This window comes from Nothobranchius furzeri, chromosome 14 (assembly GCF_043380555.1).
Source record: "Nothobranchius furzeri strain GRZ-AD chromosome 14, NfurGRZ-RIMD1, whole genome shotgun sequence".
In the NCBI taxonomy this organism is placed as follows: Eukaryota; Metazoa; Chordata; class Actinopteri; order Cyprinodontiformes; family Nothobranchiidae; genus Nothobranchius; species Nothobranchius furzeri.
Genome location: NC_091754.1, coordinates 43,331,944 through 43,404,032, shown reverse-complemented (window position 1 = coordinate 43,404,032; position 72,089 = coordinate 43,331,944). Strand labels below are relative to the sequence as shown.

General features: G+C 44.9%; 1 protein-coding gene, 1 long non-coding RNA gene and 2 other non-coding genes across 4 annotated transcripts; 3 read left to right on the top strand and 1 right to left on the bottom strand.

Annotated features, from left to right (window-relative positions):
• The first annotated feature begins 33,119 nt into the window (after positions 1–33,119).
• trnag-gcc (transfer RNA glycine (anticodon GCC)) lies at positions 33,120–33,190 on the top strand. Its single transcript has one exon. It is a non-coding gene; the product is annotated as a tRNA-Gly (tRNA).
• An 806-nt stretch (positions 33,191–33,996) lies between these two features.
• Positions 33,997–34,068, bottom strand: trnad-guc (transfer RNA aspartic acid (anticodon GUC)). Its single transcript has one exon. It is a non-coding gene; the product is annotated as a tRNA-Asp (tRNA).
• A 22,482-nt stretch (positions 34,069–56,550) lies between these two features.
• On the top strand, positions 56,551–58,018 carry LOC107380624 (uncharacterized). The gene is made up of 3 exons (XR_011516313.1): positions 56,551–57,122; positions 57,399–57,467; positions 57,557–58,018. It is a non-coding gene; the product is annotated as an uncharacterized lncRNA (long non-coding RNA).
• A 26-nt stretch (positions 58,019–58,044) lies between these two features.
• Positions 58,045–61,836, top strand: LOC107373520 (uncharacterized). The gene is made up of 7 exons (XM_070544394.1): positions 58,045–58,126; positions 58,184–59,081; positions 59,471–59,965; positions 60,027–60,258; positions 60,536–60,887; positions 60,981–61,543; positions 61,606–61,836. The coding sequence occupies exons 1-7, from the start codon at positions 58,045–58,047 to the stop codon at positions 61,834–61,836; spliced, it is 2,853 nt and encodes a 950-aa protein (XP_070400495.1).
• Positions 61,837–72,089: the final 10,253 nt, after the last annotated feature.

The following is a 72,089-nucleotide window of genomic DNA, read 5'->3' as shown; positions in this document are numbered from 1 at the left end:
TGATAGAGTTAACTGGAAGTTCTTATTTGCAACTTTACATAAATTTGGTTTTGGGAACTTCTTCATAAACTGGCTACAAACATTATACAGTTCGCCAATTGCACGTGTTAGGACGAACGACCAAATATCAGCTAGCTTCTGTCTTCAGAGGGGGACCAGGCAGGGATGCCCACTCTCCCCCTCACTGTTTGCTATCTTTATCGAACCACTAGCAGCAGCAATTAGGCAAACAACAGGTATTAAAGGGATAAAGTGTAATAAAATAGAACATAAGATCAGTCTTTATGCAGATGATGTTTTACTCTTCCTCCAGAATTCTCAATCGTCTCTGTCTCAATCAATAGAACTGATAAACTCTTTTTCAAAAGTTTCAGATTACTCTATAAACTGGTTAAAATCAACAGTTCTACCAATTAATTTCTCTTTTGTCAATTTACTTAATACTCAACTGGAGTCAGGTAATATCACATACCTGGGAATTAATGTCTCTCCCAAGTTAGCAGATCTAACCAAATTAAACTACATCCCACTTTTAAAGAAAGTGGAGGATGATCTTGCTAGATGGAAATCCTTACCAATATCACTGATGGGAAGAGTTGCTACAATTAAAATGATGGTCTTACCCAGAATAAATTACTTATTTTCAATGATCCCAAACAAACCACCAGCTGACTGGTTTAGATCTCTGGACTCCTCAATTACCAAATTCCTCTGGCAGGATAAACCTCCACGAATTAGCTTAAAAACGCTTCAGAAGAGCAAAGACAGAGGAGGACTGGATCTACCCAACTTTTATTATTATTTTTTAGCCAACAGGCTGCAATATATACCAAGATGGTTGCAAGATAACCCACTAGATGAGTCCTGGTTAGACATAGAACAGACAATTTGCAATACGATAGAGCTTTCAGACTTACCATTTATTAGCTCAAGCGTAAGAAAACATGAAGGCTTCAAAAGTATTAGTATCAGCACTTCTCTGACAGCATGGTGGGAGTATCTTAAAATGACAGAGTCTTCACTAGTACCATGCAGACGCACACCTATCTGGAATAATCCTGATATTTTGCAAAATAATAAAATGATGAACCTTCTGGACTGGAAAAATAAAGGAATCCTATACCTGGAAAACATATATGAAGGATTGGACTTCATCCCATTTAATAGAATAGTCTAACAATTTGGAATAGATAAGAATAGCTTTTTAGAATACCACCAAATCAAATCTGTAGTCAAACAAAAATTTAAGCTCAATAAAATAGAATTACAAACCCCGCCAAGGGTTTTAGACTTCTGCAATCTCAAACCCCCTAAACTACTGTCTAAAGTATATAAGACACTGTCCAAAATAGACGATAGAATAGCAATCCCTATTGAAAAATGGGAGGTGGATCTATCAGTCAGCTTTGACCAGAACTTCTGGTCCCAAACTTGTTTAAAAACTTTTAAAATGATCAGACACCCCAATTTACAATTAATTCAGTACAAAGTTCTACACAGAGTACACTATACAGGTCATCGGATGTTCAAGATGGGGTTTGTGTCGTCTGACATCTGTACACACTGCACAAACAACATTCCTGACAATTACGTTCATGCACTGTGGTCCTGTCCACCTGTCCAGGAATTTTGGGGTAGAGTATGTGAAGACCTGTCAAAGTCTCTGAAATGTCATATCCCAATCACCCCCTCTCTTTGTTTACTGGGAAACCTGGATGATGTCCCGATTGAAAAATCTTTGGTTCACGTGGTTCTGACTGCCATATGCATCGCTAAGAAAACTATCCTCTTGAATTGGAAAAATAGAGAAAATCTCTGCATTAACCAGTATAGAAATCTTTTGTTAGATCATATTGCACTTGATTTAGCCTCTGCTTCCACTTCAAATAAATCTCTCTGGGCTCCTTTGATCGGTTCCATCACATAGCGGTGATGGGGGGCCGTTGATGATGTCCTGCGGGATGATGTGGGTGGGGGGGTGGAGGGTCTGAGTTTGGAGTATCTGGATGTTCCCTGGGGATGGGTTCACTGGGGATGTCTGGCACTGGGGGGCTGTTCCCCCCCTCTGGAGGTGCTTGGGTTGCCTCGGGGGGTGTACTGCTGGCGGTTGTGAGTGGGGCCCCTTGGAGGTCTTGGCGGCGGCCATGGGTTACTGCCTGGCGGCTGCATTGCCCCTGGCTGGGTCTGGGTGGGGGCCTGGGGGCTCGGGGTGTTGGGGTGGCCGGCCCCATGTGGGGATCTGGGCTGGGCCTTGGGGGTCGGGTCCCTACATGTACGCTGCCGGGAAGAAGGCAGGAATACGCAGAAGTACCTGGCCCGGGTTCGGGGGCGTAGGGCAGGCCCTGGCTCCTCTGTTGTCCCATCACAGGGGAGGGGGAGGTCCAGGAGGGGGAGGACCCAACCTTACCTGGATGTCTTATGTCTTATATATTCTGGAAGTTGTGCAAATGCAGGGATGGGCATAGATATTCTGCTGGGGTGGGGCTGGGTCGGCTCCCTCGGGCTCTGTGGGGCTCTGTGATGCTGCTGCTTTGGGCCCTGGCAGGATGGGCTGGGGTCTCCATGCCCTGGGCGGCGGTATGACAGCGGAGGTGCCTATTGGGGTCAGTGGGGGAGCTGGCTCCCTGGAGGGCTAAGCCCTACCAGCCATTCCTCCCCATCCCCGTTTATTTCTCTCCTCCTGCTCCCTCACATCATCACACAAACATGCACATAGGACCTTGGGGGGTGGACAAGTCGAGGAGTGCGGGTATGGACCCCATTTCCGCATTCCTGTGGCTTCCTGCCCCCCAATTTTATTTGCACCTTATGCACTTCCACCGACGACATTCCACGCAAACATACACTTAGGGCCTTGGGAGTGAGCACATTCAACGGCACTTGGCAGGGGGAGTTCTCAGCCTCCTCCCGAGTGCCGGTGCCCACTTCGAATTTTAAGAACTCAACTTTTATATACTACAATAAATCCTCTTATACAGGCACGGGCCTTTATTTACTCAAGCACATTCTGGTTCAGGCCTTTATTGGAAGGAGGCCAGAATTAGAGGCAGGCTCCAATTTCTATTTGAGCAAAATAAACTACCAGTAGAATTAATAAAAACAAGATTTTGTGTCCACTTGAACCTATAAAACACTAGGTTTGTTTATTGAAAATTACCATTGTACATCCATATGCATGTAGAACATCGTCGTCGTCTTCCTCCGCTTATCCGGGTCGCGGGGGCAGCATCCCAACTAGGGAGCTCCAGACCGTCCTCTCCCCGGACACCTCCACCAGCTCCTCCGGCAGGACCCCAAGGCATTCCCGGACCATATTGGAGATGTAACCTCTCCAACGTGTCCTGGGACGACCCGGGGGCCTCCTGCCAGCAGAACATGCCCGAAACACCTCCCCAGGGAGGCATCCTGACCAAATGCCCAAACCACTTCAACTGACTCCTTTCAATCTGGAGGAGCAGCGGTTCTACTCCGAGTCCCTCCCGAATGTCCGAGCTCCTCACCCTATCTCTAAGGCTGAGCCAGGCCACCCTACGGAGGAAACTCATTTCAGCCGCTTGTATCCGCGATCTTGTTCTTTCGGTCATTACCCAAAGCTCATGACCATAGGTTAGAATTGGGACGTAGATCTGAGCCAGAAAGCCAGGCTTTCTGGCTCAGCTCCCTCTTCACCACGACAGATCGGCTCAGCGTCCGCATCACTGCAGACGCCGAACCAATCCGCCTGTCGATCTCCCAATCCCTCCTACCCTCACTCGTGAACAAGACCACAAGATACTTAAACTCCTCCACTTGAGGTAGGACCTCTCTCCCGACCCGGAGTTGGCAAGCCACCCTTTTCCGGTCGAGAACCATGGTCTCAGATTTGGAGGTGCTGATCCTCATCCCAGCCGCTTCACACTTGGCCGCGAACCTACCCAGCAAGAGCTGAAGGTCAGAGGTGGATGAAGATAGGAGGACCACATCATCCGCAAAAAGCAGAGACGAGATTCTCCTGCCACTCCACACCAAGGCTGTGCCTAGAAGTTTCTTCCATAAAGGTAATGAACAGAACCGGTGACAAAGGGCACCTTAACTGAATGGCCCTTAACAGAAAGCCACCCACCCCATACTCCTGGAGGACACGGTCATATGCCTTCTCTAAATCCACAAAACACATGTGGATTGGTTGGGCAAACTCCCATGCCCCCTCCATCACCCTTGCAAGGGTATAGAGCTGGTCTACAGTTCCACGGCCAGGATGAAAACCACATTGCTCCTCCTCAATCTGAGATTCAACTATCGATCGGACCCTCCTCTCCAGTACCTTGGAGTAGACCTTTCCAGGGAGGCTGAGGAGTGTGATCCCCCTATAGTTGGAACACACCCTCCGGTCACCCTTCTTAAAGATGAGGACCACCACTCCAGTCTGCCACTCCACAGGAACTGCCACCGATGACCACGCAACCGATGACCACGCAATGTTGCAGAGACGTGTCAACCACAATAGCCCAACAACATCCATAGCCTTGAGATACCCTGAACGAATCTCATCCGCCCCCGGTGCTCCGCCACTGTGTAGTTGTTTGACTACCTCAGCAACTTCTGCCCCCGAGATTGGACAGTCCATCCCCAGGTCTCCCGGCTCTAGTCCCTCCTCGGAATGCGCGTAGGTGGGATTGAGGAGCTCCTCAAAGTATTCCTTCCACCATCCGACTATAGCCCCAGTTGACGTCAGCAGCTCCCCATCCCCACTGTAAACAGTGTGAGAGAGTTGCTGCCTTCCTCTCCAGAGGCGCCGGACAGTTTGCCAGAACCTCTTTGGAGCCGATCGATAGTCTTTCTCCATGGCCTCACCAAACTCCTCCCACGCCTGAGATTTTGCCTCGGCAACTGTCACTGCTGCACCCCGCTTGGCTATCAGGTACCTGTCTGCTGCCTCCGGAGACCCACAGACCAGCCACGCCCTGTAGGCCTCCTTCTTCAGCCTGACGGCTCCCCAAACCTCTGGTGTCCACCAGCGGGTACGGGGGTTGCCACCATGGCTGGTACCGACCACCTTGCGACCACATCTAGCAACAGCCGCCTCAACAATCGCAGAGTGGAACAAGGCCCACTCGGAGTCAATGTCCCCCACTGCTCTCGGGATGCGGTCAAAGCTCTGCCGGAGGTGGGAGTTGAAGACCGTCTTGACAGGGTCTTCTTCCAGGCGTTCCTAGCAGACCCTCACTATGCTTATGGGTCTGCCAGGTCTATGCGGCATCTTCCCCTGCCATCTAATCCAACTCACCACCAGGTGGTGATCAGTTGACAGCTCCGCTCCTCTCTTCACTCGGGTGTCCAAAACATTCAGCCGCAGGTCAGATGATACGACTACAAAGTCTATCATCGACCTGCGACCTAGACTGCCCTGGTACCAAGTGCACCGATGGGCATCCTTATGTTCGAAATGGTGTTCGTTATGGCCAAACTGTGGCTTTCACCGAAGTCCAATAACAAAACACCACTCGAGTTCAGATCAGGCGGGCTGTTCCTCCCAATCTCACCCCTCCAGATCATGCTGTCATTGCCCACGTAAGCATTGAAGTCCCCCAGCAGGAAAATGGAGTCCCCTGAAGGAGCACTATCTAGCACTCGTCCCAGGGACTCCAAAAAGGGTGGGTACTCTGAACTGATATTTGGCCCATAAGCACAAACGACAGTCAGGACCCGTTCCCCGACCCGAAGGCGCAGGGAAGCTACCCTCTCGTCCCCCACGGTAAACCCCAACACACAGGCAGAGAGTCTTGGGGCTAACAAAAAGCCAACCCCAGCTCTCCGCCTCTCACCTAGAGCAACTCCAGCTAAGGAGTGTCCAACCCCTCTCAAGGTGTTGGGTTCCAGAGCCAATGCTATGTGTCGAGGTGAATCCGACTATATCTAGCCGGTACCGCTCAACCTCTGCTACAAGCTCCTGCTCCTTCCCCACCAGCGAGGTGACGTTCCATGTCCCAAAAACCAGTTTCCTTGTCTGGGGATCGGACTGCCAGGGCTCCGCCTCGGTCTGCCACTCGATCCACACTGCAGGACCCTTCATGTTCCTACTGCGGGTGGTGGGTCCACAGTTGGATGAGCCCATGTATCCGGTTCAGGCTGGGCCCGGCCGGGCCCCATGGGTGAAAGCCCGGCCACCAGGCGCTCGCTCACGGGCCCCAATCCCAGGCCTGGCTCCAGGGTGGGACCCCAGTAACCCTCCGGGCCGGGCACTCCGACTCCTTGATAGTTCATCCATGAAAGATCCTCTGAACCGTTCTTTGTCTTACCCTTCACCTAAGACCAATTTGTCATGGGAGACCCAACCAGGGGCACAAAGTGCCCCAGACATCATAGCTCCTAGGATCATTAGGGCACTCAAACTCCTCCACCACGATAAGGTGACGGTTCAAGGAGGAGGCATATAGAACATTTACAACAAAAACCGTTGTTTCAGGCTAAATACCAGTGTGGTAGCAATTATGCTGGTAGTGCATTGTAAACACTTTGTGATAATTTGGATATCGATTCACATCAAAAGGCAACAGACATCTTATCGCTCCAAAGTTTACCTATTCGTTTCTCGTTTGGTTTGAAAAAAAAATAAAATCCTCCAACTATTTAATCCTCATCCTCAGTGTTAACAGAGTTGCTTTACCTTCAGCGGCTAGCGGTAAAATCCAGGTGGATGGTGGCAAGTAGGTATAAAAACTCCAACACATCATTTGGTATGTTCTTGCGGACTGAGAAAGCCCGGTCCCCGCGAGTACGACACCTAGAACGAGGGACAGTGAGCAGGCCTTGGTCAGAGGAGCGCGTGATGGGGAATGTCTGTTCAGGAGTGTGGCTAGATAGGGGGGACCACCACCCTGGAAGAAATGATAAACAAAGACGAGGATTTTGAATTGTGAGCAATAGCAAACCGGAAGCCAGTGCAGGGAGGTCAGAACCAGACTGATGTGGTCCCGTTTCCTGGTCCCAGTCAGGAACCTGGCTGTGCTGTTCTGCACAACCTGTAGCCAGCGCAGTGAATGCTCACACAACCCTGCATAGAGAGAGTTGCAGTAATCAAGCCTAGAAATAACAAAGGCATGCAGTATCCGCTCCAGGTGGGCTCTCGACAGCATATGCTTGATTTTCACAAGGCGTCTCAGGTGAAAGAAACTGTACCGGATCACAGAATTGATGTGTGGATCAAATTTAAGTCCAGCATCAAGTTTCACCCCCAAACTGGTAACAACTGGTTTTGAGTAGGGAGAAAGAGGGCCAAGATCAACATAACAATCCACATTCCTGCTGTTGGGGTGAAAAACAATGAGCTCAGTCTTTCCCTCATTCAGATGTAGAACGTTGGCCATTAGCCAAGACTTCACCTCGTTAAGACAGGACACAAAGGACTGGATGGAGTGACCTTTCTCCTGACACAATGGAGAGTAAATCTGGCAATCGTCAGCATAGAGATGGAATGATAGGCCATGTTTACGAAAGATTGACCCCAGAGGTAGCAGATAAATGGCAAACAAAAGAGGACCAATGATCGATCCCTGCGGGACCCCCCAGCAGAGCCCCTCCCAAGATGAAAAAACATCACCCAGTTTAAAGCAAGCTGGGGAGTTGCATCCAGCTTGCTGGTTAAATAATTACCTTGGCTTCTAGTTGCTCCATCTGTTTTTTTAAATGCTCCAGCAAATCCAAAATCTGGGCTTCTATGGCTGTTGGGAAGAATAATAGAAAATATACATCAATCAATTTTATCAGATTGGAAAACATTATGTAGCAGATACAAACTTTATATTTTATATCATAACATTTTTTTTAATTAATTAATTCAAACCAACAAAAAAAATTACTCACCAGAGCAGGGAAGGGTGCCCGAGTCAAACCTTCTCCCTCGCCAGGCAGGTGTGTGCACCTGGCTTGCAGACAAGGTTTGTTGTTGGCATGGTGGTGGTTCAACAGCAGGAGATGGTGGTGGCGGGATAGCAGGAGCTGGTGGCTGTATAGATGTTTTGGATTGGCTTCTGGATTTCTTTCTTGATGTTCGTCTTCACTATCATCAGAATCCCCCAAGAAATGAATATAATTTGGACAGGGAAATAACACTCAGTTGTCATGGTACTATCATTTCCATAATCTTTTGGGCCATTCCCATCTGTACCGGGTCGGCCCGGGCCGGGTAGCCCCAATCGGCCCCAGCCTGGCCCGGTTGATTCCACACATCCTTGTCTTAAGCCCATGTGGGCTGATTCTACCCACCAATCAGAGGCTTGCTCTAATGGAAGGTGTGAATTTGCTGTCATTAGTGGGTGTGTTAGCCTTGGTCGGCCTGAAGCAGATCCCCTCGAGAAGAGGGCTGAGAATGAGCCTTGGTTGGCCCGGAAAAATACCAGGCCACCCAGATATGTAAACAACGTATGCTACCCGTCCCAGGGCGACCAGGTACAGATGGAAAAGGCCCATTAAAGTAGTTATTTAAGTCAATTTTTTATACTAGGTATTGTCTTCTCGGACATAGAAACTTGGAAAAATGTTCCATACATGACATTTGCATGCACGTTTCAATTACAATTCACAGGAAAATATAGAAAGATGCTTACATCGCCTTTCACTTACTCTTGGGTCGCACATCCTCTTCCTCCTCTTCCGTCTGTAGGTCAGAAGTGTGGCCCGACAGCGACTTATTTAGTTGTTGTCTTGCCTCGAAGTACTGATCTAAAATTTGGCAAAACAAATTTTTCAGATAATTGAAAGATTGAATTCATACTTATATATATATATATATATATACACACACATGTAATAAGTAGCTTACCACTTGATTTAAGAATTCGGACATCATATGTTTCCCAGTCAGGCCCCGGCTCCTCTGCGTTTTTTACTGCCCGGTTCACCCTTGCATCACTTTTAGAATTCGGCCAACAGGTCACGCCGTCACTGTACCAGTTCTCGGGCAGCACTGCTACAGTTTTGTTGACCGTGAACTCAACTAGGTGGAACATCCTAATTAAAAAGGAGAAACACAAAACATTATGTTTACAAATATGAAACTTTTACTGAAGATGCAATTGATCAAATACTTTCTGTAACTAGTAGGTAATGCTGGGTGGCATCTATGGATGTTTAAATAATGTTATTTTAAAAGAGATAATTTCTGTATTCCAATATTTTAATAGAAAATTTGTGGATGTTTTCTAACAGCTTCTATGTCCTGCAATGTTGTTTCAACATGTTTGTTTATTTATATCTTCTACTTCTCACACGCACACGTACTTACAGTCAGATGTTATCCAGTTCAAACGTAGGAGCAATTCTAAATATGTCGCTGTCAGTTTCTGACCCTCACGGCTAACATCATTCTAACAAAACCACGATATTACAAGGGGAAATGTGCATCAATGACTTTTAAATAACCTTCAAAAAAGGTTCTGCTATATATGGCTATTGATAGCCAAACAATAAACAGTTGCAATGATGGATCAACTATATTCAAATAAAACTGTTGTATTCAGGAGCAAGTACACATCTATTTTTGTGTGTAGTTGCACCACTAAAATGTGTGAAACACAGTTCAGTGTGTCTGATGTGTGACAAATTGTATAAATATTTAGATAGTCAGAGTTGAATGGGTAAAGCCGGGCGTACACTGTGCGACTTTTTCACTCGCAGCGTTCAGCTTCAGCTCAAACTGTACGACTTCCTCGCAGAGCAGATCTCACGAGTCATGTGCTCACACTGCACGACCCAGTTCTCGCATGCGACCTGACTGCTCACACTGTACGTCTGGTAGCAACACGTCGGCCCTAAAAATGTGCTAAAAATAGCAGTTTTTACTCAACACGTCAGACTTTTTTGTCTTGCCTGTTGTTCTTCGGGAGTGCTGCAGGAGGACACACAGGGATTTATGGGGGTTGGATGAGGAAAACGAAATAAAGAAAGTGAATCTGTTTTTTGTGATCAGTTTAATTTGACATGAACACGACAAACACGCTTTCTTGACAATCTTTGTGAGTAAAAAAACGTGTAGAAACAAAAACGAACAGCGTGTGTTATTAGGGAAATAGCGAGCGACCGGCCGGCGTTGATGCAGGATTGCGCGCGCATGCGCCGTGAGCGGTTCTGATACTTTTTGGATCGTAGCTGCTCGCAGCTGCTCGCAGCGCCGCTTCAACAGTGCGATACCCTCACGAGGGACGAGCGAAATATTAAACACACCAGAAGTCCCTGCGACCTCACGACTGCTGATCGGCGGCTGGTCACGTGGTGTTAATCGCCTCTCGTAACCCCCTGTACACTACACGACCGCTCGGCGCAAAACTCGCCCCGATGTCGTGGCTTCTCGCACGACTGGAAAATCGGCTCAAAAAAGTGAAAAAGTCGCACAGTGTACGCCCGGCTTTAGTGAAGAACAAAGACTTGTTTGAAAATTCTTTGTAAATCACACATACTCCATCATTGCACTCTATAATATTATGTATGCAGCAAATGTCATTTCCAATGACAAAAACATGATCTCTGGATGAAATTTTAACTGTCCACTTGTCACAGGTCATCTCACCATACTGTTGTGAGCTGGGAGGTGAGCACTCCACACACACCATGACATCACCTGTCTTGTGAGTTTCTCTGATTTCAGGAGAGAGAGCAGCAGCTGTGATCAATCAGCTGATCAGCGGTTGGCCTTCATAAGGAGGACGGAGGACACTGCTAAGTGCCGGATGATTACGCCTTACTGGTAGAGTTCCAGCCACAGTGTTACCTCGATCTTTGAACTTAGACTTTGTACTTTAGGAACGTGTTTTTCGCTAGCGACCTTTGGCTCAGATTTTTGTTCTCGTTGTCTCAGGCTCAGTCATCTCTTCATACATCACATCCTCGCTGTGAGTTTTTGGATTTACAACCCGACCATACGACTTCTGGACTTCACTCCCGGTTCCCATCCTCCTCACGGCACTAACTGCTCCCAGCACTACTGGCTCGCTCTCTCCTCCCCTCCGGTTGTAAAACCTCGCCGCTCTTCTTCATCCCGGAACACTCATTCTCTCTCCCAGCTCACCCCTCCCTGGAGATCCTCCACCACGCTACGTCTGTAAGTCCTCCTACCAATCTCATCCTCTACCATACTACAGTATCAATCAAGGACTCACCTCTGTTTCCCTCCCCTCAGACGCTGCTCCCGTTAACCTATTCACTGGATTTCCAGTTCACCCTGAGTTCTAGTTACCCAATAAATCTTTATTTTTTCACATCCTGTTCCAGTGTATTGATTCTGCATGTCTTGGGATAAATCATTACCTCAGATCATGACACATACTGAGCTTTGACTGACAATCCATCTACAATTGGACCAACATAATGCTGCTTTTTAAAAGAGGGACCACTTAAAGGAGCATCAATGGTTTTTAACTCTGACAATCGACGAACAATTTGGGCAAGGAGAAATTCTGGTTTTCTGACTAGTTTTTTTTTTTAATCTGTGCAAGTAACTTTCATATGGAAATGCAGAAAAAGAGTCAAGACAACCATGTCTCTGTACTTCTTCTGGCAGATGAACCAATGCATGTACATTATAAACAATTTGATCTTTTCCATATATGTCAGCAAAGTGATCAATGAATGATTTCAGTATAGTCTGTGCATACTGTGAGTGGCAGCATAGTTTAGGGCTTACCAAAAATGCAACGCCAGTGAAAAGCAGCATGAAATTTCTGTACATGTTGCAATCCAGAAAAGCACCTAGCATTACATGGCCAGTGTACAGCAGAAACTGTCTTAATTCAGTGGCCTTCCAACGATCCAATTCCCTCAGTGATCTGGGCTTACGGGCAAATTCTACGGGGACATAGGAACGCATTTCTAACAGTTTAGCTGACATAATTTCCACTACATTTGCTGGTACTCTGACATTCAAGGGACCCCTCAACCAGATATTTAGCATTCGCCGAACAACACCTAAGCAAACTACATGCATATAATCCAGAGGAAACTGCGACACCATGCCAACACTGCTGCCATGAAATGGATGTGTACCGCTATGATGATCATCATCAGCCTTGGTTTCAAATGACTTGTCTGTTCTTAAAACAAAGTCTGTGTATGGATATGTCATGCGTCTGTTAAGGTATTTTCCTGGTTGTGCACATTTGTCACAACTGTGGTAGGCATTGTGGTTCTTTGTGTTTTTAACAAAGGACCTGGCTGTGTCACAAATGATGGTGTCAAGCTTGAGCTTCAAATTCTTACCCTCTAAATCAAAACCTTGTTCAAGCCCTTTTAACTCTGTAACAAATTCTTCAAGAAACTCTTTTGCTGAGCTGGGTGTGACAGTGTGAGCATCCTGTTACAATATCCCGATTGATCATGCGCCCTGGCTACTTGGCCAAGGGGATGTCCCTTTGGCTGACTGGTTAGAGCGTATGACTCTCACCCGGGAGTCTGGGGGATCGAATCCCGCCTGGGCCCTCGTTTCTCCACCTTGCCACATTTGGCGTTGTTGGCAGGATCCATGAAGTACGGTGAAGTAGGTCCATGGATGTGAAGTTTGTGGCACCCTGCGCGGGAGCACGAGGACGTGCTTGTGGAAAGAGTGGGGAAGATGTGACAGTGTGAGCATCCTGTCACAATGTCCCGATTGATCATGCGCCCTGGCTACTTGGCCAAGGGGATGTCTCTTTGGCTGACTGGTTAGAGCGTATGACTCTCACCCGGGAGTCTGGGGGATCGAATCCCGCCTGGGCCCTCGTTTCTCCACCTTGCCACATGGGTTTTGATGTTCCACAGTACAAACCTATAACTACAGGTTCTTTCATGGGAACACTTAGTAGCCCCAGAATGGGCCACAGTTGCAAACTAGAGCTTTTAAACAAAGGGATTCCGTCTATATTTATTTGCAATTTTAATGTGAAATCCTCTGTAATTTTATGTATGTACTTAGACAATGTTCTTCTGAGTGACGACAGAATACCAAAATAGTGGTACTGTCCGCCTGCCCTTTCCAGTATTGAGTATTTGGTTTTAGTCCTAAGCAGTGTCCTACCATTCTTGGGAAGCTCAGGATGACACATTCTAAGTATGCCCAAAAGTGCTGTCAAAGCAACCAAAGAAATGCCAAAATGTATGGCCCAGTTGGCAATGTTGTCAGATAAGGAAAATGTCTCTAAGTCATCCTCGTCTCAGAGTGTTCTGAATCTGATAACTGGGCCTGATCATCACAGTCACCAACCACAAGCGTCTCAGACACATCAATATTTACTTCCATGATACTTTCAGCAAAATACACTACAGGTTCTGAGACTGCAAAAGCTGACTGAAGTGGGCAACTTGAACCTATTTCTAAAAACTGTCCACTATCATGTCCAATGTCACTTTCTGTTAACTGAAAGCCAGCCAACTCAGCGTTATCATCCCTAATCTGCTGAAGTCGTTTTTCAACATCTATGCGTGTCCTTCGTCGTAGGGTGGATCAGCAGACAGGCAACGTTTTCCCATTCATCTAAAAGAGATGGTTCAGGGAAAAAATAGATTAATTGTTCCTATAGTGTTAATTGAATTTGTCCAGTGCTAACAAGAATTTAACTAGCTAGTGAGCTCACTTTCTTGTGTAATTTCAGCTGTGTGTGTAAAGAGAAAATATGGGATCTAACAAAAAGGAGATAAATTCATTTCTCCACTCAAACCTGGGTAGTTCCTCCGATTGGTGTTGGTGATGATGGTGGCGCGCGCAGGTGCAGTGGCTCTAAGCTCTCCAGTTTGGTGCTTGTTTTTATAGTTTTTATTGTTGCTATGTGAATCCACGAAGTTTTGCAACTTCGTAGTCTCCTACAGACGACAGGACTTAATTGATGTGGGTCTCAGATACAGTTTGTGTGTCTCGGACGACTATCATCGGAAACACAACATCCAAGAGGACATAGCAAGACCGGCGGGGTCTCCTTGGATTGTCTGTCCGCCCTGTGGGCGAAGAAGGAGGCAGAGGGAGAGAAAGCAAAAGAGGGGATGCAGGGCTGGCTCAGAAGCTAGGCTACGTAAACAACCGCATCGGCCAGCACTACCAAGCCTCTTTCTGTCTAACGTCAGATCCATTATCCAGAAAATGGACGAGTTGGAGCTACGGATTGCCACCACGAGTTTTATACGAAACTGCAGCATTATCTTTATTACGGAGTCATGGCTTCATCCGATGATCCCCAATGCTGTAGTCGAGCTAGCAGACCGCACGCTGCACCGGCATGACCGTAACAGTGACTCAGGTAAGAGCAGGGGGGGCGGGCTGTGTGTTTACGTGCACAACGAGTGGTGCTGCAACAGCCGCACCATCTACACACAATGCTCTCCTGATGTGGAGTTTCTGGTGGTCTCATGCAGACCCTTTTACATCCCGAGGGAGTTTACAGTAGTTATTGTGGTGGCTGTGTATATACCGCCGGAGGCTGAAGTGAGCACGGCCCTCAGCCTCCTGCTCAATACCATAAATAAACTACAGCTTACGCATCCTAACGGGGTCTTCATTGTTGCTGGAGATTTTAATAAAGCGTGCCTAAAAGTGGTGCTGCCCAAATTTGTCCAGTTTGTGGATTTTGCCACCAGAGGGAAAAATAAATTGGATCATGTTTATTCAAACATCAGAAGCGCCTATAGAGCGAAATCCCTCCCACATCTGGATGGATCTGACCACCTTTGTCTGTACCTCACTCCCACTTACGTCTCCCTGCTGAGGAAAAGTAAGCCCCAAACTAAGATAATCAAAATCTGGCCTGAAGAGCCATCTCACAGCTACGTGACTGCTTCTCCTAAACTATTTTGGACTTGTTCTACAGCCAAAATCTACAAGAGCACACTGATACCATACTCTCTTACATTAGAAACTGTGTGGAAACTGTCACCATAAACAAATGGATCAGTGTGTTCCCAAACCAAAAACCCTGGATGACTAGTAAGGTGAATTCTCTCCTAAGAAGCTGGGACACTGCCTTTAAGTTGGGTGATCAGGCAGCGTATAAGGCAGCGAGGGCAGAATTAAAGAAAGCCATCAGAGAAGCCAAAGCAGCCTACAAGAGGAAAATTAAGGATCACTTTGCAAACAACAATCCCAGGGCAATGTGGCAGGGAATAAACCACGTTACTAATTACAGAGGCAGGAAACAGGAAACATCAAAGGATGACAGACTACTGGCCAAGGACTTAAACTATTTTTTTGCCCGTTTTGAGATAACCAGGCCTGCGGTGGCCATACCACCCCCACCCGCCCCAAACAACAGCACACTGACACTGCAGGAGGACCAATTGAGATGCGTTTTAAAGTCAGTTAATCCCAGGAAGGCGGCAGGCCCAGATGGAATCCAAGGGAAAGTTCTACGTGCTTGTGCAGACCAACTGGCGAGGGTTTTTACTAACATCTTCAATAGGTCCTTATCACTATGCATCGTTCCTCCCTGCCTCAAAACCTCCACTATCATTCCCATTGCTAAGAAGACAGCAGTGGACACTCCGAACGACTACGGGCCGATCGCACTCAGTCCTATTGTAATGAAGTGCTTTGAAAAACTGGTCTGCCAGCACATTAGGGGTAGTTTGCCACCTACCCTAGATCTACATCAGTTCACCTACAGGGCTAATCCATCTACAGATGATGCTATCAACATAGCACTTCACACTGCGCTGGATCATCTGGAACACCAGGGAAGCTATGTGAGAATGCTTTTCTTAGACTTCAGCTCAGCATTTAACCATATCATTCTGGAGTTCCTGGTCCAGACATTGGCTCATTTGGGATTTTCCAACTGTATCTGCCGTTGGATCAAGGATTTTCTCACAAACAGACCGCAGTCTGTCAGACTTGGCCCTCATCAGTCCAGCAACATCACCCTCAGTACTGGTTCTCCTCAGGGATGTGTACAGTGTCCTCTCCTATTCACACTTTATACATGGGACTGTGATGAGTGATGAGTTGATGAACTGTTCTATGAGACCAGGCTTTTTGATGTCTGTGGTCTCATCAAGAGCGACTGAGTATACACTGAAAGATTTGGCTTTCTCACACAGTTGGTCATAAATGTCACTTGACAGATCAGAAATGCAATCTGCTACTGTGTTGGCAGAAAGGCTGATGTTGCTAAACTGATATTTCTTTTCTGGACAGACTATATTTGCAGCCTGTAATATGCACTTTTTGACAAATTCACCATCAGTGAATGGCTTTCCTGCTTTAGCAATCATCTCACTAACCATGTAGCTAGCTTCAACTGCTGCATTACTCTCCTTGGTTGCTTTCTTGAAGAAATCTTGCCTCAGAAAAGATGTTTTTAAGATTGGCAATCCGTTTGGCTCTCTCATCTCCTTGGTATTTTGCATGCTCCTCAGCATGTTTAGTTGTGTAATGATGTTTCAAATTGTATTCCTTGTTCACCGCTACTTTCTCTGTGCAAATAAGACACATAGGGGTGCCCTGGTGCTCAGCAAAGAAGTATTGCATTTTCCATTTTTCCTGAAACTGTCTGTTGTACTCATCACCAACCTTTTTCTTCGCTGCAGGCTTTGAAAAAGACATGTTTGGTGCTAAAATATATAACTCCACTTGGTGTCAGGGTTTTATTAGCGAGCGCTTGGCTGACACATGTTGAATGTCTCACTGTTACCCGCCGTGCTGTTGTTAAAGGAAAAAAGCGGAAACAATACTGTGCTACTAAGATGAACCCAGGTCCGCATGCACTTCCAGGTACAAAGTCATTCCAAAAACAAGGTTACATCTTCTTAACGAGAAGAAGCTCATCTAATAATTTTCTCAACAACACCCAATTCCAACAGTAAAAGCTGCTAAAGGAAAAGAACACAAAAAGAAACTAAATTTATACAGAGAAAAACATGCAGTAGCGACAATGCTAAATGAACCTATCCACATAAGCAGCTATTAAATTAAAGCACAGACTCTCATCTTTAAAACAATACAAGTACTTTGTGCAAAACTCACGGAGCTTCAAGCAAAGCAGCAAAAAACAGCTCATCTCATAATTGCAGAAGCATAAATTCAGTCTTACCTTTGCTGGTTTATCTTGATAATATGTGTTTTAATTTTTAAAAAATCCGCCGGATTTAACCCGGGCGGTATATTTGACACCCTTGCTCTAAGGCATCTACAAGCTTTGATATTGACCCATCGACCCCCCGCTGAAGGGGAAGGTAGATCTGACAGTCGTCAGCATAAAAATGAAAACGCATGCCGAACTGCCGAAGAAGATTCACCAATGGTAGTAAGTAGATGGCAATAAGAAGCGGACCCAGTACAGACCCCTGTGGCACACTCCACTTGAGTCCCGCCCAGGTCGAGGAGGTTTCACCTACACTGACACAAAAACTCCTGTCGAATATGTAGGAGTGTAGCCATTGTACGGCTGCACCGGTAATTCCTGCCCAATGTTGTAGCCGATCCAAACGTATGTCATGATCGACCGTGTCAAAGGCCGCAGACAAATCTAACATCAAAAGAATAACAGCATCCCCCCCCCCCTCCCCCCTGTCACAAGCTAAAAAACATCATTGAGAACCATTAAAAGTGCAGTCTCGGTATTGTGACCTGCTCTGAACCCTGACTGAAAGATCTCCCAGAGTTCGTGGGTGTCTAAAAATGCAATCAACTGTAAATATTCAACCGTCTCAAGCTGCTTAGATAAGTAAGGTAGATGTGAGATAGGTCTGTAATTGGCTTACAGTTTCCTCCATCCCCTTCTTTTTCAGCAGTGGTCATACAACAACCCTCTTAAAAGTAAGGGGAACCACACAACAGGCCAGACTGGTATTTAAGATAACCAGTATATAAGGGGCCAGAACAGAAAAAGCCTCCTTAAGCATCCTTGGGGGAAGAGCATCATAAGGGGAACCAGAAGGTTTTTGCTTAGAAATGAGTTCCTCTACCTCTGTCATAGATTTAGTCTGGAAGGCTGGCAGGTTTGCCCTAAGTGGCATAGGTGCCACGAAAACAGCAGTGCGGCCTACTGTAGCAGCCCGAATCATCACTATCTTGTCCACAAAGTAGTGAAGAAAACCTTCACATGTCCCGGCCATCGCAGCCGTGGAACTGGAGGCATAAGTTGCAGTTTCCAGTACTGAATCAATTGCCTTAAAGAGAGTGCGTGGGTCATGAGAATTTGATTCCACAATGTTGGCATAGTATCTGATCCTAGCCTGTCGTACCACTTTCTGGTAGTCAAAAAGGGACTTTTTATAAATTTCATAGGACACGTGAAGTTTGTCTTGCTTCCACTTTCGCTCAGCTCTCCTGCAGGCCTGCCTGGAGGCCTGGGTCTCATCAGACATCCACGGCTCTGCCCTATGCCCTCGTTTCCTAATCTTAAAGGGAGCAACATCATCCAAAACAGATGTGCATAGCGTATCAAAACGAGTAATAAACTCTTTAACAGGGAAGTGGGCTAAGAGAAGATCCTGTCCTGCTAGACTAAAGCACTCACTGAATCTCGCCACCTTAGCAGGATTTATGGCACGACTGCTCCTCTCAGGACGAGAAGCTGGGACCTGCCGAGACGGAACACTAAAATTACATAAAATCGGAGAGTGGTCTGAGAAAACAGGCCTCAACGTGTGCACATTAATGGATGGAAGACCAGAGGAAAGAACTAGGTCAAGAGTGTGTCCCTTCACATGTGTAGGACCCTTAACCCACTGAGAAAGATTCAGTGAACTTAACAGGTGCGAAAAGTCCTCGACCATCGGCTTATCAGGGCAACAAATATGGATGTTTAAATCTCCTACAATCAAAATATGATCATATTTCAACGCATTCATAGCCAAGAAATCAGCAAAGTCTTTTAGAAATTCCACATTCAGTCCAGACGGGCGATAAATCAATGCCACAAAAAGCAGAGGAAAAGGTCCAAGTTCAAAAGAGCAAACCTCAAAACTAGAAAAAGGACTTAAAGGGATAATCTGTTTGCAGCTGAAACCTGACTTATAAACAATGTGGAGCCCCCCGCCCCTGCCGGCAGTTCTTGGCGCATTAAAACAACTACAGTCTGCAAGTAATAATTCCGACAGGGCACTCGTGTCTCCCATCGGCATCCAGGTTTCACAAACACCCAAAAAATCGAGCCCTTGTTCCTCAAAGAAGTTTTTTAGAATAAAAGTTTTGTTCATTACCGACCTTGCATTAACCAGGCCGAGGCGAGCCGACGATAACGTATTTAGTCCAGTAGCAGCAGAATCCAAAGACACAGGAGCAGTTGACACATAGTCCACATGACGCAGATTAGTAAGGTTGGCACCCTTCCAGCGGTAGCAAAACCCCCGGAATACACGGTGCGACGGAGCATCCAAGTCAAAGCCCACCAATGGCACCAAGCAGGATGGTGGAGGATCCAACAAACGTGACGGCGCCACAAGAAGACGTCCAGGCCCACACAGCCTGGCGAGCTCCTTCAAGGACCGGGGCGGTTTGGCACGTAGGTGCACATGTTTCCCACCTCGACAGCCATGATGCCAGCGGCGCCTCCTCCGCTGATGATGACCGAATGCACACCGCGGAGGGACAGGTGGCACCGAGAGGCTCCGAAATGAGCGCGGGGGAATAAAATCGCTCCGGCTCGTCACAATCACCGGGCTGATGGAACTGACATCAGGCCGGAGTTCCAGAAGCATTGCTTGATCATAAGTCAGCAGTAGGGATGCACTGTCCACACAAAGCGCAAGAACCAAAAAAGGAATAAACATGTACAGAGGAGAGTGTCCGTGAGACAGACGGCGTGCCACACACACCGGCACCATCTTGTCATCCACCTGTTCAGCCATTGTTGTTAGCGTCGCACTGCACTCTGGGTAGTGACATCACTCGGTTGTACCTCGGTTGCACCGGCCAGCTTTGGAACCCTGTAGTGACTGTTCAGCGACATCAACATGTCATTTGTTCAGCCTTTTCAGTTTGAACCAGAGTGAAACATTAATGAGGACATCACTGACCATGTTTCACAAAACTAGCTTCAAAATGAAGAGCAAGAAGGGCGGGATGAAGCGAGAGCAGGACAAAACCGGTCATGCGTGTGTGGGAAATGCGTCTCCATGGTAACCGAGAGGAAAAGTGTTTGTTTTCCAGAGCTCACATTTTTGTCAGCAGAAAATAACGGAAAGTTATTGTGTGATAAAACTTATTCAATTATGAATGATTTTGGAGAATTGTAGCATCCAGAGCTGTCGTGTGCTTTAAAGATGATTAGGATATTCAGTGAAACCACTTTAATCATTGTTGTAGATCGTATATATGTGGACAACACTGTATTGCTACACTTACTGTTTTACTGACGGGAGAGGTGAATGTTCAGTCCGTGATGAGTGGCGTGTCCGATGGTTCGCTGAACGTGACATAAGCAGAAGCTGCAGGAGCGGGTTGTCGGCCCAGGAGAGCGTCTAGCGTCTCTTGTCTCTCCGAGGGCGTTTAGGCTGCTTGTGTGGGAAAATGGTCGGTAAAGCATTTAGTTTCTGCCTTCTCTTATACCCAGCCGCTCTGGTGAGCTCTTTAAGTCATTGTGGTCGACCATAAGCCTCAAACATATCAGGAGAAAAATGTTGGGAACACAGCTGCGGATCTTTGGGAAGTTGTGTCCATCCACAGGCATCTTTAACACTTTGTGAATGAGAATGTTTTAAAACACTTATGTGAGGTGTAACGTGAGGAAATATGGTGAATAATAAGTATCTTATTATAATGTGTATGAGTGTAAATATGGATTAACTTGTTAAATCAAACACTGATCTGGTGTAGATAAGATCTGAAATGGATCATTGTAAGAGCCATCATTGGTTAAAGCACAGGTTATTCAAACATTGGATTTAAACATCTTGTTCATTCAACACGTATAATTATTCAGACTTAAGCTGTAAAATTATTTATAATTTCAGATGACTCTCCTCAGAGTGAAAATGCAGGAGTCTGCATGAGACCTTGACAATGTTTAGACTTCCCACGGCAGCAACAACTGGGGCACAGGTATGTTTGGACCTGGGTGTCCAAACAGATGGTGTTTTCCTGTCCGCAAATGAAAGGTGTGGTCTATTAGACGATGAAAAATTGACCCCTTTGATATGCAACATCTCTTCCCCTTCCAAGGTCACGAGGTCACGGGTAGAAGACCACGGGGCGTTGGACAATCTCAGACGCCCTGAGGACTCAGCAGGGGAAGACAGTTAGTTTTCATTCACCGAAGCAACAGGAGTAAGGAAACCCCCCACACAGCAGAATAGTCAATAGATATCCCAATCAGGAAATAGTAATCTACTTAGCATAATCTGCTGGTAGGGACCACGATGAGAAGGAAGCCAGAGCAATGAGCAGAAACAGACCAGATCCCAGCGATCTATAGCGATCCAGAAAAACCACAGGACATCCAGAACTCCAGAAGAACCGGAACCCAGAGCAGCAGGAAGCAGAACCAGGTGATGAAGCAGTGATGTTATCTCAGGAACAATAACAATAGCAATAATAGTAAAAACATTCCTCGTGTTTCAGTTTGTAGTTTATTTTTTCTTTCAGAGGATCTGTTCCAACTTGTGTCGTGTTCAACTGTAACCTGATACAATAGCATCCATCAGGTGCATTTATCATTTTTAATGTGACGTAAAAGGATGCAATCTCGCTCAGTTTGAAATCCATCCTTTATTTTAGGTTGTTTCGTCCTCATAATTGAAAATAATTCTTGTGAAATTCTAATCATTTGCTATTAATTTGCAAAAGTCATTAGAGAAAACATAGGTTTTTAGCCTGGCCAAGATTCCCCCGTAGGAGCTGGCCCAAGTTAGGGAGAAGGAGGTCTGGGCCTCTGCGACCCGACTACAGGTAAGCGGGAGAAAATGGATGGAAGGAGAATATTTCAGTGGAAACCTAATTTCTCACAGGACCTCTTTGAACTCGTGTCCGAGCTCGCCTATGATAAGAACATTTACATGTCTGATTTTGGACACCAAGTTCTTACTGACATCTAGTCAGATCACACACCAGATATGTCATAAAGTGCATAAATATTTTGTGCTTTTATAAACTCCAACAACAATGTGCTTTTGTTTTTTTCAGGCTAAATCGACCCAAGACACTGGCTGTCAGACTGACCATTTAGAATGCACTTGTCCAGGTTAATGTGAAGCCCTACTGGCATAGCAAAGGTGACTTCTTTTTAATCTCCTTCTAGTTTAAACACTATTTATGTAAACAGCTTATTGTTGCACATGTGATTTTCTGCTCTTTTAAACATCTATAAACATGTATGCTTGTTTTTTACATAGCCACCCAGCTCAGCCCCAGCCACAGCGTGTCTGTGCCAGAGGGGCCATGATGGAAATTCACATTCCAGAAAGTCCCAGAGAAGCCTCCACACCTCTGAAAAGACCTAGATGTGAGGTGTCTGCTCTTGATCCCAGCTTCCACCTAAACCAGAGTGTAAGCTCTGTGAACTGTTCTAGGTAAAGTAATAAAAATGTTTGTATAAAACATTTCATTATTCCTATGATATTTATAAATGAGGTCCGTCCTCAAAAGGACAAGAAATGCATTGTTCATGAGGAAAAGTTGCTGGATCTGTTCAGAAGGTGTCCCATCTACACCGGTCGTTGTGTTCTAGGCACGACGACTATCGGCACACTGCTCCATGTGACACAGCAGTGTTCACGCTGTAAGCACCATAATGAGTGGTCCAGCCAGCCCATGGAGCACAACATCCCAGAAGGAAGCCTGCAGCTCTGTGTGGCTGTCCTTTTCACTGGCTCATCGTTTTCCATGATTTCTAAGGTAAAGCCAAAAAAACTGTTTGTGTTTCTTTTGATAATGTCTGTGCGTGTGCCATTTCATGACATAACTTAACATATTTTAGTGCCTGGGGTCCTTCAATGTGCAGGGACTGTTGAAGCAGAGCTTCTACCAGCATCAGAGCTGGTGATTCCCACAGTGAGCTGGCAGTGGCGACTAGAGCAAGATGACATCATCAAGCAGGCTACTGACTCTGGCCCTGTGACACTCGTGATGACATGTGAGCTGATTCACCTGGTAAATACTTTCAAAGTGAGATATTTGTTTCTTAGGTAGATTTACAAATAACTTTCCTGTAGGACTCTGAGTATGGGAGCTCCAGCATGCTGGATCTGAACAGGAACAAAGGCATTGATATCCAACGCATACAGGCATACTTGATGAACAAAATCAAAATCATTTTCAGGGTAATTATGTATATATCAGGTGAGAATTGTGTGTGTTATTTTCAGAGCAGTGCGAATGGATTTGTGTGTGGCCTGAGCACACTTTTGGAGGGGGGGGGGGGGGGAGGTGATCAATGTGCATCACGTTGTGACTGACCACAACACAGGGGAGCAGAAACGTTTGAGTGAGGAATAAAAGGAAATTGGTCACTACTCTGACCCCGGGCACATAGGAGAAGGAAGTATTTGGGGATATATATGAATAATATTGGGTTTTGTCAGGTGTAAACATGTCAGGATGTTTTACTCCCCAGGAACTGGAAACAAAATGGATGAGCTGGAGAACAGAAAGGCAGCACCAGATGTGGGACCGCCACTGGTTAGCCTCAACTTCATCATCAGGACTGGAGGCGGTCGCAAAGTGGACCGCTGACCCAAATGTCCACAGCCATGACACCGCCCTGTTCCCAGCTGTCTGCATGTACCTCTGGTTGGAGAAGAGGCAAGACAGTGGCTCAAACCAAGGAAGTGCATGTAAACATTGCAGCTGAGCCTTTACGGTTTTGTTTCTGTACTTTTAGGACAAATCCCCCTCCCCTCCCTGAATCTTTCTCCTCTGACATAGAAAATAGAGGAAAGTGTTTGGTGGAGGAGTGGCTCACTACACATGTACCAGCAAATGTCACATACCATTGCTTAGCCAGCAGTAATTTCTTTCAAAATAAAATGTAGTGCGGACATTTGGCCACATGAGGGCACCACACAGCTGATGGTTTTATACAGAGCACCAATAACTGAAATAAAAAGCCCTAAAATGCCTAAATAATGACTACATGTCTACAGCCCTGTTAGTCTTTCATACATTTATGATCACAAATAGGTATGTTAGGGTGACTTGCATTCTAAAGTTTATGGAAATGTTATGTATGTAATTAACTTTTTCTATGTAGGCACTGCAGCATGTGAGAAACTCACTGCCATTCTGTTAGCTCCGTGTTTCCTGAAGGACGTAGAGAAGATAAGCCCTCAGCACCACACATCCACCTTGGAGGCTTTCCATAGCCTCAAAATAAGATTCACTCCAACAAGTCTGGCATTCTCCTACAAAAGAATGCTGTCCAGGTAATAAATACAATAAATGGTCAAATTAATGCTTCTAATTGTTTATATCTATACATGGGATGCAGATATTCCATCAAAGTTGATACGTTTTTTTTCTGTTTCTTTTTTTATTGAATTATTTTAGATTACAAATTGCTGCAATAATGCGTTCTAATGAAAATGCAACATGGTCGTATGCAGCAACATCCACTGGTGAGCTGAGCTACTCCAAATTGTACCCAAAGTGGTGGTGGATCCTCAACGACATCAGTAGTTCTCAGACAAATATCCTGTTCCAGAACCTCTCTGTGCCCAGTTCCAAAGACCAGACAAACAGGAAGCTATAAACAGGCACAGGTCAAGGTTTTAAAGTGCACGTAAGGTGAGCTACACAACAAGAGATTGTAATTATTAGTTATTATTCTACTCTGTGTTGTTTTTCCTCATCTCCTCCTCCGCCAGGCTGCTCACCACTGCAGGACAGAGGAGTTCCCAGACAACTCCTCTAATGTAGCTACAACAGCAGGTGCATCCTCACACTCACCTGTAACCCATCAGCTCATCTGACAGGAGAATAAAAACATCTGTTGCCAGTCACTCATCCTCTTTCTTTAAACGTATTTTCTATACGGATCTCTGGAATTCCTGCTTTCCTCTCAATCACACCATAATTTCTCCTCCTCCTCCTCCTGGGTAGTCCTCACCAAGCCCACACAATGCGGCTCTAAAATTGGTCTCAACCCGGAAGTACCAAAAATTGCAGTTCCACCCTCATCCACTGGGGGCTGGTGTCAGAAGCGAGCAAATCCTGATTGACTCCCATGTTAAAAATACCAATTTCACAGCAGAATTAAACATGTTTACAGCCTGGTACCAAAACATGTTTTTTGTTTAAATTATCTAGTTTACACTCATGACAACTTGGGGGGGGGGGGGGGGGGGGGGGGGTTCTCACTCTTCTGTTTAAGTGTGTTAAACAGAACACACTGTTTAAGTTTAAGTGCCTAAAATTCTGTATAATTAATGGGCATCCGACCCACGTGACCACAGAGCTAGCTCCGTGGAAAGGCCTCAGTAGAGCCTCGGTCTGGCTTGGAAACTGCTCCAGGATTTTGAGTCTCTGTGTTTGTGTATTATGTTTAGGATATTTTTTGTGCAATTGTTGGACAAAATGACTTGCTGTGGCATTAATTGCACTAATAGAGCATCCAAGGAGTCTCCACTTCATTTTTTTCGGTAAGTAAAATTATATTTATGTATTTTAGGTCACTGCCAAGCTGAGCTTAGATTTTAACATGTACTGTTTAACCATGAAATTTAAATGTAATAGGGTAAAGCCCAGTGCATTAAACATAATGCTGCACTTTAGAAAATGGGTTGAAATATATCATGTTGGTGGAGCTGGGTTCTGACTATTGGCTTGTGGAGCTCTCAGGAGACCAATGTTTTCCACCCGGTTCTCCCCTCCCCGCAGCTCGGCGCATCTCTGTCTGATTGCGGCTTCTGTGTGCTGCGCGGGCTGACGGCTTGTGGAGCTCTGGGATGGAAACCTTTCCACTCGGTTCTCCCCAGCGGCAGCTCTGCACATCTCAGATCGCAGCGGCGCTTGTCTGCTGTGCGGCTGCCGGCTTGTGGAGGTCTCCGAGACCTCTGTGGAGGTCTCCGAGACCTCTGTGTTCCACCCGGTTTTACCCAACGGTCAGCCCGGCGTATCTCTGACTCAGAAGCTCTGATGTTGTGCACAGTTAACTAAGGTTGTAGCTAGGTTGCTACCTCCGTTAGCTTAAGCTTGGTTTATGCTTGACGCATTTACTTTCCGCTTGGTGATGCGGCTCGCGGATGGAACGCGCTTCACCACTTGCAGCGTTTATGGTTCGTGCGGCTTGTCTCTGCGGTGAGCCAATATTCTCCCAAACTGAACGGGGCAGCATGGAGCTCTACACGGCATGCATCCAACACTACACCATAGTAGAAGTAAAAACTGTTGTTTACAACATGGCATTCCAGCATTTTTAACAGCGTCCTCGTCTTTTCCAACAGTGTGAGCTATTTCTCTCCAAGAATTATTAACAACATGTTGATCACTGTGATCTTTGAGAGCTGAATCATACAAATGTCTGTATGTACGAACCTCTACCATACTAGTTCTTGCCGGTCCGCCATGGTTTTCCGCATCCGACCGTCCGCGTGATTAGAAATTTTCCTAGGTGCGCGTTGCGGAAATTTTGGGCCGTACGGAGGCGCGGTGGAGGGGCGTGGTTGTTAAAATGACGCAATTTTGCCACGCGGAGCCATGCGGACCTCGCGGGCGCGTCAAGCATAAACCAACCTTTAGCTCCCACCTCCACATTAGCTTTGGGTTAGCTTCAGGTTAGCTTGTAGCTAGTTCGACCGGGTATCGTCAGTTGATCCCAGCCTTACAGCCCCACCCTCAGCTCCACCTCTCTTCCCTTTTATGGAATTGGCTGGGCTTGATGGAACCTATGACACGGTGAAAATGGCGGTGGTGGCCACCTCCCATTTTAGTACAAAAACTTATTATTGGATTCTATGGAAACCCATTGTCCATATATGTATGTCGATGGTCCTCACCCATCATTCCATGACTAACAATCAGTGTTGCCATCATGGATCCTTCTGCTCATCCACTCGCGGCTCACACTGTCTAACTCCCAGATGTCTATTGATCTCTACACCATTCTGCTGTGTGGCTTCCGTCCGACCTGAAACTCTTCACCGTATGCAACATAACAAAGCTCACCAGTCTCGCTTTTTTCAGTCATACAAACATTCAATTTTACCTCAGGGCCTCTGATCTTCTAGGAGAAAAAAATTGTGGCTCCATCTCCCTGTTTGCCATTATTTGAAGGCTACCTCCAGTCTAAGGAATCTGATGCCCCCTTCAGACAGGCCATGAAAAATGGAAATGTTCCGGACTCTGTCCGTAAGACCTTTGTGTCTGAATACAAACATCTGGATAACGTGTTCCGGAATTTATCCGGACGAAGCCCCTAGTAACAGGTCCGGACTTGTTACGGACAAGGTGGCTGCTTCAGACTGGTGAGGTAGAGTTCTGGACAAGGGGGAGGGGGGGAGGGGGGGACCGGGGGACGCTGTGCGCACCTAGATAGCCCGCTGCTGTAGCATGCGGTGAACCACGGCAGCTCGCCTCCTACGGTACCGTCTAGATGCGCGACGGAGCACTTCACACCGCTTCAGTGATTCCTTTAACCATTGAGCTTCATCATCCAGGTCTCTTATGCGTCTTCGTGTGCGCAGAATTATGCTTAAGCGCCTCGTGATTTTTATCTTGAGAGGCGCTATAGAAATTATATTTTCTTCTTCTTCTTCTTAACATGAGTCCGATTCTCCCCCCGCCGCCGTCAGACATCTGGAACTTTTCCCTGCTGTGTGAACGCAGCCGAAAGGACAAGTTCTGGTACAAAAGTGGTGTGTCTGAAAACACAGTTCCGGTTAAAAACCGGATTGAATTGCCCACACATATTCCAGAATGGCTATCTGAAAAGGGCTTAAGAAACATCACTGCTGGCTCAATCTCTCCTCACATGGCTCCAGAGAGGCTCTGCTCGTGGTTTTGACAAAAATCCTCACAGTTCTGATCTGATTGGACTGTTTCCTGCAAGGCGGCAACCACTACCACTGTCAGATTGTAACATAACATTCTCTTAGTATTCAATATAATAAATGCTGTTATTGTTTGCCAAGTTAGCTTTGCAGCACAATTGTGTCATTTTAAATAACATTTCATTTAGATTTTGATGTCTGTGTGTTTATACATATATCACATTTCTCAAATTATCATTCATTTTTAGCAAAGTGAACATGCTCTAATGTGATTAACTAATAATTAGAAACCTATTGGAACTTCAAGTGTGTGGCTATGTCAAAGTGAAGTGTAAAGGACCTTTTAGTGATTTGTGCAGCTTTTTGTGGACTGGAATCAAAACGTGAAATGTATGATGTTGGGTAATTTTTACTTCTCCATACCCTTGAACCTGAAATAAACACACACACAAAAGAGGATTTCATTGTACCCCGAGTCCCCAAAATAATGGAGAGTCGACGCAGGGGAAACCCCCTCCGAGGCTGGCCCCACGTCACTCCCATGAGTCCTCAGTTTCCCAGGGGTTTTATTGACCAACAGGACAGAGAAGGCGGGCCTTCTCAAGTTACATACAGGTACAGACCCATCTCCTAGGGTTACCACGGTAACCACATTCCAGAGATCTGGCCTTAGGCTACAAATTTCACAGGAGCCCATCATCCCACACAAAGAAAGATTCACAGACCAAGCAACATGAACATTTCATAAAAATACATAACATATGATATAACATGTATTTAATCAAACTGAGGGCACGTCGGTGTCCTGGCTAAACTATTACCAGAAGGGTATATTTGTTTCAATTCCCCCAGGACTGTTGGCCGAGGAAGTGGCCTGGCCAGAGTTATTAAGGACTGCTTTAGCTGTCGCTAAGTGGGCTCGAAGATGCTCTTCCGTAGTTTAGAATACTCCCTGTTTGACTTTGGGTTTTCTTCTAAATTTCTGGGGATGCTTATTTACCGTCCACCAAATTTTTGTCTGGATTTTTTGACTAACTTTGCTGATTTGCTGTCAGTTTTTATCCCCAGATATGATCATGCTGTCATTTTGGGTGATTTAATATACATGTGTTGGGTATTTGAATTTATACTATTGTTCTTATATTACCTTAAAGGAAGTTAGGATTAGATTCTTAATTTGGTAAATTGTAACAAACCTTTAAACAGACAACAAACTCTGCAAAGTGTGACACTTTGCAAAGGCCATAACATACGTTACAAAGCTCACTTTGTAACGGGTGAGAGTGAGGCACAGAGACACACTGGAGTCAGAAGCCATTTTCCTCTCACAAAGGAGCCGAAGCTCGTGGAGTCAATTTATTGAATACATAAACTACACCCACAATTTATGAACCACCCTTCTTTGCCTTAGGAAGTCTACAAAGAACACAAGAGAAGTTTCTAGATTTGAGCTAATTTCCTACCTGACCAGTTTTGCTTTAACTAATGGAAAACCCCTTGGTCTTAGAATGCACAGGACAAAGGAATTCTTCAGATACTAGATCTACAAGTTTCTTGGTCTGGCAGAAACTCCCTGGTTTGGACTTTTCCTAAAAGTGAGGTAACTTCACAATCAAAGATGAACAATAAAAAAATACCTAACAATCCCTCCTGATGTTCATTTTTGTTGTTTTAACAAATCAGAATAAGATTTCACTAGCCCAATAATCAATAAGCACGAATTATGAATCAATACGATGATTTTAGCTTAACAATAACCCAAACACCAAAATCTACTTTATCCTGTGTGCCTAGCTTTATTAAGATAACCATAATAGGTGCAAGAAACTTTAACACGAGTTGATTTCAATTATCAGATACCAGCCAACTCAGTCGATTCGTTGGATTTCAGGAAGTTTCTAGAGGGGGAAAGTTGATGTTAAAACAATGTCATCCATAGAATGGTGTTGCCCTTTCGTCGAGATGAGACAGACGCAGACTCTCTTTCTTCAGCTCAAATGTCCTCGTAAGGATGCCCATCTTCAAGCAACGTGAAGTGGGGGGCAGGGAGCCAACCTGCACTTTGGGCCACACCAGTTGTGTGGCAGGAGAGAGAGAGAGAGATACTCTGAGAGATGGTGAGGGGATGTCTTTTGGACAGGGAGCCATGAAACCAGACGGGAGATTTGGGGTACTGGATACGTCATTGGAGGCAGGTCACAGTGTCGTGTGGACGACCCAGGAGGGGTCTCAAACACCAGATGTTGACTCCGTTGTCCCTCCCAACTGCTGCTATTCCTCTTGTTCCATCAGATGCTGAGGGGCAGTTTCAGAGCAAAGTGCGATCCCCCACCATCAGCAGCGACATGGTGGATTGGCCCTGCAAGCTTAAGGCAGATCTTTTACTTATCTGCCGTCCTCAGCGAGCCCATTCTATCCGATGATGATCAGTTGTAGTGGCCTCTCAGCAGTATGCAGCAGTGGGAGGGATGAGATGAGTGACCTTGACGCCTCATTTGCGGTGTTAACACGTGCAACAGGACCCCAAACTCCTTGGTTCCATGGCCTGCGGTGAGAAAGCGCAAAAGGGTCATTGTGGCTTTTTGACATCTTCAGCAACAACCATTCAGTATACAGTTCAGTTTGGATTCCAAATGGGGCCAAAATTCACCTGAAATTTACCATCATCATCCTTAAGCTGGAATCAATTCATATAATTATCAGCAAACTATACCAAAGTACATTCATCAATTCATTTTCCATGTTGTATTAAACAACCCACACCATTAGTTTATGTAACCCAATAACTGGTTGATAAGACTCATTTAACAAGAAGTTTTTAGGTTTATGAAAAAGCCAAACACCTTTCTGTAAAAACAGTAAGTCAAACCATTATGGCCAGATATCTCTCCTTGGCAAAGAGTCTGCTTATGACAAGAATCCAAGAAACAAAAACAAAATCTCACATCAGGATGTTCTTACTTGTTTACGGATCAGGCAACTTAAAGGCAAAATAAAACATTTAAACAACAGTCATAGTAAAAGAAAAGATGTAAATACATCACTCCAGGAGTTAGAAAATCAAACTGAACAAACTCAAACAACAGTAACTAATTATAACATAAAATCATTAGATTTGAAAAGACTGTCTCAGCAAAAGAAAATTAACAGAGTTTTAACAATTAACCCTAAGAAATCTATGTATACCAGGCTGAGACCACTGCGTTTTGCTTCAGGGTGAGTCAAAGGCCAAAATAATAAAGAATAAACCTTACTACTCAATAACACTTGAAGTACCATATATCTGCCTGGCTTATCAAACAAGCAAAAGGTTAAACAGAAATGGCAGCTCACCCTTACTATAGCAGTATTAAAACACAATTTACACCAGGCAAAATGTCCTGTTAGGACAGTGGGAGGGTTAAAGAAAGTGACATTTATTCCATTTAAATTGTCAAGCCCTTTTTGTAAATAGCTAAAATTGTGGAGATGGATCAATCTTCCTTTAAATGTATTGCTACTATTCAAATTCCTAGATTGTTTATAAAAAATGTTTTTAAGATTTGAATTATAATAAAGATGATTGAAAAGAACCCAGACTGTATTTACATCTGAAGTACTAATTCATTTATATAGATATATACACACACATACACACACACACACGCATATACACACACACACGCATACACACATACGCACACACACGCATATAAACACACACACGCACATACACACATGTATATATCGTTCCTGCTCACAATAATTTTTATATAGGTGTAGATTCAATTATTTTAAAAATAAAGTTTATGTTATTCATTGGCATATGAACATAAAAATGAAAAAAGCTGCTGAAAAATTTACACATTTTTGACTTAACAGTTTTCGAACCCACTGCAAGGTGGCAAGTCCGGTTTTGGAAGTTGTTGATGTGCTGAAGCTTTAAGCTGCAATTTGATTGGCTGTCAGTGCATTACGCCTTTATGCGGCTGGCCCCCGCGTGACAGGCGGGGATACTGTCCACTATACTAACGAGGAACTCACATTCTGTATCAGCCAACTACTGACCCGCTATATCAATGTCATTGGCTGGCTTTGCATGATTGGCAACATGCATGGTCCAAAAAGTGTTATTTGTACAACTTGTGACTTTTACTGATAGGTAAATCTAATTGTCAAACAGAGTTACCTAACCCTAAATGTTTGCAGGAATTCCTTTCTGCCTGAGGGCTTCCTTTCTGCTTGAGGTACTTATTTACATTTAAATGTTTGCAGCAACTCCTTTATGATTTAGGCACTTTTGTTCTATTATATGGAGGCCAAACCGGCCAGACCGGGAGTCTCTTATGCAGGAACACCGTCTTGCCCTGGCCAAGAGACTCGCTGATCTATTATCTGAAGAATCCCTTTTGTCTTCTGTGGATTCCTGAGGCCAAGGGGGTTTTTGAGGAATTTATGGGTGTGTGTGTGCTCTTGCAAATAAATTCACTCCAGAGTTTCGACTCGGGGTGAGAGGAAACTGGTTTTCGACTGGTGTGGATTGATTTTTCTCACCCTTTGCAAGTATCTCACACTTTGCAAAGTATGTGTTCCTTGTCTGTTTAAGGTTGTTTACAATGTACCAAATTATCAATCTAATCCCTCTGTGTGTGCTCTGAGTTTTCTTTGAGGTAATACAGGACAAATAAAAATTACCCAACGTTTTTGGTGCTGAAACCCGGGAGAGCAGATCCCTTCAGTGGGAGTTCGCCTTCGGAGAGCTGCATGGCGCCTCTTCCTCATCAAAGTCCGGGGGGCTGAGAATTGCCCCATCGGCCAGCTGTTTATCTCCGCAGACGAACTTCCATTAACAGGCTCTCGCGCACGGACTCAGGGCGAGTCTGCCACTCAGGGAGAGAGTGAGTACCTAAATTAAATTGCACCCTTTAATTTTTTAATAACCAGTTGACAGTGTGGTTTTACGCTGGTGGTGATTTTGCCATCCACGCACGAAAGACGTTTCGGGCCCCGGTTAAGGGCTGGACTGATAGCCGCCGGACCTTGTCCTGGACTCCCATGCATGGTCCAAAAAGTGTTATTTGTACAACTTGTGACGTTTACAATGGGTAAAACTTCTTTGAAGGTCCTCATGGTTGTCAGCACAGAAATGCTGAGCAAATTAACAGGCAGAAAATGTAGCAATGGTGAAACCCAAAGGCTAGAAGTCCAGTACCGAAAAAAAAAAAAAAAGCCTGCTCATGTTACCGTCCTGTGCACCAAGAGTACTGGCGTTGCTAATGCGCTTGTGTGCATTGGTGGTCCAGTGGTAGGATTCTCGCCTGCCACGCGGGAGGCCCGGGCTCAATTCCCGGCCAATGCAACCTCTGTTGGATAGAATTCCAAGGCCTGTCCAATGCATCCATCAAAGTTAGTAGTCATCTATAATCCAAGTCTCTCGTGTGACAGGCAGTGATTCGCTCACCAATACGAACAATGACCTCTTACTCTTCATGCGCCTATTCCTCAACGGGCCTTTTGAAACATCTATGCCAACAGATGGCATTGCATGATGTGCAACAATTGTCATCAGACAGCATTTATTGGTTACCCTTGGAGCTGTGGCAATGAGTAAAGATGGTTTGAACATCCTAAAGGTTTCCACCACAGAAATGCTGAGAAAAACGACACATTAGGAAGAAACCCTGTGTTCCAATGGCTGTCCTAAATGACAGCTAAAAAACATATCAAATGATCAATCACTGCAGTTCAACGAATAAGTGTAAATGAAGACACGGTGGTGCAGTTGATGTGGAAAGCAAGCTAAAAAATGTTGATTTATGCATTCAGGTTCAACTTACAAAACGACTTACAGTTCAATTGAGTTCCAACAAGATGCCGTATCAAAATACAAAAAGCTTCCATTACAAACATGTAGAGACCTCAGTGACAATGAGAAAAACAAGTAGAAGTAACTATTCTGAAAAGAAAATGAAGGCTGCACATTTTACTGTGCCATGCATGATACGTGCAGGCCATAAAGGTTAGCGTGTCCTGGTTGGTAGGCCAGTGGTAGCATTCAACAGCTGCCACGCAAGAGACCTGGGGTTAAATAGCAGCAGTTGAAGTTATGGTCAAGTGCAAAATTGGCCATTTTGTTCAATGCATCAAGCTAAAGTTAACTGCGGTCTCCCCGTCAGGGAATCGAACCCCGGTCTCCCGCGTGACAGGCGGGGATACTGTCCACTATACTAACGAGGAAGTTGAAGTGATGGTCAAGTGCAAATTGTTTTTGTGAAAAATTGACATTTTGTTCAATGCATCAAGCTAAAGTTAACTGCGGTCGCCCGTGCCCCATGCCGGGACCGAGAATTGTTTAGCTAAACGCCCCTTAACCAAATCTCATTCATTCCCAATGGAAATCCTAAACCACTGCGGATGTAATATAATTTTGGCCACTACGCATTGTGGCGCTGTTCCGGTCTTCTCTCTCCTAGGAAGCTGCCTGAAATGGTAGTTAGGCCCGAGCAGCGAAGCGCTGCGAAGGCCTATTGTATCTGCTCCGTTTATTAGGCCCGAGCAGTGAAGCTGCGAAGGCCTATTGTATCTGCTCCGTTTCTTCTTCTTATTAGGCCCGAGCAGTGAAGCTGCGAAGGCCTATTGTATCTGCTCCGTTTATTATTAGGCCCGAGCAGTGAAGCTGCGAAGGCCTATTGTATCTGCTCCGTTTATTATTATTATTTATTATTATTATTATTATTTTTTTTTTTCTTCCGCGTCTTTGGGTGGCCTTTAGGGGGTCTTAGCATATCCAAAAACTCACCAAATTCTGGCCCAATATAGAAAGTGCGTGAAATTTACGTATTTCAGTGGCAATGTGAAAGTTCATAAAAAAGTGGCTGAACAGCGCCCTCTAGAAAGTGAAAAATACCCCTCTCCATTAAGCTTAATTTATCGTACAGTTATGAAATTTGGTTTACTTGTAGTACTCAACAGTCCGCACAGAAAAGTCTCTTGCAACCATGGTCAATATCAAACAGGAAGTCGGCCATTTTGGGTTGAAATGGCGATTTTTAGACATTTTGGCCATTTCTAGGGTCTATATTTGGTTGAACAGTTTGGTCATTTTTAGCACGATCGTCTCAAAAATAGTGTGCTATCGAACAGAAGCGATGGACGATTAAAATGAGACAATAAAATTGACTTTTCGTAAATAATGAAGGGGCGGGGCCAGGCCTCAAAGTTCGAGCACTCGCCAAAAAAATTCAAATTGCTATAATTTCATAAATGAAAGAATTACAGTTAAAGTAACTTTCTATAGACAATCGGCATCGCCCCCCGAAGACAAATGAATGTTCGATTGATGATGTCACATAAGCCCCGCCCCCTCAGGACTTAAAAGGTCAAGTTTTACTGGGAAATTTTCAAAAAATCGCCCTTTCAAATAATCATCCCAAATTTGTAGCAGGTAACTGAAGACAAGTTGGGGTTTCTTGGCGTCACTTTATGGGAGTTTTCTGCAGAAGGCGGGGCTGTGGCGGCGCGGCGAAGTCAGGCGTACCGACGTGGCCTTACGTTTGCCTCCCATTTCGTCATTTCTAGAGATATCGCCACGACACTTCTTGGGAGTGATCCTAGTCCGGCCCCCAAAAGAATCTGATGTGAACATCTGGTGGGCGTGGCCTATTTTCTGAAATAGCGCCCCCTAGGACCATTAAAACTGTCAGCCCCAAGCCATGCTTTGACTGAGGAGTACGAGATTTGGTACACTAATGTGGTGTCTCAGGACCTACAAAAAAGTCTCTTGGAGCCAAGTGCAAAGTCGCACAGGAAGTCGGCCATTTTGGTCCAAGTACTCGATTTAGTGGTTTTCGCACACGTAGTTTGGAGAGTGATGCTCCATCACCCTTTTCACCAATCACCTTCAAACATCTGCTATACACTCTAAAGACATAGAAGAAAAAATTCAACCATCGGATTTTAAATAAGTATAAAGGTGTGGGCGTGGCTAAGCCTCAAACTTTGACTTGTCGCCACGCCACTCTTTTTTTCACAGCTCCCTATTGGACTCCTTTTACTCAATCACCAGCAATCACTGGCAAATAGCAGCAGACAAGTTGAGGTCACTTGGTCTATAGTACTGGCAGGTTTCGAATAAAGGCGGGGCTTTGGGAGTATGGCGAAGTTTGCCATCATGCCATGGAAATACGTTTGTCTCTCATTTCTTCAATCATTGTGACATCGCCACACAATTTCTGATGAGTGATCCTACTCTGACCCCTAATAGAAATGGACAGCTGAAGTTTGTGGGCGTGGCCTATTTTCTGAAATAACGCCCCCTAGGACCATTAAAACTGTCAGCCCCAAGCCATGCTTTCACTGAGGAACACGAAATTTGGCACACTAATGTGGTGTCTCAAGACCTACAAAAAAGTCTCTTGGAGCAAAGTGCAAAGTCGCACAGGAAGTCGGCCATTTTGGTCCAAGTACTCGATTTAGTGGTTTTCGCACACGTTGTTTGGAGAGTGTTGCACCATCGCCCTTTTCACCAATCGCCTTCAAACTTCTGCTACATACTCTTAAGACAAAGGGGAAAAAATTCAACCATCGGATTTCAAATAAGTATAAAGGTGTGGGCGTGGCTAAGCCTCAAACTTTGACCTTTCGCCATTACATTCCTTGACTTAACAACTCCCATGTGCATGATCAGATCTATATCAAACTGTGTCTGTGTGATCATTGACCACATCTCAAGACAATGACAATGTGGACAGCTGACATCACCTAAGCCCCGCCCCCTGACTACAGGAAGTCGATTTTTTCATGGTGAAATGCCCATATTTGTCCCCCCTAATTTAGTGAACATGACACTAAGGTCATGCACTGTCTTCATGATGTTGTAATGACAATTCAGATCTGCTAGCTTTTCAGGAAGGGAGGGGATTTGATACAATGGCGAATTCTGGCGTGACGCTGTGACCTTACGTTTGACTGTAACTTCCACAAACAGCCTCCGATTTGCCCGAGACTGAACATCACATCACCAGTGTGGTAAAGATAGAGTATCTCCTAGTGGTGAGACGTGTAATGGTGGGCTCAGAGGGGATGCTGAGTCAGGGTGAGGTGTGGACGAGGAGGCCGTTCACGGTTTCTGGTGTCGGGGTGGTTGACTTTCTGTTCTGCCAGACGTGCCCTGGTGCCCCCGGCTGCCGGACAGGATGGAGAAGCGCGGAGCTGGGTTTGGAGAGGGTCGGGGATGGAGCGGAGGGGGTGCGGAAGGAGGGCGAGCAGCTTCGCTGCGAGGGCCGAACGACGCTGCTTGCAGCTTTAATTTTTTTTTTTTTTCTTTTTTTTTTTCTTTTTTTTTCTTCCGCGTCTTTGGATGGCCTTTAGGGGGTCTTAGCATATCCAAAAAGTCACCAAATTCTGGCCCAATATAGAAAGTGCGTGAAATTTACGTATTTCACTGGCAACGTGAAAGTTGGTAAAAAAATGTTTCAACAGCGCCCCCTGGAAAATTAAAAATACCCCTCCGCTTTGACCTTTTTTCATAGTAGAGTGATGAAATTTGGTACACTTGTAGAACTCAACAATACGCACAGAAAAGCCTCTTGCACCCATGGTCAATATCAAACAGGAAGTCGGCCATTTTGGACTAAAGTGGCCATTTTGACCCCGTTTTGGCCATTTCTAGGGTCTATATTTGGTTTAACAGTTTGGTCATTTTTCGCACGATCGTCTCAAAAATAGTGTGCGATCGAACAGAAGCGATGGACGATTAAAATGAGACAATAAAATTGACTTTTCGTAAATACTGAAGGGGCGGGACCAGGCCTCAAAGTTCGAGCACTCGCCAAAAAAATTCAAATTGCTATAGATTCATAAATGAAAGAATTACAGTTAAAGAAATGTTCTAAGGACAATCGTCGTCGACCTCCGAAGACAAATGAATGGTCGATTGACGATGTCACATAAGCCCCGCCCCCTCAGGACTTAAAAGGTCAAGATTTACTGGGAAATTTTCCAAAATTCGCCCTTTCCAATAACCACCCCAAATTTGTAGCGGGTAACTGAAGACAAGTTGGGGTTGCTTGGCGTCACTTTATTGGAGTTTTCTCCAGAAGGCGGGGCTGTGGCGGCGCGGCGAAGTCAGGCGTACCGCTTAGGCCTTACGTTTGCCTCCCATTTCGTCATTTCTAGAGATATCGCCACAAAACCTCTTGGGAGTGATCCTAGTTCAGCCCCCCACAAAATGTGATGTGAACATCCGGTGGGCGTGGCCTATTTTCTGAAATAGCGCCCCCTAGGACCATTAAAACTGTCAGCCCCAAGTCATGCTTTGACTGAGGATTATGAAATTTGGCACACTAATGTGGTGTCTCAGGACCTACAAAAAAGTCTCTTGGAGCCAAGTGCAAAGTCGCACAGGAAGTCGGCCATTTTGGTCCAAGTACTCGATTTAGTGGTTTTCGCACACGTTGTTTGGAGAGTGATGCTCCATCGCCCTTTTCACCAATCGCCTTCAAACTTCTGCTATAGACTCTTAAGACATAAAGGAAAAAATTCAACCGTCGGATTTTAAATAAGTATAAAGGTGTGGGCGTGGCTAAGCCTCAAACTTTGACCTGTCACCACGCCACTCTTTTTTTCACAGCTACCTATTGGACTCCTTTTACCCAATCGCCAGCAATCTCTGGCGAATAGCAGCTGACAAGTTGAGGTCACTTAGTCTCCAGTACTGGCAGGTTTTGAAAAAAGGCGGGGCTTTGGGAGCATGGCAAAATTCACCATCACGCCATGGCAATACGTTTGCCTCTCATTTCTTCAATTATCGTGCCATCACCACAAAATGTCTGGTGAGTGATCCTAGTCTGACCCCCAATAGATTTGGACAGCTGTAGTTTGTGGGCGTGGCCTATTTTCTGAAATGGCGCCCTCTAGGACCATTAAAACTGTCAGCCCCTAGCCATGCTTTGACTGAGGAGTACGAAATCTGGTACACTAATGTGGTGTCTCCGGTCCTACAAAAAAGTCTCTTGGAGCCAAGTGCAAAGTCGCACAGGAAGTCGGCCATTTTGGTCCAAGTAGTCGATTTAGTGGTTTTCGCACACGTTGTTTGGAGAGTGTTACACCATTGCCCTTTTCACCAATCACCTTCAAACTTCTGCTATAGACTCTTAAGACAAAGGGGAAAAAATTCAACCTACGGATTTTAAATAAGTATAAAGGTGTGGGCGTGGCTAAGCCTCAAACTTTGACCTGTCGCCACGCCACTCTTTTTTTCACAGCTCCCTATTGGACTCCTTTTAACCAATCACCAGCAATCACTGGCAAATAGCAGCAGACAAGTTGAGGTCACTTGGTCTATAGTACTGGCAGCTTTCGAATAAAGGCGGGGCTTTGGGAGCATGGCGAAATTCGCCATCACGCCATGGAAATACGTTTGTCTCTCATTTCTTCAATCATTGTGACATCGCCACACAATTTCTGATGAGTGATCCTACTCTGACCCCTAATAGAATTGGACAGCTGAAGTTTGTGGGCGTGGCCTATTTTCTGAAATAGCGCCCCCTAGGACCATTAAAACTGTCAGCCCCAAGCCGTGCTTTGACTGAGGATCACGAAATTTGGCACACTAATGTAGTGTCTCAGGACCTACAAAAAAGTCTCTTGGAGCCAAGCGCAATGTCGCACAGGAGGTCGGCCATTTTGGTCCAAGTACTCGATTTAGTGGTTTTCGCACACGTTATTAGGAGAATGATGTCTCGTCGCCCTTTCCACCGATCACCTTCAAACTCTTGCTATATACTCTTAAGACATAGAGGAAAAGATTCAACCGTCGGATTTTAAATAAGTATAAAGGTGTGGGCGTGGCTAAGCCTCAAACTTTGACCAGTCGCCATTACGTTACTTGACTCAATAACTCCCTTGTGCATGATCAGATCAATTTCAAACTTTGTCCGTGTGATCACTGACCACATCTGAAGACAGTGACAATGTGGACAGCTGGCATCACCTAAGCCCTGCCCCCTGACTACAGGAAGTCTTCTGTTTTATGGTGAAATGCCCATATTTGTCCCCTCTAATTTAGTCAACATGACACTAAGGTCATGCACTGTCTTCATGATGTTCTAATGACTATTCAGATCTGATAGCTTTTCAGAAAGGGAGGAGCTTTGATGCCATGGCGATTTCTGGCGTGACGCTGTGACCTTACGTTTGACTGTAACTTCCACAAACAGCCTCCGATTTGCCAGAGACTGAACATCACATCACCAGTGTGGTAAAGATAGAGTATCTCCTAGTGGTGAGACGTGTAATGCTGGGCTCAGAGGGGATGCTGAATCAGGGTGAGGTGTGGACGAGGAGGCCGTTCACGGTTTCTGGTGTCGGGGTGGTTGACTTTCTGTTCTGCCAGACGTGCCCTGGTGCCCCCGGCTGCCGTCCAGGATGGACAAGCGCGGAGCTGGGTTTGGAGAGCGTCGGGGATGGAGCGGAGGGGGTGCGGAAGGAGGGCGAGCAGCTTCGCTGCGAGGGCCGAACGACGCTGCTTGCAGCTTTAATTATTATTATTATTCTTTTTTCTTCCGCGTCTTTGGGTGGCCTTTAGGGGGTCTTAGCATATCCAAAAAGTCACCAAATTCTGGCTCAATATAGAAAGTGCGTGAAATTTACGTATTTCACTGGCGATGTGAAAGTTCATAAAAAAGTGGCTCGACAGTGCCCCCTAGAAAGTGAAAAATACCCCTCTCCATAAAGCTTAGTTTATCGTACAGTTATGAAATTTGGTATACTGATAATACTCAACAGTCCGCACAGAAAAGCCTCTTGCAACCATGGTCAATATAAAACAGGAAGTCGGCCATTTTGGGTTGAAATGACGATTTTTAGCCGTTTTGGCCAATTCTAGGGTCTATATTTGGTTGAACAGTTTGGTCATTTTTCGCACCATCGTCTCAAAAATAGTGCGAGATCGAACAGAAGCGATGGACGATTCAAATGAGACAATAAAATTGACTTTTCGTAAATACTGAAGGGGCGGGGCCAGGCCTCAAAAATCGAGCACTCGCCAAAAAAATTCAAATTGCTATAATTTCACAAATGAAAGAATTACAGTTAAAACAATTTCTAAGGACAATTGCCATCGCCCCCCGAAGACAAATGAATGGTCGATAGATGATGTCACACAAGCCCCGCCCCCTCAGGACTTAAAAGGTCAAGTTTTACTGGGAAATTTTCCAAAATTCGCCCTTTCAAATAATCACCCCAAATTTGTAGCAGGTAACTGAAGACAAGTTGGGGTTGCTTGGCGTCACTTTATGGGAGTTTTCTGCAGAAGGCGGGGCTGTGGCGGCGCGGCGAAGTCAGGCGTACCGCTTAGGCCTTACGTTTGCCTCCCATTTCGTCATTTCTAAAGATATCGCCACAAAACTTCTTGGGAGTGATCCTAGTCCTGCCCCCCAAAAAATGTGATGTGAAAATCCTGTGGGCGTGGCCTATTTTCTGAAATAGCGCCCTCTAGGACCATTAAAACTGTCAGCCCCAAGCCAGGCTTTGACTGAGGATTACGAAATTTGGTACACTAATGTGGTGTCTCAGGACCTACAAAAAAGTCTCTTGGAGCCAAGCACCAAGTCGCACAGGAAGTCGGCCATTTTGGTCCAAGTACTCGATTTAGTGGTTTTCGCACACGTTGTTTGGAGAGTGTTGCACCATCGCCCTTTTCACCAATCACCTTCAAACATCTGCTATACACTCTTAAGACATAGATGAAAAAATTCAACCGTCGGATTTTAAATAAGTATAAAGGTGTGGGCGTGGCTAAGCCTCAAACTTTGACCTGTCGCCACGCCACTCTTTTTTTCACAGCTCCCTATTGGACTCCTTTTAACCAATCACCAGCAATCACTGGCAAATAGCAGCAGACAAGTTGAGGTCACTTGATTTATAGTACTGGCAGGTTTCGAATAAAGGCGGGGCTTTGGGAGCATGGCGAAATTCACCATCACGCCATGGAAATACGTTTGTCTCTCATTTCTTCAATCATTGTTACATCACCACACAATTTCTGATGAGTGATCTTACTCTGACCCCTAATAGAATTGGACAGCTGAAGTTTGTGGGCGTGGCCTATTTTCTGAAATAGCGCCCCCTAGGACCATTAAAACTATCAGCCCCAAGCCATGCTTTGACTGAGGATCACGAAATTTGGCACACTAATGTAGTGTCTCAGGACCTACAAAAAAGTCTCTTGGAGCCAAGTCCAATGTCGCACAGGAGGTCGGCCATTTTGGTCCAAGTACTCGATTTAGTGGTTTTCCCACACGTTATTAGGAGAATGATGTCTCGTCGTCCTTTCCACCGATCACCTTCAAACTCCTGCTATATACTCTTAAGACATAGAGGAAAAAATTCAACCGTCGGATTTTAAATAAGTATAAAGGTGTGGGCGTGGCTAAGCCTCAAACTTTGACCAGTCGCCATTACGTTACTTGACTTAATAACTCCCATGTGCATGATCAGATCAATTTCAAACTTTGTCTGTGTGATCACTGACCACATCTGAAGACAGTGACAATGTGGACAGCTGACATCACCTAAGCCCCGCCCCCTGACTACAGGAAGTCTACTGTTTTATGGTGAAATGCCCATATTTGTCCCCTCTAATTTAGTCAACATGACACTAAGGTCATGCACTGTCTTCATGATGTTGTAATGACCATTCAGATCTGATAGCTTTTCAGAAAGGGAGGGGCTTTGATGCCATGGCGATTTCTGGCGTGAAGCTGTGACCTTACGTTTGACTGTAACTTCCACAAACAGCCTCCGATTTGCCCGAGACTGAACATCACATCACCAGTGTGGTAAAGATAGAGTATCTCCTAGTGGTGAGACGTGTAATGCTGGGCTCAGAGGGGATGCTGAATCAGGGTGAGGTGTGGACGAGGAGGCCGTTCACGGTTTCTGGTGTCGGGGTGGTTGACTTTCTGTTCTGCCAGACGTGCCCTGGTGCCCCCGGCTGCCGGCCAGGATGGACAAGCGCGGAGCTGGGTTTGGAGAGCGTCGGGGATGGAGCGGAGGGGGTGCGAAAGGAGGGCGAGCAGCTTCGCTGCGAGGGCCGAACGACGCTGCTTGCAGCTTTAATTATTATTACGCTTTCTTTTTTCTTCCGCGTCTTTGGGTGGCCTTTAGGGGGTCTTAGCATATCCAAAAAGTCACCAAATTCTGGCCCAATATAGAAAGTGCGTGAAATTTACGTATTTCACTGGCGATGTGAAAGTTGATAAAAAAGTGGCTCGACAGCGCCCCCTAAAGAGTGAAAAATACCCCTCTCCATAAAGCTTAGTTTATTGTACAGTTATGAAATTTGGTATACTGGTACTACTCAACAGTCCGCACAAAAAAGCCTCTTGCAACCATGGTCAATATAAAACAGGAAGTCGGCCATTTTGGGTTGAAATGGCGATTTTTAGCCGTTTTGGCCATTTCTAGGGTCTATATTTGGTTGAACAGTTTCGTCATTTTTCGTACCATAGTCTCAAAAATAGTGTGCCATCGAACAGAAGCGATGGACGCTTCAAATGAGAAAATAAAATTGACTTTTCGTAAATACTGAAGGGGCGGGGCCAGGCCTCAAAGTTCGAGCACTCGCCAAAAAAATTCAAATTGCTATAATTTCACAAATGAAAGAATTACAGTTAAAGTAACTTTCTATGGATAATCGTCATCGCCCCCCGAAGACAAATGAATGGTCGCTGGATGATGTCACACAAGCCCCGCCCCCTCAGGACTTAAAACGTCAAGTTTTACTGGGAAATTTTCCAAAATTCGCCCTGTCGAATAATCAGCCCGAATTTGTAGCAGGTAACTGAAGAGAAGTTGGCGTTGCTTGACGTCACTTTATGGGTGTTTTCTGCAGAAGGCGGGGCTGTGGCGACGCGGCGAAGTCAGGCGTACCGCCGTGACCATACATGTGCCTCCCATGTCGTCATTTCTATAGATACAGTCACGAAACGTCTTGTGAGTGATCCTAGTCCGGCCCCCCAAAAGATCTCATGTGAACATCAAATGGGCGTGGCCTATTTTCTGAAATAGCGCCCCCTAGGTCCATTAAAACTGTCAGCCCCAAGCCATGCTTTGACTGAGGAGTACGAAATTTGGTACACTAATGTGGGGTCTCAGGACCTACAAAAAAGTCTCTTTGAGCCAAGTGCAAAGTCGCACAGGAAGTCGGCCATTTTGGTCCAATTACTCGATTTAGTGGTTTTCACACACGTTATTAGGAGAATGATGTCTCGTCGTCCTTTCCACCTATCACCTTCAAACTCCTGCTATATAATCTTAAGACATAGAGGAAAAAATTCAACCGTCGGATTTTATACAAGTATAAAGGTGTGGGCGTGGCTAAGCCTCAAACTTTGACCTTTCGCCATTACATTACTTGACTTAACAACTCCCATGTGCATGATCAGATCTATATCAAACTCCGTCTGTGTGATCATTGACCACATCTCAAGACAATGACAATGTGGACAGCTGACATCACCTATGCCCCGCCCCCTGACTACAGGAAGTCTATTTTTTAATGGTGAAATGCCCATATTTGTCCCCTCTACTTTAGTCAACATGACACTAAGGTCATGCACTGTCTTCATGATGTTGTAATGACCATTCAGATCTGATAGCTTTTCAGAAAGGGAAGGGCTTTGATGCCACGGCGAATTCTGGCGTGACGCCGTGACCTTACGTTTGACTGTAACTTCCACTAACAACCTCCGATCTGCCCGAGACTGAACATGGCAATCAACAATCATGCCCTTTATTCAACGAGGCACACACCGTTGGTGAAAGTTGTGTAATGTCACCACAGCGCCCCCTACACACCATTAAAACTGTAATAACTCCTACAGACGAGGTCGTAACTGCACCAAACTTGCTATGTGTACTCACACAATGGCACCCACCACAGTCCTGTGGTAAGTTGTTGATATTGCTTTAGCTCCGCCCCCTGACAGATATTAGGCCCTTAATAACACATGCATGATGCAATTCACACCAAACTGCACACAAATGACTGTCATCAACCTACAAACTTCTTCATGGAATAATTCTTAAATTTGGGACAGCGCCCCCTAGATACAAAAAACCTTTGTAACTTCTGCAAAAAAGTTCCAAACTACATCAAACATTGTGGGAGTCATCACACATCTGCAATCAACACATGTATGTGATCACTTGTTCAATTCACTTTAACTCCACCCACTTACAGCTTTTTGTCTCTAGATGACCCATGCAACGTTTGATTGATTCCAAATTAACAGAAAACCATCTTTGATGACCAAAGATGACCTCTATGGCATTTACTTGTAAATGGTCACAACGCCCCCTAGATGGGTTCAAACTTTATTAACTTCTAAAGTCAAAGTCAGAATGGCATTATACTTGGCTTGTGACATCACGTGACTGCACCAAACACATTGATGTGGTTGTTGATTCAAATCCCTGTAGCTCCGCCCCTTTCAGCTCACTGGCTTTAGATAACACACACAACGTCCGTTTGATGCCAAAATAACAGAAAACTGTCCTTGTCAACCAAAGCTGACCTCAATGGGATTTTTCTGTAATTGATCACAGCGCCCCCTAGATAACTTTAACTTTCGAAAACTTTAATAAATATGGGCAAAAAAGCACTAAAGTTGGTCTGTGTCATCACACCAACAGTGTGCTAAAGATAAAGTATGCCCTAGTGGTGAGACATGTAATATAATGGTAGGCTCGGAGGGGATGCTGATTCAGGGTGAGGTGTGGATGAGGTGACTGTTAGCTTTTCTTGGTGTCAGGGTGGTGGACGTTTCAGTCCGTGGACGTGCCCTGGTGCCCCGTGCTGCCGGCCAGGACGGAGCGGCGGGGAGTTGGGTTTGGAGAGCATCGGGGATGGAGCGGAGGGGGTGCGGAAGGAGGGTGAGCATCTTCGCTGCGAGGGCCGAACGACGCTGCTTGCAGCTTTAATTCACTTTCTAACCACTTCGCTAGAGACAGCACTGATTAGCAGCAGAGCGGATAAAAAGTATTCTTCAATCTTCCGTTAGACTGTTATTAGGTAAATTTATTTTTTTTTTTTACCGTGTCCTGTCTGGCTGTGAAGCAAGCAGAATTGATGTCTGAATGCTGGTGACAAGCCTTACAGATTTACTCTCAGGTGGAGCATCAAAGCGTTTGCTATTAATGTCACACCTGATACTTAAAACTTTATTGTTATTGTTGTTTAATGCTTGGTAATTCCAACCAGACACGGAGACAGAGGTGAAAGGAAAAGAAAAGGTGTGGGGGTGGGGGGGGGGGGGTTCCACAAAAATAAACAATAATGAACAAGAGTCTGCTTCCAGACCTGCAGAAAAAAGACAAAAAAAAAAAAAACAAAGGGACACAAAAAAAGGGACACAACAACAATACAACAAGATCTACCTATCACTGCGTCTACTTGATGAAAAGAAAAAAATATATATATATATAATCAACATTGCTTAACTGAAGAATCACGATAATAAATCACAGTGCATTAAGTGCCCACCATAGTCTTAAGACCTGTGTTTAACGTGCCCAAGCCCATACTTTTGAGAGCACCATGTGAGCACCTGTGTGTGTACACGCGCTTGTTTATTTAAGCTTTCTCTATAGGAGCGTCCAACAGAGAGTGTGAGGGACCACAGATCTGCCCCCCAAAGATGCGCAGGAGACGGGGGGGAGCTCCAAGTCCCAGAGATCCAGGCGCTGCCCCAGAACACAGGAACCCCAAGGAGACTGCAACCAGAAAGGCCCCCGCCCCCCTCGAGAGGCACAGAGGATCGCCCTGGGGGCCACAACCAGCAGCCGGCAGAGTCCCGGGAGATATCAGCGGCAAGCCCACAGGCCCGCCCGCAGCCTCCCAACCCCTAGCCGGCCGAGCCCGGGACCCAGCAACCCGGGACCCGGGGCGACCACCCCCACCGGGGACCCAGCAGAGCCCAGGGACCCAGACCCCACCAGGCAGCCACCGGGATCTATCAGGCAGATGCCAAAATCTTAAACCCCCAGACCCGGTTGCCAAGAACACTCAGGCAGACCACGGCACGACCCCTCACACCCGGTGTGGCAGGGGGAGGGGGGACAAAGATCTATACCATCAAGAGAAGTTCCAGGAGAGGGGAGGAGTCAAAGGCCCCACCTGACATATACAGCCATAGACAAACACAGTCACACACTCCCTCCCTCATGCTCACACATGCACATACAACCCAAGACTTACAAAAATGCACACCGGACACCCACTCATGCTCCCCATACACACCCTATTCACTCTGGTCCCGGTACTGCTGCACATTGGGTACAACCATCACCGGTAACCAGAGTTTGACCCTTTCTGCTGGGGTGCTGATGAGCAGGCTCCCCCGCCCAACACTGAGCACAGCAACCCACCACCCCAGACCCCAACCAGACGGCCAGATCCCCCTCCTAGCCTCCAGCCCCAGGAAGCCTAGCAACAACAGAAGTGGCAAAGACCCCTAGTCTCCCTCCACCTGCTCCAATATAGTGTTGTGTAATCATGAGGTGTATTCCATGGCTGTGGTGAGTGGGCAGTGCGGGCATCATCCGGCCAATGCCCGCTGATGCCACCGCACCACCCCACTCACACCTTAAGCCATCAGTGTCTAAGTGCGGTTTAAAATCGGAAGTGGGCACTGGCACCCGGGAGGAGGCTGAAATATCCCCCTGCCAAATGCCGTTGAATGTGCTCACTCCCAAGGCCCTAAGTGTGTGTTTGTGTGGAATGTCGTCAGTGAAGGCGTATAAGGTGCAAATGAAATTGGGGGGCAGGTTGCCACAGGAATGCGGAAATGGGGTCCATACCCGCACTCCCTGACTTGCCCACCCCCCAAGGTCCTATGTGTATGTTTGTGTGATGATGTGAGGGAGCAGGAGGAGAGAAATATGCGGGGATGGGAAGGAATGGCTGGTTGGGCTTAGCCCTCCAGGGAGCCAGCTCCCCTACTAGGCACCTAATAGGCACCTCCGTTGTCAAACTGCCACCCAGGGCATGGAGACCCCAGCCCATCCTGCCAGGGCCCAAAGCAGCAGCATTACAGAGCCTCACGGAGTCCGAGGGCACCAACCCAGCCACACCCCAGCAGAATATCTATGCCCGTCCCTGCATTTGCACAACTTCCAGAATATATAAGACATGGGACATCCAGGTAAGGTTGGGTCCTCCCCCTCCTGGACCTCCCGCACCCCTGTGATGGAACGGCAGAGGAGCCACGGTCTACCTGAGGCCCGCGAACCTGGGCCAGGCACTGCTGCGTGTTCCTGCCTTCTTCCCAGCAACATACATGTCAGGGCCCGACCCCCAAGCCCCCCCCCCCCCCCCCAGATCCCCACACGGGGCCGGCCACCCCCAAACCCCGAGCCCCCAGGCCCCCACCCAGACCCGCCCAGGGGCATTGCAGCCGCCTGGCAGTGACCCATGGCCGCCGCCAAGAACCCCAAGGGGCCCCACTCACAACCGCCAGTAGTCCACCCCCCGAGGCAACTCAAGCACCTCCAGAGGGGGGCAACGGCCCCCCAGTCCCAGACACCCCCAGTGAACCTACCCCCAGGGAACATCCGGATACTCCAAACTCAGACCCCCCCCCACACACACACACACACACCATCCCGCAGGACAACATCAACGGCCCCCCACCCTCACCATGTGATGGAACCGATCAAAGGAGCCCAGAGAGATTCATCTGAAGTGGAAGCAGAGGCTATATCAAGTGCAATATGATCTAACAAAAGATTTCGATACTGGTTAATGCAGAGAGTTTCTCTATTTTTCCAATTCAAGAGGATAGTTTTCTTAGCGATGCTTATGGCAGTCAGAACCACGTGAACCAAAGATGTTTCAATCGTGACATCTTCCAGGTTTCCCAGTGAACAAAGAGAGGGGGAAGATGGGATATGACATTTCAGACATATTGACAGATCCTCACATACTCTACCCCAAAATTCCTGGACAGGTGGGCAGGACCACAGTGCATGAATGTAATTGTCAGGAATGTTGTTTGTGCAGTGTGTACAGGTGTCAGACGACACAAACCCCATCTTGAACATCCGATGACCTGTATAGTGTACTCCGTGTAGAAATTTGCACTGAATTAATTGTAAATTGGGGTGTCTGATCATTTTAAAAGTTTTTAAACAAGTTTGGGACCAGAAGTCCTGGTCAAAGCTAACTGATAGATCCACCTCCCATTTTTCAATAGGGATTGCAATTTTATCATCTATTTTGGACAGTGTCTTAAATACTTTAGACAGTAGTTTGGGGGGTTTGAGATTATAAAAGTCTAATACCCTTGGTGGTGTTTGTAATTCTATTTTATTGAGCTTAAAATTTTGTTTGACTACAGATTTAATTTAGTGATATTCTAAAAATCTATTCTTATCCATTCCAAATTGGGAGACAATTTGATTAAATGGGATGAAGTCCAATCCTTCATATATGTGTTCCAGGTATAGGATTCCTTTATTTTTCCAGTCCGGAAGGTTCATCATTTTGTTGTTTTGCAAAATGTCAGGATTATTCCAGATAGGTGTGCGTCTGCATGGTACTAGTGAAGACTCGGTCATTTTAAGATACTCCCACCATGCTGTCAGAGAGGTGCTGATACTAATACTTTTGAAGCTTTCATGTTTTCTTATGCTTGAGCTAATAAATGGTAAGTCTGAAAGCTCTATCGTATTGCAAAGTGTCTGTTCTATATCTAACCAGGACTCATCTAGTGGGTTATCTTGCAACCATCTTGGTATATATTGCAGCCTGTTGGCTAAGAAATAATAATAAAAGTTGGGTAAATCCAGTCCTCCTCTGTCTTTGGTCTTCTGAAGCGTTTTTAAGCTAATTCGTGGAGGTTTATCCTGCCAAAGGAATTTAGTAATTGAGGAGTCCAGAGATTTAAACCAGTCAGCTGGTGGTTTGTTTGGGATCATCGAGAATAAGTAATTTATTCTGGGTAAGACCATCATTTTAATTGTAGCAACTCTCCCCATGAGTGATATTGGTAGGGATTTCCATCTTGCAAGATCATCTTCCACTTTCCTTAAAAGTGGGATGTAGTTTAGTTTGGTTAGATCTGCTAACTTGGGAGAGATATGAATTCCCAGGTATGTTATATTCCCTGACTCCAATTGTGTATTAAGCAAATTGACAAAAGAGAAATTAATTGGTAGAACTGTGGATTTTAACCAGTTCATAGAGTAATCTGAAACTCTTGAAAATGAGTTTATCAGTTCTATTGCTTGGGAGAGAGAGGATTGAGAATTCTGGAGAAAGAGTAAAACATCATCTGCATAAAGACTGATCTTATGTTCTATTTTCTTACATTTTATCCCTTTAATATCTGTTGTTTGCCTAATTGCTGCTGCTAGTGGTTCGATAAAGATAGCAAATAGTGAGGGGGAGAGTGGGCATCCCTGCCTGGTCCCCCTCTGAAGACAGAAGCTAGCTGATATTTGGTCGTTCGTCCTGACACGTGCTGTTGGTGAACTGTATAATGTTTCTAGCCAGTTTATGAAGAAGTTCCCAAAGCCAAATTTATGTAAAGTTGCAAATAAGAACTTCCAGTTAACTCTATCAAAAGCTTTTTCTGCATCTAGAGATAATATACTAGTTTCTATGTTTCTACTGTAAGAGAAATCTATCAAATTAAGTAATCTACGTGAGTTTGTGGATGACTGTCTACCCTTAATGAAACCAGTTTGGTCAGGGTGCATTATGAAGGGGGTTACCTTCTCTAATCTTTTGGCCAGGGCTTTACAAATTATTTTGAGATCAACATTAATAAGAGAAATTGGGCGATAGCTGGTTGGAAAGGCTGGGTCTTTGCCTGGTTTTAACAAGAGACTAATATTGGCTGAATTCATGTTTGGCTGTAATCTGCCGCTCTCTTCGATTTCCCTCACCATTCTGAAAAATGTTGGAGCCAGAATGATCCACAATTCTTTGTAGAATTCTACTGGGAACCCGTCTGGACCTGGAGCTTTCCTATTAGTCATGGATTTAAGGTCTTCCTGGAGCTCCGCTGATGTTAGTGGCGAGTCCAGGACTGCAACTTGGCTGTCTGATAATTTAGGAAGTGTTATCCTGTCAAGGAACTCATTGATCTCATTATCTGATGGGTTTATCTGTGGTGAGTACAAAGTTTGGTAAAAGTCTCTGAAGGTGTTGTTTATTCTTTCAGGGTCATTAACTATATTCCCGGTTGAGTCTTTAACAGCAGATATGGTAGTTTTCTCTTTATTTATTTTTAATTGGCTAGCTAAGAATTTACCTGATTTATTACTATGTTCGAAGTTTTCTATTCGTAGTCTTTGTTCTAAAAATTGTGTCTTTTTGTCAATAATTCCATGAAATTCTAATTTAGCTTTACGTAATTTACTCATTGACTCTTCTTCTGTGGATGCCTCTAAAGACTTGATGATTTTCTGTTTTTTTCCTATGTGATGAGGAAGAGATTATTTTACCTCTCATCACTGCCTTTCCTGCCTCCCAAAGTATAGGTGCTGATGTTCCAGGCAGGTCATTATGTTCTAAATATAAAGCCCACTCCTTTTTAAAAAAATCAATAAAACCTTCGTCTTTAAGCAGTGATGTATTAAACCTCCAGTTTTTGCTTGGTGGGATTGTCTTCTTATTTACCAGAGTTAAAGAAACTGGAGCATGGTCGCTGACAACTATGGGGTGTATCTCAGTGTCTGAAATGTCAGCCAACAATGAGCTGCTGACTAGAAAATAATCCAAACGTGAGTGAGAGTGATGGACGTGCGAAAAAAAAGTATACTCTCTACGGTTAGGATGAAGAGATCGCCATGCATCACAAAGCCCATAATCACTCATGTACTGTTTAACTATGTTAGTGGATTGCCAATTGCGCTGAGTCCCAGCTGTACTGAGCCTGTCTATTAAGGAATTCATCCAAAAATTAAAATCCCCTCCAAGTATAAGTGGACAGTCCAAGTGTTCGGAGAGTACAGAGAAAAAATTATGAAAGAATGGAGGGTCATCAATATTTGGACAGTATATGCTGACGGTACATAAGTGTTGGTTCTGTACAGATATTTTTAACATTATAAATCTACCCTCTGGATCAGAGACTGTGTCCAATACTGTGAAATTGATGTTTTTGTGTATTAAAATAGCTACACCTCTTTGCCTAGAGTTATAGCAGGCAGAGAACATGCTGGGAAACTCAGGTGTCTTAAGTTCTTCTGCGGATGTGGCAGATCTATGAGTCTCTTGTAACAATATTACGTCTGCTTGCACTCTCTTTAACTGATCAAAAATTTTTAATCTCTTCTCTCTAGAGCCAGCCCCATGTACGTTCCATGAGACAAACATTAGTGCACCCATAGATGTGTGTGTGAGTAGCTAAAATATGATGCCTTCATGTGAATAAGATGGAATAAGTATATAAATGTATAAATAGTATGTTAATAAATAACAGAAAAGTAAATAATAATAATAATAATAATAATAATAATAATAATAATAATAAAGATCCAACAGTGTTTGTGGTTGTATTATTTGACGCATAAATTATGATATTGTGCTGTGAATTTAATATATCTATGTGTGTGTGTGTGTGTGTGTGTGTGTGTGTGTGTGCGTGTGTGTGTGTGTGTGTGTGTGCGTGCGTGTGTGTGTGTGCGTGTATGTGTGTGTGTCGAGTCTGATGCAGTGTTGGAAAGTTGTGTGGTTGTGCCATACAGGTGTAAAGCTACAGAAGCAGGTAAAGAGGAAGGGAAAGTACAGATACAGGTTAAAAAAGAAGAAAGAACTAAAAAGAAGAGGTGATGGGGTGTAAGGTGCTGATGAATAGGTGATCTTATCATCTAGAAAACGGATTTAGCAGCTGTTTAATCCTGACGTGATCAAACCCAGTGAATCCTGATAAGAATAGTAAATGTCTGACCTGATGTTGGGCTAATACAGCCAGTCAGTCACTCCTCGCTCCTTGTAAAGTTTATTGTCCACATAAAGCTTATCCACCGAGATGACAGCCCTCTTCCCATCCTGGATAAACTTTTTACGCAGCGGAAAGAGGACTCTGCGCCGATCCAGAATTTCCTTCTGGAACTGATCATTCATGCTGAAATCTTTCCCTTTGAGCTCTCTTCCGTGACTTTTAACAAGATCCTTCTGCTTAAAATGTTCAAATTTAGCCATGATGGGACGAGGTCTTCTGCTGTCCACTCGTCTAGCTCCAAGGCGATGTACCCGGTGAAATGTGATCTTTTGTACCGTTTCTTCGGGTATCTTCATTTCGGTCTGGAGAAAGTTCTTGATTGTATGCTCGCAGTTCTCCGCCCCTCCCGTCTGCTCCGGCAGACCTGCGAACACCAGATTATCCCTCATGCTACGGGCCTGAAGGTCCAAAACCGTCTCCTTCAGAGTTTTGTTGTCCTGGGTGATCCGCGTCATTCCCTCTTCCAGGGAAGAAACGGACTCCCGCAGAGACGCGTTCTCAGCAGCGAGCCGCTCAACCTGTTCCTGACTGAACTCCAGAGATGTTCGGAGGTTCTGAAACTCCTGGTGAAGAACCTCGAGCAGATGAAGTCGCCCCTCAAATCCCAGAAGCCGTTTATCTATAGAATCTAATAATTCTAATACGTCCTTCCGGGGAGTTGAGGCCTCAGGCGAGTCCTGAGGACGGCTCCTCTTGGTCCCAGTAGGTGTTTCAGCCTCAGCTGCTGATTTCTTCGGACCCATGACAAATAACTCAAAAACTTTGTGAATATAATTTAGTAAACTTTCTGAATTTTCTTCTCTTACCTCCAGATTCAGTGAGTTATACTTACCAGATTATTTTTTGCGTTGTCAGTAAATAAATTAGGCGAAAATGTGTCTTAATTGTTTGTGGATGTTTGTTAACGAGCTGCCATCAGCTTCAAACGCTGCCGTGTATCCGGTGATCGGCCGTCAGCGCATGCTCACTCTCCTCCTCAAGCTATAAGGTAAGTTTTGTTGATATGAATACAGATTACAAGGATTCGAGGTGTTGTTTCCGAACGTACTGCGTTGCTAGTATACGAGTAGCAACGCTATACACGCTAATGTCACGGTCTGGTTTTTTTTCACACACTAATTGGTGTTGAGTCTCATCTCTCCTCTGCAGGTGGGCATGCCTGGAAGTGGGGAGGCTGCAGGTAATCTGCTGATTAGCTGGCCAGGGATATTTAAGCTCCTGAGAGACGCCTTCACCTTGCTGGATGATTAACTCGACTTGGGTATTTCTCCTAACAGCCAAACTCACCCTAAGCTTTGATCTTGAGAATTTCTGGATTATGGATTTTTGAGCTCTCTGTGTTTTTGACTGCCTGTTTTTTGCCTCCTGCAGATATCTCCTATCAGTTCACCTCGTTGCTGCTACCTGGTTTTTTCACTGTCCACTCGTCTCTCAGCGTCCTCCTCTGGTCTTCCCACTCCAGGCTGCCCACCCTCCCTTCTGGATCATCATTACCCTTCATGCTCAGCTCCCTCCTCATTTGGACTCTAAGCTCATCTGCCTCCAGTAAGCCTCCTGCCCTCCCCAGACCGGTCACTCCTCCCTCTCTCACGAGGTCTCACCTCCAACCCGTAAGTTCCATCAGATCCAACATTCAGATTTCCGAGTGCCAGACCTAACTCTCCCTGTTTTTCCAGACTCTCCACACCCAAACCTTGCTTCTCTGCCGAATACTGCTAGACTTCCTAGCAGCTCCTTCAATTCTCCTTTTACTAGTAAATTATTGTTTGCAATCTTCTCTGACTCTGTGGACTGATTCTGTATGTCGTGGGTTAGGTATCTACCACACAACATGACAGCTAAACGCTAAATTCAAAAGTAAACACATCAGGATCATAGTTTTACGGTAAAAACTAATGAAAAAATTGCAAAAATATAGAAGATTATTATGTTTTTATAATAACTTCGGTATTTTGTTATTTGTAAACAACACAGCAGTGGTTTGCTCAAGTACTGCTTTTTTGTCTTGTAAACTCTGTAAAATAAATACAAGTAAAAAATAAATAAATAAAAACTAAACAAAATAACATTAATATAGGTATCAGCTTTCCTGGCCCAACTCAGTACTTAAAATTCAAAAAATGAATGTTTGATGGCTGAATAAGTATACTTATTTTTTGGACTTTAATTTGTGCCTGACTGCTCTGTGTCACTGAAAGAAATAATAAAATACAAGCTATTTCTTGAACATTCAGCAGTGATTATGCATCCCTCTGAGTCACTCACACCACAGCCTGGTGCATTAACCCTATGTCTATGATCTTCAAAGGCTGCCTGTATCTTCACCTTCTTTTCCCTCTCTACAGTCTCTGATCTTCAGTGTGTGAGGAGGTGGAGCCAGGAATACAGTGAGGCACCGTCCCCAGTGAGATCATCGACTTCTTAGGGTGATTTACATGTGATTACAGCTTGTTCATCAGAAACAGCCCACTACAGTTTTAAACCAGCTATTCCAGGTCGTAATGACAGAGTTCCTCAGGTGAGAAGCAACAATTCTTTAAGAAACTTTATTTAAACCTCCTCAAAGTGCTATTGTTTTCTATTTGATTCTATAATACAGACAGCGAGTCACATAACTGGTGTTGTGTTACAAAGATAAGAGGATCAAATGAGCTTTACTACTAAGGAATAGTTTGTCTAGTTTGTTAATCAAACCAATAAATATAGATATGGGTTTAATAAAGGCAGATAGTCGAGTGAGGTTTGATGACAGTAATAAATATTACCCAGCCTCTCTTCATCTTGTTTGCAGTTGTATCTTTAAAATGTTGTAATGAGAAGAGAAGATACACACACACACACACACACACACACAGTTTTAGTGGGTTCATTATTTGATAGAATTGTTATTGAAGTTAATCAGCTCCAGAACAAAGACATGATTATCAAAACTATGCAAGCAAATCTTAAAATATTTTATAATGTTGTGTCTAATAACTAAATCAAAAATGTCCTTGAACTTTACCAGGCGAAGATGCAGAGGAAAATGGTATTTTATCCAGGAAAGCTGAGCGTGGTTTTCCGTAAGGGGCCCCTTGGATATCTCCTGCAGGCGCCCTCTCCTGAAGCCAAGCGCATCAAGGATGACCCCAGTTTGCAGGACAGGTCTGCGTCCATGAAGGAGGACCTGGTACGGCAAAATGCTTTGGCCACAGTTCGTAGGAGAGGAGGGGATACCACAGACATTACAGAGCTGCTGGGAGACTACATCCTTCAATTTGGAAAATATAAAGGAAAGTCTTTCAGGTGGCTTTTAGAAAATGATGTGGGATACACTCTGTACCTCATTAAGAACCGCCAGAAGGAGGAGGATTTGGGTCTCTGTAGCTCGGCTGAGGATCACAGCAAGGTCAGCCTGCAGACATTTGTTAAGTTTGCTCTCAGTTTTGCAGAGATCAAGTCTGTCCTCGGCTACGAGGCAGGTGTTGTCAAAGCCTCTTGTGAAGATGAGCAGCAGGTTGGCTTTGGCTCCCAGGCCAAAAGCACATGGAAGGAAATCTGGGACAGTAGAGCTGATGGGTATGCGGACTTCATCTTGAAAAAGAGTTGCCTCCCCGGGACACGCATGAAGAAGCTGCTGCAGTACCTGCAGGGCAGACATCAATCTGCCTCAGCTTCTACACCCACTGAACAGGATACAAGTGTGCCACCTGAACCTCTGCGTAAGAAACTTGATTCATGTCTTGTTTCTCATTTTTGAAATGACAGAAACATGTAATGTTTGACATTAATCTTGAACTGATATCATATTTGTCATTCTGTGTGCTGTAATCTTTGTCCACACTACAGTAATGGACGAGGACAAAGAGTTGGAGAGCGCCATGTTGAACATCTCACCCTCTGACCTGCTGAGCACGAGCAGTCAGTAACACTGTTAATACAGTCAGTTAATTCTTCAGTCTTTCTTGCAGATGTGTATCTCATTTCTAGATGTTTGCTTTTTGTGTGTGTAACCAGTTGCTGTGGCTGCAGCAAAAAGAGAAGAGGGTGTGTCAAGAATACTTCCACGAGCAAAACCAGGTTTTTAAATGAGAGGTTTCAGGACTGGAGAGCTATTCTCTTGCATGAAGAATTGCCATCCTAAACTGAGCCATGACCTTCTGTGTTCTGCCTTTGCTTTTTGTTATGGCCACGTTCTGGCCAGGTTCCTGTTCCACGTGTCTCTTCCTACTGTTACACTAAAAGTCCTCAGGACTATGAATTGATTCCTGCTGAGAAGATGTGATTCCAGACACAGTGAGTATGTTATTTTTATTTTTTTGCATGTCTTGTACACTAAAAACATTGAAGTGGGGGTTTGCTCTATAAGTTGAATGCATGCTTGTGCACTGGGTGCTGTTACTCCTCCTGCTTAGGTTGATTAGTAAGAGGTTGTTTCTGACCTTTCCAGTATTATGTGTAAAGCTGTGGTAAGCAGGAAAAGTAACTGTGTGAGTTTGAGTTCATACTAACACCAACCAACACCTGCACACTCTGTAACTGCTGGAATAACTGCTGCCTTTTCTGTTTTAGTCCCGTCTGCAACGCTGTCCAGACCTCCTCCTGATGCATCAGAGCAACTGGAAACCTCAGCAGTTGATGGTGAGAAGATTCAAGCTCTGTTTTCTCAACTGTTTTATTTTAATCAAGGCTACATGAAGACTTTTTTCTTTACCTTGTTCTGGGACCAGTCCCAACCAGTAAACAAGGGAAGACACCTGCGGCCCTGCCACCAGAGCTGGCCTTCCTGGCAAAGGAAACATCGAGCTTCACAAAGAGCCTGGAGTCATCTAACGGTAGATCTCCACTAATATTGAACTAAACCTCTGTTTATTGCTGATAATTACACAACTACGTCAAATGATTTGATCTGATCCATTATTCCTGAAACAATAACAGAAAGATGGCTCCGTTTTTCAGATTCAAACACAACATCTGCTGGCTCCTCTGCATATAGAGTGCTGGATTTTGAAGACAGAGGTGAAAAGGGTGAGAGTGGAAATCATCTAGACAGCTTCTTTTTTGACTTTTTTACTTAACTTTAGCTTTATCATCTGTTCCACGCATTCTTTAACATTTGTTTTGACTGAAAGGACTCTAAAATCATCTGTCTTTTTGAATATCAGTTTCCTCAGCCCAGCCACCTGCTCCTTCACTCTTGCCTGACCGGGACCTTGATATGAACAGCTGGAGCTGTTCTCAGCACCAGAAACTGTGGATGAGGACAGAACTACAGGATCTCGGACTGTGGCCTGGCTCTCGTCCTGTTTGCAGCGTTGGGAATGCAGTTTCCCTCTAGCGTCTTCCTCCACAACCAGAGCTGATCGACACAGTGGCCGACCTCCCATCACCCAACTTCTTTCAGCTGCACCCGTTTTTCATCTGGAAGCCTGAAAGTAACATCATGATCAGACTGAGGAACAATTGCATCCTGCCCTGTCTTCATGGGTGTCATCATCCTCAGGTGGTCTCTGCTGGCGTGGGTAGGCCTCGGGTGATTGTTGGCACCGGTGGACAGTATTACATCTTTTTCTCCAGACTTTGTTGCAAGTCCTGTCGGAGAAACTGGTTTGCAGACAGTCCCCGGTGGCTGCAAAAGCTGCCCAGCCACTTCACAAACATTCTGCCTGCATTCCTGACTTATAAGAAGGCCATCTGCAAGTCTGTAATGGATGAGCTGAGACGCACGGGCAAATCACCATCAGACATGGCAAATCAGGTGAATGAACTCATGCATCTCAAATATGAGCGAGCTCACCTGGCATACCTGCAGGCAATCGAGAGCGTTTGGGATGCTGAGGCAGGGGTTCATGGACAGAAGACCATTGGGCAGTTTGTGAGAAAGGACAATGCACCACGTCCTTTTGGCTCCTATGAAGATGCCAGTGGGTGGTGTGGAATTTCTGTTTCCAGCTTCTACCTCACTGACTGTCTGCTGGAAGAGTACAGACGCCAAGAGCCAGCCATGTCCAGGCTCCTTCAAGGTTCTTTTGGACAGATCTTCAGGTCTGACCACACCAGAAAAGTTGCACGCAAAGTGACACTTGCATCAGGGACAATGTCTAGCTTTGCGATCATGAACGAAAACTGGTTGATTGTTTCCTGGGTGATGGTTCAGTCTGAGGCTGAGAGGTCCTTGCAGCCGATGTACGAGGGAGTGGCCAGGAGGTACGCTGAAGCTGAAGTGGAGAAGGCAGGCTACCACTGGGTGGACAGGTGAGAGCAGACATCTTCTCTCTTCTTTACCTTTCAGTCTGCTAATGATCATGATTGTGTGTTTTATGTCTGTTTTAATGTGAAACCTTAGTGATTAGGAGAAAAAAACAAATGGTTGACTAACAAAAACACAATTCTTTAATTTTATTTAAAAAAAGACTTTTCTACTAAATTAGAAAATGTTGGAAGAAATTAATGAAACTGTTATAATACACAGTGATGCAAAAGGAAAAACATTAGGAAGAAGTGTTTATTGTTTATCAAGATCATGACCAGCTGTTTGATGACATCATCCTAACAGAACCAGGAAACCTGGTGCTCAGAGACCAAACACAGCAGTCAAAAACATGATTCTAATTATTCTGCATCTTTGTGTATCTTCCGATCAGGGATTGCTGTGCTTCTTTCAAGATCCCAGACTCCATCCCTGGTGAACATTTACTCTGGGATGCTTGGAAGACAACCCCTGCCATTGTGAATGCTGCTACCTCTGGACCCCTGGCTAATACTAGTGCCTCTCGATCACATTACAACCCCAACATTGTCATAAAACTGGACTTGTTTCACTGCCTCAGGCGCTTTTCACAGGAGTGCACGTCTGAGCATCACCCCCTCTACAGCAGTTTCTGCCAGCTTCTCTCTGCTGCCTTCTCTGTGGTGGATCAGGAGGACCTCAAGAAGCTCCGGGACGCCTACGAACTCTGTGGTATCCGGCCAGCCAATCCCACCAAACAACACATATGGAAGCACTGCAGGACCAAGATACCACAGCCCACACAGCTCCTGGACAGAGTGGAAAAGGTGATCAACCATTTTCATCTGGCCAAGGATCCAAATGATGTCCCTCTGTTTAAACCCTCCATGCTGAAGACATGGCGCATACAGCGAGTGCATATTCTCCGTGGATGCCTCAGTGACCCTGAAATCTCTGAGGATCATGTACAGGTATGGTGGCACTCTTCAGCTTAACCATGTACCTGGAGAAGGAGCAAAGGTCAACATCTGGATTCCTGTCAGAGGTACATCACAACAAGAGGGGTACCATTTCCACCAGGCCCAGTGGATCACTGGAACCCATGCCTCCACTGAACTGTTTCAGGCGCAGGGAATGACAGGAGTGGCAAGATGGAACTACCAACGACTGGATCTTAAGCAACCAGACGTCGTCCTGCCAGCTGTATTTGATCCAGCTTTAATAGCTGAATTAAAGTTAAAGTTAAAGTCCCATTAGTTGTCACACACACTGATGTGTGTGCGAAATTTGTTCTCTGCATTTGACCCATCTCCTGGGGGAGCGGTGAGCTGCAGACACAGCCGCGCTCGGGAACCATTTGGTGGTTTAACCCCCCAATCCAACCCCTTAATGCTGAGTGTCAAGCAGGGAGGCATTGGGTCCCATTTCTTTTCAAAGTCTTTGGTATGACCCGATCAGGAATCGAACCCTGATCTCCCAGTCTCAAGGCGGACACTCTACCACTAGGCCACAGTTAAACAGCTCTTACAAGAGAGTGACTGGACAGGAGAAATATCCCACTCTCAGAGTCTCTGGCAGGGACACCGGCGAAAGATTTGGACTTGAGTACATAGAGCCAGGCTGCCGGCCGGTCCCTCTTGACTGGGACAAACACAGGACTCAGAAGAGAGGTGAATCATCTGCTCCATTCCTGCTTCCTGTGCATTCATCCATCCCGGCTCAAGATCCAACTCCAGCGTCAACCTCCAACTTGGGTTCAGCTCCATCTGTCAGCCCTCTACTCTCTGCTGGTGACCTCCTGAAAGATGTCCAGGAATTTCTAGCCACACCAGGTAAGCCACTGAAATGTTTTCTACATATTTGCATTTTATTGTAGACAGTTCACCAATCAGCCGAGTAAGCAAGACCGTTTCATTGTGCTTCAGATCTTTCGTGTGCTCCACCTGTGCCTCTGAGAGCCTACCCAAGTGGCGCCCGCGTCGGACCCATAAAAACAGGTGGGCGGGTCTTTGTGTTGGATCACACACGCTGGACACCGCCCATGAAAGAGGCCATTGATGACCTGCTGCAGAAGCACCGTGGGGACAAGGAGATGCTGAAGCTTGTGGATCAGGAATACGCAGCCATTGTTCATCGAGCTGCTGCTGCTGATCCAAACAGCCTTCTGCATCCGACCACCAGACTGCACATCTCCCGCTACGTGAAGCACCTGGTGAAACTGCTCAACACCAGTTCTTCTTTGAACATAAGCCCAGAGAAACTGAGGGATACGCAACCACTGTGGCACTCTTTAACAGATGGGAGTGAGTCATCCCATGTTCCTGTGGTCACCGTTGAGCCAGCTACTTTCAACCCTCCTGCACCTGCTTTGTCCTCACCTCTGACTCAACACTCTCTGGAAAAAATCGTACAGGGCATTTTGAGCAAACAGCAGCAGCAGCAGCAGCTCCCGCCAGGGCAAAAGAAAAGACAAAGATGTGTCTTTCCTGTGGACAGCCAAAGTCTCGATATGAAACTGATGGATCCTCGATCCACTTTTTCTATCAACAGGGGCCTGTGCGGTATTTTTACTGCTCACAAAAGGTGCACCAGAGCTATGCTGCTGAAGGACTCTCTAACCCTAAAATGTCCTTTGAGGACTTTTCAACCACTGACTTTTTTCAGAGAGAACTGGATGCAACCAAGACGCGAATGGTCAAAGAGATGAGCTGGAAGGAGTTCAGTAAGTCTCCTTTCTACGAGGCGGAAAAACAAAGATGGGTGGAGGAAAAGAACAAATGAACAACTTGGGTTTATTTAGTTCATTAGTTTATTTATGTAAATAGAAAATGTTGTAAATCCTCAGAGGATTGTTTCATTGTTTTTTTATCCTCTAGGTTACTGATCAGATGTAAATTTGCAAGTGTAAGTTTAACATCTGTACTTCTGTTTATTTTGGTTTGTCACAGGAACATTGGGACTAGTTTGTTTCTTTGTATATAATGTATATTGTGTTTCTGTTAAAATACCGTCTGTTTCATGTTAAATAAAAAAAAATTGTTCTATCATTAATTGCACCAAAATGTTATTTAAGTTGTTGCTTATAGCAGCTACTTGTACATATCAACATCTGCTGGCTCAGTTTGTCTGGAGCAACACATAAACAAACCTTGCAGTTGTGAAAGGAACAAAATACTCACTGACTGCTGCATTTGAAAAGCTTTGGCAATAAAATATTTTTGTGAGAACATTTTCTGTTGTCATGAATATGAACAAATCAAATTCAAAGTTTAATAGCTTAAAGCAGAAGAACATCAGATGTGATGGTTCATATGTGATTACATTTTACTTTACTTGGTAGTATTACATATACGGTATAGAGGTATAAGTTACACTAAAATAATTACTAGTAAAATGATTAATGAAATGGGATTTGAAAATCATTTACAAAACACTTTCACTTATTTATCACAATGTTTGAACAACAGCTTTTATTTTGTGCTGTTTGAACAGATCAGGAAGGAAGATAAGTGATGGGTTAGATGTGGCTCAGCATCAGCATCCTGCAGCAATGAATGCTGCATTTTCATTGGCTATTGTCACAGCTATTCACGGTTGGCCTTTACCAGTCAGGAGAGGTTAAATACTTTTATTGCTCCGTTAAAGTCCACCAAACCTATGCACCAGAGGGTCTGACAGATCCACGGATGCCATTTGTTGATTTTGCCAACTCAACTTTCTTATGAGAGAGCTTGAGGCTGCAAAGCTGCGCTCCACAGAAACAAAACAGGTTATGGAGGAACGAAAAAAGAGGAAGGCGAAAGAGGAGCATCCCACTGGAAGACTATGCAGGTTCTGCCACAAGCCAATCAAACAAGGCCGAGACAGTCCTCACGTCCACACCGGGTTTCCTGGTGTATCAGGGAAATACATCTACTGTCCCAGTAAAGTCTTCTCTCTGTACAAAGCATGAATGATAGAGGAAATGACGTGGAGACAGTTCTGTCAGTCTTCCTTTTATGAGACAGAAAAGAAAAGATGGGCAGCAGAAAAACAGAAGTGATTGTTGATCTGCTGGCCACAGCTTTGTGATGTTGAATACTGTCATGACAGCGTTGTTAACGTTATTTTCAGCTTCAGAAGTTGTTGCAGTGTCGATGGCCAAAGGTTTCCTTCTTTTCAGACAAAGATCATTCTAGCATGAGTTGAAACATTCTTGTTCTTGTTTGCTGGTTTTGCCACGTTCAGGCTTGATCTAATGCATGTGTTCATTGTGTTCTCTGAAGGCTTTTGTTTTTGTCGCTGAGGGTAAGTACAGAGTTTAAGATTTGCATGTTTGTCTGCTGAAACACTGAGGGTGTGGTATGAAACTGAATTTCAGGGTAAAAGAGTAAACAAAAGAAATAATATTGAACTTTAAAAACTGCATCATTCATTTATGTCAAGACTGATTACCACATAATAAAATAAGGTAAAAATGTAAATCAGTGATCATACCACAACCACATTTAACTTGATGAAGTCCATTATCTTTAGACTTTAGAAGACAGACGTGGGTCACAGCAGTAAAATTATTTTTCTGCTTTAGGAAAAGTCAAAGCATCAGCTGCAGCCTCACAACCAGACCAGTCTGATGATTGCAGCACCCCCGTATCCTCTGCATCAGGTAGCTGAATGCACATGTGCATATATATGGTTTGTTTAACCCATTGTCATGGTCTGCATCTCCCTCATGTGTCTCGTGTTCTCCATCCCCCCTAGGATCCCCGTATGTGTCTCCTTGTGTTCCTCATGTGTCCCCTTGTCTGCAGCCCCTCCAGGTCCCCCCCCCCCCCCAGGTCCTGTGCTCCCGTTGGTCTCCCCTAGTCACCCCTCTGTAGTTTTTCTATGGGTTCAGCTTTTCATTTAATTAGTCTCTTTTACTGTTTCTTTCCCCACCAGTTTTTTAGTTCTCCTCCCTCCTTAGATCATTAGTTGTTTATCTTACTCTTTTTGTCTTTAGGTTTTGTTTGTACTCTTAGGTCATGTTATTTTCCCCTCCTCAGCTCACTTTCCTCTCACTGATTAGTTAATTGATTTCACTAGGTTTCTCTCCCCATGCACCTGCAGCTCATCTCCCACTCATCCTGCCCCAGTGTATTTAACCCTGTCTGCGTCTCAATGTGATGTTGGTTCACTGAATCGTGTCAGTGTGACAGATGTATTTCCCTGATATACCAGGAAACCCGGTGTGGACATGAGGACTGACTGCTGTGTCTCATCATGACAGCCATACTAACGTCTGATGTTTTCCCCAAGGTCCTGCATCTTTGGAGCCTCCACTACCAGTTCCTCCAGAGTTACTTGCCCTCAAAATTCCATTGAGGAAAACCACACCACCCTTAAGACTGAAGCCGGTATCAGGCCTTGGTGAGTGTGTAAAAAAAAAAAAAGAATAATCATATTTAATTTATATTTTATTATACTTATAAGTTTACTTGTGTGGTTGTTCAGCACTCCTTCCGGGAACGCCTGCAGCATCTTCAGCTTCCTCAGCATCACCTGCAGTTTCTGGTCAGTCAGTGTTAGGCCACCCCACCACACCTACTCCTCCTTCAGCAGTCTCTGCAGCGAGAGATCCACCAGCTCAGTCTCAGAGACCTGCTGTCCCACCGATGCCCAGCTACAAACAGGATATGAGTCGATGGAACTGCTCTCACCAGCAAAGGATTTGGATGAAGACGGAGATGGCATCCCTGGGTCTGTGGCCTGGATCTCGATCGGTGAGACACCCAATGAACATGATCTCATTGTGGCATAACCCCCCTCAGCCAGAGCTCATTGACTCCATCTATGAACTGCCATCACCCAAATATTTTCAGCTGCATCCATTTTTCATCTGGAAACCAGAGCATGCCATCATGGAAAGAGTGCGTAACAATTACTCACTTCCATGCCTCTACAATTGCTCAAACCCCCACGTGGTCTCGTCAGGAGTTGGTCGGCCTCGTGTTGTCCTTGGAGCAAGCGGGCAGTACTACATCCTGGCCTCACGCCTCAGCTGTGGAGTCTGCAAGAAGTTCTGGTTTGCAGATAAACCTCAATGGGTCAGCATGCTGCCAAATAGATTCTGCAGCATTTTTCCAGCATTTCTGACCCACAAGAAAGGCATATGCAGGACCGTGATGGATGAGCTGCGGCGGTCAGGAAAGTCTCCAAATGACATGGCCAACCAGCTAAATGAAGTTCTCCATCTTAAGTACGAGCATACTCACCTGGCATACCTCTCCTCTGTTAAAAACATAATGGATGGAGACTGTGGACTGTATGGCCAGTGGACCATCACTGCAACTCTGAGGACAACAGCTGCTCCTGCTGCTTTTGGGATGTACGGTGATGTTGATGGCTGGCATGGAGTAGCTGTTGAAGCTCATTACCTGGTTGACTGTCTCATTCAGGAGTATAGAAGGCAGAAGGACTCGCTGAATCTGCTTCTTCAGGGTACCTTTGGGCAGGTCTTCAGAGCTGACCACACCCGTAAGTTGGCACGGAAAATGGTCCTCTCATCAGGCACCATGTCACCATATACCGTCATGCCGTCTACGGCTGGAGAGTACAGGAATAATTCTCCCCCTTACCTGGATGGACTAACGGCGTGTTGGGAAGCTAAGTGGTTACCGCCGTGCTGGAGGAGGAAACGTAGGAAACGAGGTTCTCGTGGGGGACGGCTTGTCAGGTGGAAAGCCCTGAAGAATTGTACTGGTGGTTCTCGTACGATCCTGTGGGCAGCTACAAAATTTGTGGTGCCATGGCGAGTACTGGATCCGGTTGGCTCGTGGCTCGTCCATGTTGCTGACTGTCCAGGTGAATGCGGTGGTTGTCCCCCTCCTTCCCAGCGGTTTGATCAAAGAGGAATCAACTTGCTGAATCTTCGACCAGTGATTAGAGCTCCAACTATCATTGGAGCTAATACATCATCTTGTTTGAGGTGGGGCCTGGTCAATGCTAGGTCGGTGGCTAACAAGACATTCATTTTAAATGATTTTTTTGTTACACATGGTCTGGATATTCTTTGTGTAACGGAGTCATGGATTACTGCTGGTGAGTCCTTTGCCCTTAATGAACTAGTTCCGGCTGACTGTGTTTCTATCAATGTTCCGAGGGATAAAAGGCGTGGAGGGGGCATAGTAGTTGTATACAAAGCTAATGACAAGATTAAAAGACTTATCCCATGGTCCTCTAACAGCAGTTTTGAACTGTGTTTGTTTGAACTTGGTCACCAACAACAGCCACTCCTCTGTGTGGTGGTCTATCAACCCCCAAAATATAGTAAGGATTTCTTATCTGAGTTCAGTGAATTTTTGGCTAATTGTGCATCTCGTTATGATCAAATTCTGCTAATGGGAGATTTTAATATTCATGTTTGTTGCCCTGGAAAACTGCTGGTCACAGATTTTATTAATCTCATGAACTCTTTTAACTTTATTAAAAATGTTAATGGGGTCACTCAGGTATGTGGTCACAAATTGGACCTTATTTTGTCATTTGGATGTACTGTGTCTAACCTTTGTGTTCATGATACAGTTTTGTCTGACCATAAGCTGGTAATATTTGATACTAACATGGGTGAGAGTATGCTGAAATCTGTTACTCCTGTTACACTTTCTCGCTCTGTCAATTCAGCTACTTCAGGACAATTTTTATTTTTATTTAGTGAAGCTGTGCTTCATTTATCTGATGAGAGAAGTCTGGATTGCCTGTTAAGCTGTTTTAACAATATTAGTAAGGACATTCTGGACACTATTGCACCTCTTCGAATAAAGAAGGGATATCGTGCTGCTAAGTCATGGTCAACTGAGCTCACGGGGGCTGCTAGACGGGAATGCAGGAGATGTGAGAGAAATTGGAAAAAGGACAAACTGCATGGCTCAAGGGAAAGCTGGAAAAATTACCAGGAGTCTGTTTAAAAAGGCAAAGACTGACTATTATTCAAACCTAGTCGCTTGTAATTGTAACAACTCTAGAATGCTTTATGCCTCAATTAATGCTGTGATAAATGTGGATAATGATTTCCCTGCACAGCTATCAGATGAGATGTGTACTAGTTTTCTTGGATTTTTCATTGAAAAGGTGGCATTGTTGCGTTCTGCACTGTCAAGAGCAAATATGAAAACTCCCTCATTTACTTTGGATAGACATTTAAGAGTCTTTTCAGCCAGTATCCCTTGAAGACTTAATTAAGTTGGTGGACGTAATTAAACCGAGTGGATCTCCTGAAGACATCATACCACCACGGCTGTTAAAGGAAGTCTTTCATTGAATAGCACCATTAATATTGAAAGTTATTAATAGCAGTTTGGTCTCTGGCTATGTCCCAATTGATTTTAAAAAGACTGTTATTAACCCACTGTTAGAGATCGGGGTTAGATGGTATGCAGCCTTGCAACTACCGGCCAATTGCAAAGCTCCCTTTTCTGAGTAAAATTCTGGAAAAATTTGTCTATACTCAGTTAATGGATTTCCTAGAAGAGTCTAACATTAAGGAAACTTTTCAGTCTGGCTTTAAAGCTTTTCATAGTACGGAAACGGCACTGATAAAGGTATTAAATGACATTATGTTGGAAACTGATAGGGGAAATCCTGTGCTACTTGTCTTGTTGGACCTTACAGCTGCGTTCGACACTGTGGACTACGAAGTGTTGCTCCATCGTTTGGAGTATAATGTCGGAATCTCTGGTCTGGCCTTAGACTGGTTCAGATCTTATTTGAAGGATAGGATTGTAAGTGTATGGATGGGTGGGTTTAGTTCTGGATTCACACACCTGCAGTGGGGGGTCCCACAGGGTTCAATATTAGGACCACTTTTGTTTTTGATATACATATTGCCACTGGGGGACATCATGAGGAAGTATGGAATTCGATTTCATATGTATGCTTACGATTGCCAACTTTACTTACCCTTGGATTATAGAAGCGACTGTCCCATTATTACCTTAATGCACTGTCGAACTGAAGTTAAGTCATGGTTGAGGGACAATTTTTTATGTCAGAATGAAAGCAAAACTGAGGCAGTGTTGTTTGGGTTACATCGTGATTTAGAGCGATCAAAACTAGATTGTAGGGATATGAATGCCTACCTATGTTCTTCGGTAGTCAACTTAGGAGTGACATTAGATAACGCTTTCACCTTTGGTGCACATGGGGGTGCGGTTGTATCATCCTCTTTTTACCACTTGCGACGTCTGGCCAAAGTGAAGTCATTTTTAACTAGAAAGGACCTCGAGACTGTTGTGCATGCGTTTATCACCTCTCGTTTAGATTACTGTAACTCTGTCTTAATTGGGGTGAGACAGAGTACAGTAGCTCGTCTGCAGCTTGTGCAAAACGCCGCGGCAAGATTCCTAGAGGGGGAAAGGAAATATGATCATGTGACACCCATCCTGGCAGATCGGCACTGGTTACCGGTCGTTTTTAGAGTGCGTTTTAAAATAATTTTATTGGTTTTTACGGCATTGAATGGGATGGTGCCAGAATATTTATCTGACTTGCTACAGCAGACCTGGGCATTTTACGGCCTGCGGACCACATGCGGCCCTTTGGTTGACTTTGACCAGCCCGCGTAAGGTTAATTGGAAATTACAAAATAAATGTATTTTCTCATTTTACCTCATGCATGGGCTAAGGCTGCATTGCTTTTATTTTGAAGTTGTTTTTTAAGTGCACAATGACGCAATACGTATAGCAACAAGTGCCCGCGGTTGACATGGTGATTGTAGCCCCAGAAATGTCTGCTCATGCAAAAAAAAAAAAAAAAAAAAAAAAAAAGATGCCAAATACAGGATTTTCAACAAAAATTGGACCGCTAAGTGTTTTTTTTTTTTTTTACTGAAGTCGGAGGCAAAGCCGTGTGTTTGGTTTGCGGGGAGGAGATTGCCGTGTTTAAGGACTACAATTTGAGTCTGCATGACGACAAGAAACACTCGGAAAAATACAACAACTCATCTGATGCTGAGGGCACGGACATCCGAAGCTTTGCTAGCAAAGTTGCAAAAGCAGCAAGGCTGTTTTACTAAGCTTCACACATCCAGGGATGCAGCAACCAGGACCAGCTTTGTGATATGCCACAAAATAGCTAAAAACAGCAAGCCGTTTTCGGAGGGAGAGTTTGTCAAAGAGTGCATGGTGGACTCTGCCGCACTAATATGCCCTAAAATAAAGGCGCATTTGAGCAAATCCCGCTGTCCAGGCGAACCGTGGGGAACCTGGAGCTTCAGCTGCAACGTGAAGTGGCAAGTTTTGACTTTTTCTCATTGGCCTTAGACGAGAGCTGTGATGTCCGGGGGATAACGGAGCTCACAGAGGAGCTGGCAGCAATGCGGTCGATGAAAGGGACAACGACAGGGAGGGATCTTTCTACAGAGGTAAATGCGTGCACGGACACTGGGATTGAAATGGGAGAGACTGTCAGGTGTCACAGCAGACGGTTGTCCAAATCTTACAGGGAAAAATGTCGGACTTTTGAAACGCATGCAAGATAAAGTGACAGAAATCGATGCAGATCAAAAATAGGTGTTTTTGCATTGAATTATACACCAACATGTGTTGTGCAAGTCAGTGCTAAAAATCAACCATGTTACTGATGTTGTTACTAAAATAATAAACTTCATCAGGGCACGGGCAATGAATCACAGACAGTTTGTCGCTCTCTTGGAGGACTCCACACAGCTGTCAGATGGCTCAGCCTGGGGAAGGTGCTGAAGAGGGTTTGGGACTTGAAAGCAGAGATTCAGGATCTCTGCTGGATTTCTACTCTTCTCTTAAGGAGGAGAACTTTCCAAACCTGAGGAGACATGCTCAGAAGATATTGGTTTTCTTCGGCTCTACCTACATTTGTGAACAAACATTTTCAATGATGAAGTTTACAAAATCCAGGTAAAGATCCTCTCTCACTGATGATCATTTGTCAGCTGTGCTTCGCATCTCCACCTCAGACATTCAACCTGACTCTGATGCACTCGTTAAAGCCCAGCAGAGACTAGATTTCTCTCACTGAATAAGAAAAAAATCGCTTAAAAACACAAAATAAGGTGTTTGGACCACAAATGTAGGCAACTAGCAGTGAACTGGGACACTTTTTTTTGAAACCTCTTTCTCAAGATCACAGTTCAGTGATTTTATTTTACAGACAATACTGTGTGTCTGTAGAATGCTAAGAACCTCTTTCCAACAATATTTGAAACTCAAAATGTGTTTTGGAGTGAATGTGACTAAAACTGTTAACTAATATAAGTCACAAATGTTTAACAAAAACCAAATGCGCGCTTTGTTTACCATTGCCTTGGGAAATTTGAATAAATCACATTTTTGTAAGCCAACCTCACTTTTTCCTTTTTGCTCATTTATAACATTTAGTCTACTCTTACCAGCTTGAAAAAACAATGGTATTTACTGCTTTTTATAAAGAAATACCATTAATATTATGCATAATTGACTTCAGCCTTTTGGCCTGGCCCTCCACAATATTTTCTATTTCTCATGTGGCCCCATGGAAAAAATAATTGCCCACCCCTGTGCTACAGCCATATATACCTAGTCGTTCGCTCCGCTCAGAGAGTCACCATATGCTTCTAGTCCCCGCAACAAGGCTCAAAACAAGAGGAGACAGGGCTTTTTCGGTAGCAGGCCTAAAATTATGGAATGATCTTCCATTATCTGTGCGACTCTCCACGTCAGTAAAGGTTTTTAAGAAGGCGCTGAAGACCCATTATTATAATCTGGCTTTTAAATCTGTGTGTTAACTGATGTTTTGGATTTTGCTGTTTTTAATTTTTTTAATTGGGTTCCTATATATTCTTTGTTTTTATCTTTTTAGTTTAGTCTTGTGCAGCACCTTGGTGACATGATATGTCTGTAAGGTGCTTTTATAAAAAAAGGTGATGATGATGATGATGAATGAGAACTGGATGATCCTGTCCTGGGTGATGCTGCAGTCTGAATCAGACAAATCGCTAGAGCCAATGTATGACGGGCTGTCCTGCCATTACATTTCTGCAGGACAACAAAAAGCCACGCATCAGTGGGTTGACAGGTAAGGTCAAACATCATTGTTTCCTTTGCCGTGTTTTTTTTTAACATTCATACTAGGGATGAGCGAGTACACCACTATCTGTATCTGTATCTGTTCAACCAACTAAATTATCTGTATCTGTATCTGTACTCGGAATGGGCGTGGCATAACCCGGAAGTGGGCGTGGTTTACATCAATGTATTGTTTTAAGTCTGAAATTGATATGGATTGATCAGAAGTTGATATGTGTTATTGTTTATTTGAAAACTATTTACAGAGCAGCCTCAGAATTGAGATTAAATATTTTTGATCACAATAAAGAAACTATTACAGAACAAGTGTTTCAATAAAATCAGAACATTAATATTTAGGTGCATGGATTAATACATCTACATCCTAGTAGGAACTAGGAAATATGAAATGCTAGAACCAGACACAACTTTATTATTATTTTTTTTAAATTTGATTAAACTGATTTTTTTCTAAATGTTCTTGGCATTTTCCCACACAAAGTTAAACAAAACAATGTTGATTAATGTGTGTGTGTGTGTGTGTGTGTGTGTGTGTGTGTGTGTGTGTGTGTGTGTGTGTGTGTGTGTGTGTGTGTGTGTGTGTGTGTGTGTGTGTGTGTGTGTGTGTGTGTGTGTGTGTGTGCACACACATAGAGAGATAGAGAGGGAGAGAGGGAGAGAGAGGGAGTTCAAAAAAAATAAAAAACCCGACCGGAGCGGAGGTAGTGACAACAGCACGTCAGCTCTGTCTTGTCAAATGCACCATGTCAGTTACGAAAAAAGTAACTTTAAATATTCAACCGAAAAAGAGGCGAGCTGAAGAAAACCTAGGGAAAACTGAAGAAACGTGAGCAACAGTGAAGCAATCACAGCGAGATCCGTTACTGTCTGTGTGTGTGCGTGAATGAACAGGACGGACGGACTGCGCTCCCGGCCGGCTGCAGTTTTGTGTGTAGGGAGGGGGCGGGCACTCTATGTGACTGGCCAATCACAGAGCG

What these genes read in the sequence shown, in the direction of transcription:
- LOC107373520 (XM_070544394.1), top strand. Translation starts at nt 58,045, where the DNA reads ATGAACAGCTGGAGCTGTTCTCAGCACCAGAAACTGTGGATGAGGACA. An exon ending in CTGAAGACATGGCGCATACA is followed by an intron (nt 59,966 to 60,026) that starts GCGAGTGCATAT and finishes GATCATGTACAG; the next exon opens with GTATGGTGGCACTCTTCAGC. An exon ending in CAGACGTCGTCCTGCCAGCT is followed by an intron (nt 60,259 to 60,535) that starts GTATTTGATCCA and finishes CTGATCTCCCAG; the next exon opens with TCTCAAGGCGGACACTCTAC.